The following is a 72089-nucleotide window of genomic DNA, read 5'->3' on the forward strand; positions in this document are numbered from 1 at the left end:
GATCCAACCAGTCCATCCTAAAGGAAATCAGTCCCGAATATTCATTGGAAGGACTGGATGCTGAAGCTGAAACTCTAATACTTTGGCCACCTGATGCAAAGAACTGACTCATTGGAAAAGACCCTGATTCTGGGAAAGATTGAAGGCAGGAGGAGAAGGGGTGACAGAGGATGAGATGCTTGGATGCCATCACCAACTCGGTGGTCATGAGTTTGAGTAAGCTCCAGGAGTTGGCGATGGACAAAGAGGCCTGGCATGCTGCACTCCATGGGGTTGCAAAGAGTCAGACCCGACTAAGTGACTGAACTGAACTGAACTTCCTCCTGAACTAGTATTAAGACAGAACAGTGAAGAGAACAGAAAGTCTTCAAGACAGCCAATTCACATGAGATGAAAAGAAAGCAGGAATGTGGCAAAAATAATTCCAGAAGAAAATGTGAATCAAACAGTCATGATTTAAAAGCCACCTATTCTTAGCAAGACTATAATGTACTTAAATGTCAGTTTTAGCAGGAACACAATCTGAAGTGAAAACTTATTTTACAAATAATAGTAAGGTGCTTTTAAAAATAAAGAAATGTTATTCTAATCCAGGTGGACATTAAATATCACCAGTATGGTTAAGCAGGTGACATCAATAGAAACCAAAGAGAGAAAGAGATAGACAGAGACAGGAAAATCAAGCAGAATACATCAGAGATTGTTCTTTTATATGGTGTTTTCTTGCCATTTCTTTAAAGAGTTAGAATGGAAAATTAAATGCTGTTTAAGATATAAATATAGTCTCTAATTTTGTATCCAAAATCCTTGGGGAGAAGTGTAATTTAAGATTCACAGTTTTGCACTTTAAAATATAGTACATACATATGCATATATAAATTAACAGTGCCAATAGAATTTGGTGGTTCACTTTCTAACCAAGCACATCAATATTTCCTCAGAAAAATGCATCAAACAAAAAACATACTTAGTTCATATTTTGGCACCAAACTTATAAAAATGTTTTGCTTTATAAATATTTTGGTTTTTAGCATTGCAGAGGGCTTCCCTGGTGGCTCAGTGGTAAAGAATCTGCCTGCAAAGCAGGAGACGCAGGTTTGATCCCTGAGTCAGGAAGATCCTCTGGAGGAGGGCATGGCAGCCCACTCCAGTATTCTTGCCTGGAGAATCCCATGGACAGAGGAGCCTAGAGGGTTACAGTCCATAGGGTCACACAGAGTCAGACATGACTGAAGCAACTTATCCTGCACATATTGTAGATAAGTGATTAGAGACTTGTATCTCTCATGTCAGTATACTGAATCAATTATTCCCAATTATTTCTTTATAAGGCATGTTTGCAAACCCACCTCCCAATTACTGAACCCTTCTACACGTGGTTCCGTACTGATAATTTATCCAAGTGATCTTACCCACATTTACAGTAAAGAAGCTGACATATAGATTAGACAAGACAGGTTCAATAAATCTCTGTGTTAAGTCATACTTCCATTTGGGTATGAGAAGCATCTCTTGCAAAACACTCTGGTCCCATGTCCTTGGGAGACCTGGTTTCTTTTATCCTGCATCAGTCACTATCGCTTTCATGCTCCTTAGCCTTCCCCATGCTTTGCTCCTAACTCAGATGCTGATTCTTGCAACCTACATTTCACGGTTTCCATGTGAACCAGCTTCCAGTTCAGTCAATGGGAGGAATTGGTTTGATATTTGAAAGGTGAGAAGTGGGGGAGAAGCCTGGTGTTTTTGCTTTTCTCTCTTTGTTTCAGGCTACATCTCCTGCAGTGGCTACACCTGACATGTGGCTTTAACTCCTGCAAATAGCAACAGCTTCCCACCAGATAGTGTCTGCTGTGGCCCCGGGTTTCATCAAGTGGCTCTGGGGGCCCACCTGCTCCCTTGGCACCTTCAGCCCTGGGAATGGTCCCATCTTTCTGTTTTGCTTATCTCTGGACTGTCTTTCTCCTGTTTGTCTTTCAACCCTGCAACTGCTTTGTAACTATTTCTCTGTTAGTTCACTCCATTGAATGATCTGGCCTGGGCTTTGTTTATCTGCCTAGACCCTCACCAGTATTGCAAGGCACACAAAGTCTTCCCCATGAAACTTCTAGTACTCTGCCACCAGAAGCTATGGTTCTAACATCTTTTTTCAGAACACTCCTTCCACATCCATTTCCAAGCATCTTTGCTGTACTCTGTGCCCCTGGAAGCTAAAGTCTAAAAATTACATCATTCAGGGTTGCTTGCCTTCTGGTTTCTGGCTGGTTTAAGCCCTTGAAACATATTGCCAGGAGATCAGAAAGTGAGAGGGAAAAAATAGGCAAATTACTTAATATTTTCCTTCTTGATGGATCAAGTCCCAGCAATGCCTAGAATCTGTCCCTGTAAGCGCTTGGTGTTTTCTGACCATTAAAAATGGAACACAATGTGGATCATATCCTGCTGCCCTACACTGTTATCTAGGATATAGATAGCTTAAAAATTTTATTTACTTTGTTTATTAAGACATAAAGGGACTTCCCTGGTGGCTCAGTAGGAAAGAATCTGCCCGCCAATGCAGGAGACAACAGGTAAATCCCTAATCCAGGAAGATCCTACATGCCTAGAAACAACAAGCCCATGTGCCACAACTGCTGAGGCTGTGTTCTAGAACCCAGAGCCACAACTTCTGAAGCCTGCGCGCCCTAGAGCCTGTGCTCCGCAACAAGAGAAGCCGCAACGATGAGAAGCCTGCTCGCTGCAACAAAGAGTAGTCCCTGCTCGCCGCCGTTAGAGAAAAGCCCGCAGAGCAACAAACACCCAGCACAGCCAGAAAGAAATAAATAAACATTTTAAACATCTATTTTAAGACATAAAAACAGTTCTGATAAAGTGCTCTCTGGTGTTTTTTTTTTTTTTTCCTATTGATTGCTTGAAAAACTGCTATGTAATTATTAAATAAATAAACCATCTGCATTCTGCTATGACACATGTACTATTTTTTTTTTCTGAAAGATTACTGGATTTTCTTCTGTGGTTATTTTTAGTTTAAGTGTCACACGTCTGGTCAACACACTCTAAATATGTAAAGGTGTTGCTAACATATTCACTCACTGTACACTCCTCTGAACAGAATTTTCCAACCACAGCGTGACCAGCACTTGCCAGGGCATTTAACACCTCGACCGCTCGATGTTATTGTATTGCTTCTTGAGTAGTCTAAGAGGGCTTTAGGGAAAGGAGAATGAAATTTCTGGGAAAAAGTAAGATTCTACTGCAGAAGATATTGAAATGAAAAGCTGTAAGGACCTATGAAATTGGCCAAGAAGCAGTGGATTTAGCTTAAAGGTAGAGAAGCAAATCAGAATGGAAATTTACAAACTTGGACATGGGGATAACTGTCGCTTTGTCACATTAGTACTGTTATTCACTGGACATGCATCATCACAGTTAGCAACATTAGCTTTGGAATTAAGACTAAATTTTCTTTTGGAAGAGGAAGCAGGGAGAAATGAAGTAACACAAATGCTAGTTTGACTATGTAAATGTTGCAGTCATGCTCTAAATGTGTACTTCCTGGAGATTTCTTCTCAATCGGGTATATTAAGGTAGCATATTTTGTAAAGAGAAACAATGGGCAACTAAATGCATATATAAAAACCTGTCATACTGTCTATGCAAAACAAAATATTTTACAATTTTGAACTTCTGAAAAAAATAAAATGGGGTGAGGTGAAAGAACATTTTCAGAAAACATATTCAGGCATTCATATTATAGAAACAGAAAGCTAAACCATGCTAAAATAATTCTTGAAATTATAAGTAAATTAAACAGCCATGGTGTGCAGAATGTATTGAAAAAAGTAATTTACTTTTGGCAATCAGTGGCAGAAACTGTATACTTAAGTGGCAGTTTCAGGAAGAATATAGTTTAAAGCTAAGGAATTATTTGCAAATATTACTAGGTGGGTTTTAAATTCATGGAATAGCCTATATGGGATACACAAGAGAGTAACTACAAGAAAATAAAAAGGAATCAAGACAGCACCAGTTCAGGAATTATTCTTAAATACATGTTGAATGGAACAAGAGAAAGTGAGAAAGGTAGGGTCAAACATTTCTTTTGTGTATTTTTGAGGAGGTGATACCAAAGCCCAGGAATACCAGGCACCTCGGTGTGGTTGGACTCCTGGAGATCCATTATATACTTCAAATATTAACCATTTTGAATGGTTTTTCATTCAATATAATGTGCACCAGCATCAGATTGCAAATGGTCTGGAAAGCTGAAAATTTGACAGGTTATTCTTGTGGAGACAAATTGGTATACTTAGAGATACTTGCTATTGTATCTACCAAATTAAAGCAAATGATTTTAAAGGGACTACAAATATTTGAATATTAAGATTTTTAATACATGCAGGAATCCACAGTGAGTAGGTATTTTGCTACAGTATTTGCTATACATAGACATGTGAGTTTTGTAATATTTCATCTACTTATTTTTTTCTAATTTTTATTTTTATTTGATTTTGGTTTTAGCATGAATACAAAGTTACTTAATTAGCATTACAAATTGGGCAGAAAATATTTAGATTTGCATTAATTATATAAAAAAAAGTTATGTAAGAGTAGGCCTGCCCTTCCCAGGTAACTCAGTAATAAAGAATCTTCCTGCCAATGCAGGAGATAACGGTTTGATCCCTGGGTCAGGAAGATCTCCTGATAAAGTATGGCAACCCACTCCACTATGCTTGCTTGGAGAATCCCAAGGAGCCGGGCAGGCTATGGTACATGGTGTTGCAAAAGAGCAAGCACAACTTAGAGGCTAAACAACAACAAGTAACAATAGGCATAGAAATGGGAGCCTAAAGGCATAGAATTGAATAGTTTTGTAAAGCATATTTTGATAGTCGAATTACATTTCTATTAAAACTAAAAGACCTGTGTGGTGGCTAAGAAGTGCTTGGCAAGATTTCTTGTGATCTGGATTCAAATTACCATTGACAGAGCAAAGGAGGTGGTTAGAGAAATACGGTCTTGAGTACAAAAATATCCAATTAGTGTGAACTATGTAATTAGACTAAGACTATACAACATTTCCTCAATATATGTAAACCAAAGAACTGTTTATCACAGAGTCACCAAAAGAGCAAGTTAACAATTTTGTATTAAACTTTGGACAACCGCTTTATCTTCATTCCAGTCTTTCTTAAAGAGCAATCAGTAAAACGTCCACCTCAATATCACCTACTATACTTGCTTCTACTCCAGATTCCTTAGTTTCAGCCCAGACATTGATTCACAGTTTCTCTAGTAGAACATGGGAATCTGAATTTTGGAAATTCTTAAGAATAATTAATACTGAAAAGCACTCTCTGCCTCCATAAACTTCTACCTGAGCTCATTTAATTTAAATTTAAATTTTCTAACATAAGCCCATTCAGGTTTACCAGAGAAGTACAAAGTCAGTTGCAAAAGAATCAACAAAATAGCTATGTCAACACCTTGCCTTTGCCACTATGTTTTCATTCTCTAGTTCTGTTTCTGTGGAATCCCTTATTGACTGAGGACCATTCACATACTCCTTCACATATTCAGTTTATTGCTTTAATTCTCTTACCTTCCTCCACCTTTCTGCTCTATTTCCAGAGTCTCACTGTCAAATTCTGCTCAGAAGATCTGGTTTTCTGTGACTGTTTCACTTGTAAAGATATCCAGAATGTTAAGATTTCATCCTGTACCAAACCAGGGCAAAGGCCACTGCAGTGAAAAAAATAAATTGAAATCCATAAAGATGGCAGAGATGAAGTCATCACAGGTAGAAATATGGCCCTGGAAACAGAGCTGCCAGAGGAGGTCCTAAGCAACCAGAGGCAAAACACTGACCAAAATCAATACCTTTTATAAGAATGACAGTGAGGTTCTGGACAAAATTTTCCATTACTGCCTTAAATAGATTCCCAAGCAACAGAGCCAGCAGGGAAGCCCAATTCTAGAAAGAGAAATACATTTTTAGAATCATTTTGGTAACATTGCATTTAAAAAGGCAAGTTATGATTACATTATGAATTAGAAATTAAAACATTTCTTTATATTTTCCCCTTAAATCACAGATTTCTGCAGGGATAATTTATTACAGTCTCTTAAAAACTGTGGAATTATACATACATCTTTAATAGGAATCTACTTCTATGTCATCAATTTATAGTTAGTTATACTAAAATATCTATTAAATTAGAACATAAGATACTTCATGGAAAAACCATGTCTTATTCATATTTATATCTTCTAAAACATAAATTCTTTTGCCTTTTCATACTGTTCATGGGGCTTTCAGGCAAGAATACTGGAGTGGGTTGCCATTTACTTCTCCCATGAACCACGTTTTGCCAAAACTCTTCACTATAACCCATCCATCTTGGATGGCCCTGAATGGTATGAATCAGAGCTTCATTGAGTGATGCAAGCCCCTTAACAACAATTAGTCTGTGATCCATGAAGGGGAAATGAAGATTTTATAGGGTAGTTGCTGTTTTTGTTGTTGTTTAGTCACTAAGTCTTGTCCACCTCTTTTGAGACCCCATAAACTGTAGCCTTCTAGCTCCTCTGTCCATATAATTTCCTAGGAAAGAATACTGGAATAGGTTGCCATTTCCTTCTCCAGGGGATCTTCCTGACCCAGGGATAAAACCCATGTCTTCTGCATCTCCTGCATTGGCAGGCGGATTCTTTACCACTGAGCAACCTAATGGCAGATAGTAAAGAGGACCTAAAGAGACACTCATGCGAAGGCATGAGGCCACCTCATGTGAAGAGGTGACTCATTGGAAAAGACTCTGATGCTGGAAGGGACTGGGGGCAGGAGGAGAAGGGGATGGCAGAGGATGAGATGGCTGGATGGCATCACTGACTCGATGGACGCAAGTCTGAGTGAACTCCGGGAGCTGGTGATGGACAGGGAGGGCTGGCATTCATGGGGTCGCAAAGAGTCAGACACGACTGAGCGACTGAACTGAACTGAGCTGAACTGAAAGAGCCACCTGATGAGAGTGAAAAAGCTAGCATAAAAGTCAACTAAAAAAAACTTAGATCAACTTAGAAAAACTAAGATCATGGAATCCAGTCCCATCATTTCATGGCAAATAGAGGGCAAAAAGTGAAAGCAGTAACAGATTTTATATTCTTGGGCTCCAAACTTGCTCCTTAGAAACAAAGCTATGACAAACCTAGACAGCATATTAAAAAGCAGAGACATCACTTTGCTGACAAAGGTCTATATAGTCAAAGCTATGGCTTTTCTAAGTAATCATGTACAGGTGTGAGAGTTGGACCACAAAGAAGGCCAAGTGCTAAAGAATAGACGCTTTTGAATTGTGGTGCTGGAGAAGACTCTTGAGAGTTCCTTGGACTGCACGAAGATCAAACCAATCGATCCTAAAGGAAGTCATTCCTTAATATTCATTGGAAGCTCTATTGAAGAAGCTGAAGCTCTAATACTTTGGCCACCTAATGCAAAGAACTGACTCATTAGAAAAGACCATGATGCTGGGAAAGATTGAAGGCAGGAAGAGAAGGGGACAACAGAGGATGAGATGGTTGGATGGCATCGCTGATTCAATTGACATGAAGTTGAGCAAACTCAGAAGATAGTGGAAGACAGAGAAGCCTGATATCTACAGTCCATAGAGTCAGAGTTGGACACAACTTAGCAACTAAACAACAGCATATACTGGAGCACCTTTCCCATGGAAGACTTTATATTTGTAGAGTTGATATAAATATTGAAGGTCTTTGTATTTTAGGTATCAAGATGTAAAACCATTGCTTGCTTTTTGCAGAATTGTGAGAGAAGTTTATTTAGACTATGCTACAAAAATAAATAGCATATAGATATCATGTGAAAGTGTGAAAGTGTTAGTTGCTCAATCGTATCTGACTCTATGTGACCCCATGGATCCACCAGGCTCCTCTGTCCATGGAATTCTCCAGGTTAAGAACTCTGGAGTGGTTTGCCATTCCCTTCCCCACGGGTTCTTCCTGACCAAGGGTGCATGCTTGCCTGCTAAGTCGCTTCAGTCTTCTCCAACTCTGTGTGGCCCTGTGGACTGTAGCTCCCCAGGCTCCTGTCCATAGGATTCTCCAGGCAATAATACTGGAGTGGGTTCCCATGCCCTCCTCCAGAGGATCTTCCTGACCCATGGATTAAGCCCATATCTGTTATGTCTCCTGCGTTGGCAAGTGGGTTCTTTACCACTAGTGTCACCTGGGAAGCCCTGACTCAGAGTGAAAGTGAAGTCGCTCAGTTGTGTCCAACTCTCTGCAACCCCATGGACTATAGCCTACCAGGTCCCTCCATCCATGGGATTTTCCAGGCAAGAATACTGGAGTGGGTTGCCATTTCCTTCTCCAGGAGATCTTCCCAACCCAGGGGTTGAACCCAGGTCTCCCACATTGTAGGTAGACACTTTACCATCTGAGCCACCAGGGAAGTCTATTGACCTGACTCAGGGTACTTTAAGCTAAGTAGCAGAATAAAATACTATGTTGTATGGGAGTGAATAATCCAAAAAGTGAAGAAGGGAAATTTTTTAAATTGGAGTATAATTTATTTATAATGTTGTTAGTTTCTGCTGTACAACATGAATCAGCTATATGTATAAGCACATCCCCTCCCTCTTGAGCCCCTGTCCCACCCCTCCCCATACCACTCCTCTTGGTCATCACAGCACTGACATAGAGCTCCCTCCTTCCCCCCACCTCCATGTCCACAAGGTTATTCTCTACTTTTTGCCTCTATTCCTGCCCTGTCAATAGATTCATCAGCACCATTTTTCTAGACTCCATGCACACACACTTAGTCACTCACTCCTGTCCAACTCTTTGAGACCCCATGGACTTTAACCCACTAGACTCCTCTGTCCATGAGTTTCTCAGTCAAGATTACTGGAGAGGGTTTCCATTTCCTTTTCCAAGGAATCGTCCCCACCCAGGGATTGATCTTGCATTGACTGTGTCCCCTGCATTGCAGGCAAATTCTTTCCATATTTTTGCATTAAAACGCAATGTTTGCTTTTCTCTTTTTGACTTACTTCACTCTGTATGACAGATTCTAGGTTCATCCACATCACTATAAATGACCCAATTTCTTTCCTTTTTTGATTGAGTAATATTCCATTGTATATATGTACTACATCTTCTTTATCCAAAAGACAGCATTTTTGATAAGATATCTAGTTACCACATTCTGCGAATTAAATAATAGTCTGAAGGGGAAGACTATTTGTGTCACTCCAAATGGCTATGGACATCAGGAAAAGGCACAGGATGCTCAGCTCCCCAGAAATAAGCCTCCACAGAAGAGGTGAGAACTCTCCTGAGAGGGAACTAAAAGCACAGGTAGAATCGTAAGAGAGGCACCCCTACAAACAGAGACAGCTGTCCTTTGACCAAACAAGAAAGGCCATTCAAAGGGGAAAGAGGCTTTTCAACAAATGGAGCTGAAACAACTGGACATCCAAAAGAAAAAACGTGCATCTAAACACAGACTTTAAACCTTTTCAAAGAATTGCCTCAAAATGAATTCGAGACCTAAACGTATAACAGATTTGGCAATAATTTTTAGGTACAACACCAAAAGCACAATACACACACACACACACACACACACACACACACACACACAGCAATAAGCTGGACTTTATTAAAAAACTAGACTGTGAAAGACGTAAGAGAATGAAAAAGATAAAGTACAGACTGGAAGAAAACTTTTTCAAAGCACATATTTAGTAAAGGAGCCGTGTTCAAAATATCCAGTTCAGTTCAGTTCAGTCGCTCAGTTGTGCCTGGCTCTTTGCGACCCCATGAATCGCAGCACGCCAGGCCTCCCTGTCCATCACCATCTCCCAGAGTTCACTCAGACTCGCGTCTATCAAGTCGGTGATGCCATCCAGCCATCTCATCCTCGGTCATCCCCGTTTCCTCCTGCCCCCAGTCTCTCCCAGCATTAGAGTCTTTTGATGAGTCAACTCTTCTCATGAGGTGGCCAAAGTACTGGAGTTTCAGTTGTAACTTCATTCCTTCCAAAGAACACCCAGGGCTGATCTCCTTCAGAATGGACTGGTTGGATCTCCTTGCAGTCTAAGGGACTCTCAAGAGCCTTCTCCAACACCACAGTTCAAAAGCATCAATTCTTCAGCACTCAGTTTTCTTCACAGTCCAACATTCACATCCATACATGACCACAGGAAAAACCATAGCCTTGACTAGACAGACCTTTGTTGGCAAAGTAATGTCTCTGCCTTTCAATATGCTATCTAGGTTGGTCATAACTTTTTTTTCAAGGAGTAAGCGTCTTTTAATTTCATGGCTGCAGTCACCATCTGCAGTGATTTTAGAGCCCCAAAAAATAAAGTCTGACACTGTTTCCACTGTTTCCCCATCTATTTCCCATGAAAATATACAAAGAACTCTTAAAACCCAAGATAAGAAAATACATAATCCAGTTTTTAAATGAACAAAATATCTGAACTGACCTCTCTAGTAAAGATATACAGATGGCTGCTGCTGCTGCTAAGTCGCTTCAGTCGTGTCCGACTCTGTGCGACCCCATAGACAGCAGCCCACCAGGCTCCCCCGTCTCTGGGATTCTCCAGGCAAGAACACTGGAGTGGGTTGCCATTTCCTTCTCCAGTGCATAAAAGTGAAAAGTGAAAGTGAAGTCACTCAGTTGTGTCCGACTCTTAGCCACCCCATGGACTGCAGCCTCCCAGGCTCCTCCGTCCATGGGATTTTCCATGCAAGAGTACTGGAGTGGGCTGCCATTGCCTTCTCCGATACAGATGGCAAATATACATATAAAAAGTGTTCAACATCAGATGTCTTTGTTGCTGTTTAGTCCCTCAGTCACGTCCAACACTTTTGACTCCATGGACTACAGCACGCCAGACTTCCCTGTCCTGCACTATCTCCTGGAGCTTGCTCAAATTCATGTCCATTGAGTCGGTGATGCCATCCAACCATCTCATCCTCTGTCATGCCCTTATCCTCCTGCCCTCAATCTTTTCCAGCATCAAGGTCTTTTCCAATGGGTCAGCTCTTCAAATCAGGTGGCCAAAGTACTGCAGATTCAGCTTTAGCCTCAATCCTTCCAGTGAATATTCAGGGTTGGAAATTCCAAATGACAGCAATAATGAGCAATCACTACACGCTTATTAGAATGACTAAAATCCAAATTACTGACAGCATCCAGTGCTGATGAGGGTGTGGAAATACAGGCACTCTGGTTCATAGATGGTAGGAATGCAAAAAGGTACTTTAGAGGACAGTTAAACAGCTTTTTACAATTGAAGCAACCTCTTAGCATATAATACAATGATTACACCTGTTGATTCACTCATCTAAGTGACTTGATAACTCATGTCCATAAAAAACCCACTAATAAACATTTATAGCAGCTTTATTCATAATTTCTGAAACTCAGAAGTCTAGATGAGATATATAGGCACTGTCTGCACTTTCTGTTCAATTTTTCTATCACTTAAAGCTACTCTAAAAAAAATAAAGTGTATGAATTTTTTTTAAAAAAAGCAGAAGAAATAGAGCAAGATCATAGGACAAGTAATTAATACAATGTTTATAGAACATTCTACAGTTAAATTATATTCAACTAATTTTAAAATATTTATTTGGCTGTATTGGGTCTTAGTTTCGGCACAAGAGAAATTCTGCTGCAGCCCACAGGCTCAGTAGTTGTGGCGCAGAGGCTTAGTCACCCTGTGGCATGTGGGATCTTAGTTCCCTGACCAGGAATCAAGGTGGATTCTTAATCACTGGACTACCAGGGAAGTCCCTCAAATACTTTTTAATTCTCACAGTCAGCCCATAAAATATTTTAATCTAATTTTAGACAATAATTAAATGTGAAGAAAATATTATTTCTATATAGATTGTTGGTAAATATCAACATAATAAATTAATGGCATAAGTGCACTCCTAATTTACGAAATAAAATTCAGCTTCCAAATCTTCCTGTCTTTCAGTCTTTTCTTACTGTCTTTTCATTTCATAAAGTTGAAAGATAATAATGAGATGAGTTAAAAATTAATTTTTAAACTGCACTAAGTCAAAATAGCAATTGATTCATTTAGGCACTGAACTCTTCCCTGCAATAAAAATATCGGTGATTATATTAATTAGGATATATAATGACTTCTGCTTATTTTCCTTTCCTTCTTCCCTCCCTTCCCTAACCTAACTCAATGAACATATTTTAGAGTTCTCAATGTGCCATATAAGGATGGGAATCAATACTGAAAATACAGAAAAATGTATCTCAGTCTCAGTTCAGTTCAGTTCAGTTCAGTTCAGTCACTCAGTCGTGTCTGACTCTTTGCATCCCCATGTACTGCAGCACGCCAGGCCTCCCTGTCCCTCACCAACTCCTGGAGCTTACTCAAACTCATGTCCATTGAGTTGGTGATACCATCCAACCTTCTCATCCTCTGTCGTCCCCTTCTCCTCCCGCCTTCAGTCTTTCTCAACATCAGGATCTTTTCAAATGAATCAGTTCTCGCATGAGGTGGCCAAAGTATTGGAGTTTCAGCTTCAGCATCAGTCCTTCCAATGAATATTCAGGACTGATTTCCTTTAGGATGAACTGGCTGGATCTCCTTGAAGTCCAAGGGACTCTCAAGAGCCTTCTCCAGCACCACAGTTCAAAAGCATCAATTCTTCAGCGCTCAGCTTTCTTCACAGTCCAACTCTCACATCCATAGATGACTACTGGAAAAACCATAGCTTTGACTAGATGGGCCTTTTTTGGCAAAGTAATGTTTCTGCTTTTTAACATGCTAAGTTGGTCATAACTTTTTTTCTAGGGAGCAAGCGTTTTTTAATTTCATGGTTGCAGTCACCATCTGCAGTGATTTTGAAGTCCAAGAAAATAAAGTCTGCCACTGTTTCCACCATTTCCCCATCTATTTGCCATGAAGTGATGGGACCAGATGCCATGATCTTAGTTTTCTGAATGTTGAGCTTTAAGCCAACTTTTTCACTCTCCTCTTTCACTTTCATCAAGAGGCTGTTTAGTTCTTCACTTTCTGCCATAAGGGGGGTGTCATCTGCATATATGAGATTATTGATATTTCTCCCAGCAATCTTGATTCCAGCTCGTGCTTCATCCAGTCCAGCAATTTCATGATCTCAATCTCAGGGGGCCTATAAATTTGAGATGGGGAGGGAGGAGGGAGGGGGTTTCAGGATGGGGAACACATGTATACCTGTGTCAAATTCATATTGATGTATGGCAAAACCAATACAATATTGTAAAGTAATTAAACTCCAATTAAAATAAATAAATTTATATTTTAAAAGAATCTTGAGACAAAATCAGAAGCAACTCCATTTTTGGAACATTAAATATTAAAAAAATCTATGAGGATAACATTATCTGTTCTATTAACTTTATTCATCCCACTGAATTTCTTCTTGAATATCATTAAGGCACTTATCTCTGGACTTCTTTTTTCTTTAGTCATCACTTCTGCCATGACTTAATCACACCTTATGGTGAATGATTTCATTGCCACTAACTGCTTATTTTTCCAGAGCATATACCTAATTAACTGTTCCATTCAACTGATTAAATTTCATCTTCTTTCTTTCTGCATTGAGTTGCATATATCTCATGTAGGGAGTCAAACTCTCTGGTGCTAATTTGCATCAGGATCTCTAATCCCACTTCAGTTCTTCAGTTCAGTTCAGTTGCTCAGTCATGTCTGATTCTTTGCCACCCCATGAATCGCAGCTTCTTTGTATTTTTAAATTATAGTTGATTTACAATGTAATATTAATTTCAGGTGTATAATATAGTGATTCAGTATTTTTGCAGATTATATTCCATTGAAAGTTATTACAAGATAATGGCTGCAATTCACTTTTATACAATATATCCTTACTGCTTATCTATTTTATACAGAGTAGCTTGTGTCTCTTAATCCCATACACTGAATTTGACCCTCCCCTTTCCCTCTACCCTTTGGTAACCACAGTTTGTTTTTTATATCTGTGAGTGTTTCTGTACTGCATATACTTTCAGTTGTATTGTTTTTTAGATTCTATATATAATTAATATAATACAGTACAGTGCTCTGATTTACTTTAGTGCATAATATTCTCTACATTTATCCATGTTGCTGCAAATGGCAGAATTTCATTATTTTATACAACTCAATATCCTCAAAAATCCAATCAATAAATAAGCAGAAGACCTGAATGGACACTTTTCCAAAGAAGACATACAGATGTCTAGCAGGTACATGAAAAGATGCTTAATATCAGTAATTATTAGAGAAATGCAAATTAAAACACCAAAGATATCACCTCACATCTGTCAGAATGGCCATCGAGAGCAAGTCTACAAGTAAATGTTGGAGAGGATGTGGAGAAAAGGGAACACTTGTACGTTGGTGCTGGGAAAATAAATTGATGCAACCACTGTGGAAAACAGTATGGAGATTCCTCAAAATAAAAATAGGACTATTATATGCTATTGATTTTTATATGCTAATTTTGTACTCTGCAGCTTTACTAAATTCATTAATTAGGCCTAATAGGTTTTTGGTTGAGTCTTAAGGATTTTCTTTTTGCAAAATTATGTCATTTTACTTCTGCTTTTTTGTAGCTGAGTATATATGTACCATTCCATTGTGTATATGTACCACTATTTCTTTATCCATTCACCTGCTGATGGACATCTTGGTTGCTTCGATGTCCTAGCTATTGTAAATAGTGCTGCAATTAAGATTGGGATACATGCGTCTCTTTCGATTCTGGTTTCCTCACTGTGTATGCCCAACAGTGGGATTGCTAGGTCATATGACAATTCTATTCCCAGTTTTTTAAGGAATCTCCGCAATTGTTCTCCACAATGGCTGTACTAGTTTGCATTCCCACCAACAGTGTTAAGAGGGTTCCCTTTTCTCCACACCCTCTCCAACACTTATTGTTTGTAGACTTTTTTATGGCAGCCATTCTGACTGGTGTGAGATGGTACTTCATTGTGGTTTTGATTTGCATTTCGCTGATAATGAGAGATGTTGAGCATTTTGTCATGTGTTTGTTAGCCATCAGTATGTCTTCTTTGGAGAAATGTCTGTTTAGTTTTTTGGCCCATTTTTTTATTGTGTCATTTATTTTTCTAGTATTGAGCTGCATGATCTGCTCAATGCCTTTTATATACTTTTCTGGCCTTATCACCCTAACTAGGACTTTCAGTACCATGTTGAATAGAAGTAGTAAGAGTGAGCATCGTTGTTTTGTTACTCGGGTTAGAAGAAAAATTTTCAGCCTTTCACCACTGAGTATGATGTAAGCTTGTCATATAAAGCCTTTATTATACTGAGGTAGGGCTTCCCTGGTGACTCAGATGGTAAATAATTCACCTGCAATGCAGGAGACCCATGTTTGACCCCTGGGTCTGGAAGATATACTGCAGAAGGGAATGGCTACATACCTGCTGCAGTATTCTAGCCTGCAAAATCCCATAAGCAGAGGAGCCTGATGGGCTACAGTCCATGGGGTCCCCAAAAGTCAGACACAACTACGACTAAGCACACATACACATGTTCTTTCTATACATTAATTGTTTAGAGTTTTATCATAAATTGATAAAGAATTTTGTCAAATCTTTTCTTGCGTTTTTGATATTATCATACTGTGGTCAGAATGTAGCCATTCCTTTTACCCTTCAAATATAGTCCTTCTTGGTCTCTGTAGTCCAAGGGAGAATTTCACCCTCACCCGCATATTCTGGGATTTTCACAGCATGTCTTATCTGTGGATAGTTGCTAGCTGTCTTCTTTGAGGGTGACTGGAATCAGAAAAGATCCATGTTTCCATTTTGGTGGTATCACTCCTCCAAGATTTTTCTTTTAAAGGTGTTGAAAATTAATGATGTTTCTATTAATATGTCACCTAGCAAAAGAAAATGCAAAGATTCTCTAGTATAACTCTTTCATATCAAGTTTAATAAGCTCTCATAAATAAATTAGTGAAAAAAATGAAACTCTCAGAGTCAAAAGCAAAGAAGCTAAAAACTATGCACACAAGGGACCTTAGAAGGAAGCAGCAGGAATAAAAATGACAGTAGAAAATATTTACAGAATTATCACTATAATAATCAGGGACATGTAAATTAATTGTATTTACTGTGTTCAAAGAAATATAAGACAAAATGGGCAATGTGTTTAGAGACCAAAAAACTTAAAATGATCAAGGAGATTTGAAAAAACACTAAATAAAATTACTAATAAAACAGAATATTGGATAAGTTTACCTCTAATTGACACAGATGAGGAGAAAAATTAGTGAACTGGAAAATGTTTCTGAAGCCACTGTTTAAAATACAGCACATATGACAAAAAGATAGAAATTATGAAAAATAAATTAAACATGTAGCAAAGCAGCATTTTAGAAAGAGTGAAGAAAGAGGCAGATGTGCCTTCTGTAAAATTAATAGCAAAGATTTTTTCAACCCAGTAATAATGAAAGACCAACCCATAGATTTATGAGGTCTAATTAACTTTAATCAAACAAAAGAGAGAAAAATATTTCACAAAAATCACATTATAATAAAAACTGAAGATCAAGAACAACGATACATTTCCAAAAGCAGCACTAGGAAGTCTTTGAATGTGTTGTTTATTCCCCTTCTGAATATGCATGTCATTTATCCTTGCTACATTTTGAGCAAGGATATATATATTAAATATATATTAATATATATTAAAAATTATATTAAAATTATGATTACTGTTGAATTGAAACTTTTAATTGTGATTATAAATACTATATTTTGCATCAGAGTGTATTTGGTCAGGTATCAAGACCTTTTATTTGATCCGTGTTTGCATTATTTATTTTTATTTTCAACGATCGTGCATCCTTATCTACTAGGTATGACTTCTTTAAATAACACACAACGCTTAAATTTTTTTTTAATTTACACAATAATTTTTATCTTTTAATCAGGACATTTAGAGCATCCACATTTACTTTTGAGGCATTTTATCTTTTTAATCAATATCATAATTTTGCACTTTCTGTTTGTCCTGTCTATTGTTTTATTTTCCCCCTATCTTTTCTTGTGCATTTATTTTTCTCAGTTTATGTTCCCCTCTATAATTTTTGAAATTATTATTTATTTTTTCTTTTTAACCTTTACTCAAATTTAAAGTACGTGAACTTAAATCATTAATGTCTATAAATGATCATTATCTTTACTCACTTCCAAAACAAGACAAGACCCAAGAACATTCATAGCCTCCCTGTCAAATTACATTCTTGTGCTATGAAGTTCATTTTTATTGATCAAAGGTGAGGACAGGGGCTTTTGTGGTCACTGTGGTGTGTATATCTCAGAGCACACATTGGGCTGAGAATGAAATTTCACATGTACATACTTTAATTTTTTCGATAATAAAAAATATGTTCATTAAAAGTAGCAACACAAAAATGAAAAACTACATATGTAAAATTAAGACTTACCAAGTTAGTCACTTAAATATTATTATATTTCAATCTTAAATTACCAGGTTAGACACATATTATTAAACTGTGAGCACATGGATAACAACAGATATTTTTTCTACCAAATATAATATAGTTTGCAGCAATTTGAACCTTTTTTCTATTTATCACAGAACATTCATATCAATATTTGTAGAACTGTCTCATTTATACCTAAAGACTGTGAAAGTTTTATGGTAGGAATACATTATAATTTATCTCATTATTTAACTTATTGATAGTTACATTGTTCTTTTTACTTCTTTAAACAAAACATCCATTGGTCACTTGAAAAACAAAGAAAAGCTATGAATATTTCAACAGAAGTTGTGTTGCTGGAACAGAGTTTTATGTCATTTTCATTCCCTGTAAGGTACATTTTACAATGGTTATGAATATTTATAACCACAAAAAAAGATATTTTTAAAAATGAGTATTTGTTACATGTTATTTGAATACAATATATCACTTATTTACATAATACTGTTTTCATATTCTTTGTTCACTTATTTTTGAAAAATAACAAGGCAGAGAAAAGATCATTAGTTAATATAATTTTGAAGTTTGTCTTTGGAAATAAAGAAGAGCTTCATTATACATGGAAAAATAACAAAGTTAATCTATTGGGGCTGAATTACATTGCCGTTTATTTTCTTAAGTGTAAAAAGTACTTTACATATTAAATTTAGAGTAAACATCCTGTCTGATGTTGCATATGAAGAGATCTGTTTCCTTGATCCTGTTTCATTCTGACCCTCTACTAGTCACCTGATCCATGCAATCTGAATTCAACTATGGAACCAAAGACACCAGCACTGTCCAGCCCCCGTCCTGGTCATCAACGTTTGCCAGAGGAATTGCATGAACTAAATACAGGTAATGCTGCTATTGCTAATTAATTCCTTTATTTACTGAGAAAATAATATTATAAATAACTAAGTCCATAGCTAGCTACTTTTAGAAGAAGAGTTAAAAACCTTTTGTTCTTGCAAATGAATTTTAGATTTTCTAATGGAAGGAAATTTAAAATACAATCACTGTTTGATGAGTAAATATTTGTAATGGAGTTAGATTTAATATTATTTGGAAAAATATGATTGACTTGGTGGCTGTGAATTCTGCTTTTCTTGTACTGAAAGAGTACATATTGCTAAGAAAATTTATCTACCTAGCAAGAATTAGATGATTTTGTTTCTCACACTCCTTTCATTTACATTAAATTCAACTGTAAGAAGGAGTATATGTAGACATTTAAATTATAGGCACTTAAACTAATTCTTAAATTTCTATTCTTTCTGCAACTGATATTACTTCAGATGCTATTGTCCATTATATTCTTATACTTACTATTCTAAATACTACTATGAGTATTTTTATAATAATAAAATTTATTGCATGTTATTTGCTTCAAGCACCATGCTATTGACCTTATAGACATTAGCTTAATCTCCACAATATATATATGGACAAATACTGCTGTTATTCTTATTTTATATAAGAAACTAAGGATAAAAAAACCTTGCCACAATTCACAAAGCAACTGCCTAACTGAGAAAATTTTTAAAACTTTGTTATAAGTCTAAAAATAGGGACAATTTATGTTTCTAACATGCATTTAATTGTTTGTCATTATAAATATATGTATATATACATGTGTATATACAAAATTACAATAATTTATTGCATGCATTTTTCTAACATACTTTCTAGAGTTTTGTGATGAAAGTGTAACATACTCAGAACTCAAAGTTCGTGATTCTTCAAATATTCAGAAGAGAAAACTAACTAGGATTTGGAAAACAAAAGGTAAAAAATGTAAAACTCTAGACTCCCTTTTTTTGCCTTCATATTTTAATGAGAAGTCATGAAAATCAATATGGACTAATCTTTCAAATGGAAATCGTCCCTCATACACTTTTAAGCAGGTCATAAGGACCCAAAGTCAAGTGTTAGAGCAAATGGAAATGAACAATGAACTACTGATCATTTTGCTCTGAATAATCAACCATGGCTTAAAATGATGTACCAAAGCCATAGAATAAAGACTGTTTTTAGATATTTTGTGGGTTGATATTTTAGCTTTGCAAAAGGTAAGTGCTCCTTTTATGCTACAATATTTCTAAAAAAGAAATGGAGTGTGGGAGGTGTATCATAGTAAGCAGATTTTATCAAAACTATCACAGAGTATCTGTCAAGATCAACAGCTAATGCAGAAGTTTTATTCTTAGTTCTGCTACAAAGATGGGGAAAAAAATTGTTTAATTAAAAGAAAGTGATGAATTAAATCCCTTATAGGATTTCTGAAGTTCTCTTTTTGATCGTAAAATGTCTTTACTAGAGCAACTTGTTAGTTCAACATTTCTACAGTAAAAAATTCATATTTCCCTAGCTATATCCAAATCTTCAAAATAATTTTTAAAGTTTTCCTTGCAGAGTGGGAATACCAATAATGCAGCACTCCTCTGGGTTTAGATTTCATTCAAATTCTAATAGGATGAACATTCCTGGCCAAAATTCCTTCTAATCCCAACTCCTCAATCCTGGTGAAGACTGAGGAGATCATCATGATGAACTACTTTTTTCTCTTTGGGCAGAGTCTCCATGGTGCATTGCTACAGTGATATTTGCCTTGCTTTATTTAATTGTTCTTGCACTAGCTGCATTTATGATAGCTAAGGGTGAGTATTTTTCAGTTTTTTCATTAACTTGTTAAAAGTTACTAGAATAGAGTTCTGAAGCATTTGAAATTAATTCTAAGGATTTACTAAAGTTATTTTTCTCATTCGTTATTTTAGTTGCATAAAAGTAATTTTACCAATTCAGTTTTTGAATTATCAACAATAGCTTTGTCCCAGGTGAGCTTATCAAAGATGTTAGTAGATAGCTGTGCATTTTGTAAAAAATGAAAAATAATAGCAATGTTCTTTATGTTGTTGTATTTTTACTGACATTAGACTTAGCAAATGTGAGACGTAAGAAAACTTGGAGATATTTATAGAATTTATAATTTGGGCAGTTAAAAACTGATTGTAAGGACATCAAGTCAGGAATTTGAAAGAAAGAATCTAATAGAAGAAATAAAATGATAATGGGCAGAGATTCATCAAAAAATGAAAACAAATATTATCAGGATATTGGACCAAGTCTATATATTGCTTGAACTCAGTGTCTTAATATCAGAAAATATATTAGCTTTAAAAAAATAGACTCATAAACAGTACTATCTGCAAACCAGAAATATGAAAATTCCTTCAAATATAGAAAGGTGATTTATGCTTACAAAGCAGAGAATACAACAGCACAAAACATATGAATGATAAATTTATTCAAAAGTTATAAGTAGATCTAAATCAGTAGAATATAGTATAATATATAATTATCAGAAATAAACATAAAAACTTTGTGTACAATTTTAAACAAAGATATATATGATAATAAATGACAATGTAGAGAAATCAAATAAAATAGCTCTATTCTATAGATAAATAAATATCTATTTGGATGCACAAAGATGGTAATTTTTAAGAATGAACTTGAAAAGATGTTAATAACAAAACATGACTCCTATATAATCTGTTTAGTAGCTAGCAAAAGATCAAAGAGTCCCATTCAAATTCATAAGGCAAGCATGTGCTGTGCTATGCTTAGTCACCCAGTCATACTCTTTGCTCTTTGCGACCCCGCGGACTGCAAGCACACCAGGCTTTCCTGTCCTTCACTATCTTCCACAGTCTGCTCAAATTCATGTCCATTGAGTTGGTGATGCCATCAAACCATTTCGTCCTCTGTCATCCCCTTCTCCTGCCTTCAATCTTTCCCAGTATCAATGTCTTTTCCAATGAGTCAGCTCTTTGCATCAGGCAGCCAAAGCATTGGAGTTTCAGCTTCAGCATCTGTCCTTGCATTGAATATTCAGGGTTGATCTCCTTTTGGATGGACTGGTTGGATCTCCTTGCTGTCCAAGGGACTCTCAAGAGTCTTCTCCAGCACCACAGTTCAAAAGCATCAATTCTTTGGCACTTGGCCTTTTTTATGGCCCCACTCTCACATCCATACATGACTACTGGAAAAACCATGGCTTTGACTAGACAGACCTTTGTAGGCAAATCAATGCCTCTGCTTTTTAATATGCTTTCAAGGAGCAAGCGTCTCTTAATTTTATGGCTGTAGTCATCTTCCACAGTGATCTTGGAGCTCAAGAAAGTAAAGTCTGTCACTGTTTCCATTTTTTACCCGTCTATATGCCATGAAGTGATGAGACCAGATGCCATGATCTTAGTTTTTTTAATGTTGTTTTAAGCCAGATTTTTCACTTTCCTCTTTCACCTTCATCAAGTCTCCCTTCGCTTTCTGCCATAAGGATGGTATTATCTGCATATCTGAGGCTGCTGGTATTTCTGTCAGCAATCTTGATTCCAGCCTGTAATTCTTGCAGCCCTGCATTTCACAAGATGTACTCTGCATAGAAGTTAAATAAGCAGGATGACAATATACAACCTTGACATACTCCTTTCCCAATTTTGAACCAGTCTATTGTTCCATGTTCAGTTCTATCTCTTGCTTCTTGACATGCACACAGGTTTATAATTGCTGTTATTCTTTTGGATGTGAGGGGCAAAGAAATCAATCATGTGGGAAAACCTTTTTAGATACAAATATTTGAAATTAAATACTGAAATTATCAGAGAAGGAAATGACAACCTACTCCAGTATACTTGCCTGGAAAATTCCATGGACAGAGGAGACTGGTGGGCCACAGTACAAGGGGTTGCAAAGTTGGACATGTCTGAACAGATAAAAACACACACACTAAAAGTATATATAGATGATGTGCTTTCTTATATAGATATACCAAGAAAATCTACTGAAAAAAAATTCATAATAAAGACACTTCGATAACAATGCTTGAAACAAAGTTAACAGAGTTTCATTATACACCATCTAGAGCTAACATCCAATATTCAGGTCCACATATTAAGCCTCTCACTTGGCATTTCTTCTTTGATATCTTGAAAAACACTTAACCTACAATATTTTTAAATAGACTTTCTTCCCAGCCATGATCCTTACTGGCATCAGGGGGAAATAACCAAATACTTTAATATTGCTGTCTCTCTTGGCACCTGTCTAGTGAGACAAGACTAGGAATCATCTGCGTTGTTTAACTGCTACTGATTATTCCAACTTAGTGAATAAGTACATTTCTCTACAGTTGCATTATTACCCATCTAATCTAAGCAATTCTTTCTCTCTCTTTCTCTCTCACCCTTAGTCTAGGCTATAAACCTCCTAAAGGTCTACCTACAATTCACCCTTGACCTCCTCCATTAAATTTCCAGAGTAACTTCTTCAAAATATAAATTTTATAAACTCACCAGACTTAGCCTATTAATACTCTAAATTCAATATAAATTTTAAAATCTTTAACGTGGTGTATGAAGTCCTTCCTTACTTGGTCCATGATTTCTATCCCAGCTAGTATCACGTACGTTCTCACTCTATGGGTTCCAGTCACCGGTATCTTTTAGTTCCCTGAATGACTCATAGTTAGTATTACCATGTAGCGTTATAAAAACAGGGATCATTTTAATAATGAAAGTAGATGATGCTAATAATTACTCTAGGACAACAACATACATCAGAACTTCTCTGTGTAGACTGATGTTAACTATGACTTTATCTGCAATCCTTCTTGCTGCAAAGCATAAGCATAGACTGCTTTGTTTTTTACCTGAAACAGCCTTTCTTCTATGTAGCTATTTCTTCTAAGTAGCTAATCCTTTAGTAGAGTAATCAATTAACACTATCCATGTATAATTAAGCCAGATTTCTCTGTTACAATATCTTAATAGTGATTCATTTGTAGTACCTTTCACAGTCTCACCTGTGTAATTATTTGTGTGATTATTTACTTAAGATCTGTCTCTCCCACTAGCTTGTTAGCTTCTTTAGAAAGAACCCATGTATATATTTGCTCTACATTTTAACCTTTGCTTTTGAAACCTGTGTTATCACATTAGAGGTACTTGGTGAATTTTTTATTAAATAAATTAATACACCTAATAAATGCATATGGCTTATGTAAAAGAGATTGTAATACTTTTAATATTAAAAGACATAAAGAAATACATCTCATAAACTCAGTATATATTAAGTGTACCTTGGTGGGAAGACTAATACTGTATAATTGTATAATACTGTATAATTGACTAATACTGTAGATAATTGTATAATTATCTATACAATTCTAAATTTATTGAAGATTTACATGATCTCAATTCATGTGTATCTTCACGACAAGTATGTTAATTATAAATTATGTTGTTGTTGTTCAGTCACTAAGTCATGTCCAACTCTTTGTGACCTGCAGCACACAAGGCTTCCCTGTCCTTCACTATCTCCCGGAATTTGCTCAAATTCATGTCCATTGAGTTGGTGATGCTATCTATCCATCTCATCCTCTGCAGCCCTCTTCTCCTTTTGCCTTCAATCTTTCCCAGCATCGAGTTATTTTCCAATGAGTCAGCTCTTCACATCAGATGGCCAAAGTATTGGAGCGTCAGCTTTAGTATCCAGTCCTTCCAATGAATATTCAGGGTTGATTTCCTTTAGGATTGACTGGTTTAAGTCCCATAGAAGTAAAAAAATGATTAGAAAAATGTATATTGAAATATATTAATAAGAGCGATGGCAATCTAGTCTTTCCAGGTACCAAAACAGTCTATAAAGCTAAAGATAATTTAACATTATAGTATTGCTATAAAATAAATATATTCAAAATAAGAAGAAAGAAACAGCTTAATCACAAAATCGTATGAATATGTGTACCTATGATATAGATATATTTAGCATTTTCGTTTGCTTGTTTTTTAATCTACATCCTCGCTTAAGTGATATTCAATCCTTACTATACATTTGCCTTTTCTGTTGGGATTTTCTCTTCTCTGTAGACTCTTTTTTTTTTTTTTCTTTTCCATTTAGAGAAAACCCTTTAACATTCTTTTAGGGTAAGTTTAGTGCTGCTGAATTCTTTTAGTTTTTGTTTGTCTAAGATGTCTCTATTTCTCCTGCTTCACTCAACGATAATCTTGCTGAATATGGTATCCTAGGTTGCAGGGTTTTCCCATTCAGAACTCTGACTATATCACCCCATTCCCTTCCAGCCTCTAACTATGCAGAGAAATCAGCTCATAACCTCATGGCTGTCCCCTTGTGACTGACTCTTTGTTTCTTCCTGCCTTTAGAATCCTCTATCTTTAAATTTCACCATTTTAATTGTGACATGTCTTAGTATAGATCTGCTTGGTTTCATCTTATTTGAAACCTTCTGTGCTTTGTGCACCTGGATATCTGTTTCCTTCTTTAAGTTTAGGAAATGTTCAGCCATATTTTCTCCAAATACATTTTTAAAAATTTTTATTAGAGCATAATTGCTTTATATTGTGATGTCAGTTTCCGCTCTACAGTAAAGTAAATCAGTTATATGTACACATACATCCACTCATTTTTAGATTTCCTTCCCATTTAGGTCACCACAGAACATTGTGCTACATAGTAGGTTCTCATTAGTTATCTGTTTTATACATTGTAGTGTATATATGTCAATCCTAACTCCCACCTTCATTTTACTCCCCGAGCCCCTTCGACCTTGGTAACCATAAGTTTGCTGTCTGCATCTGTGACTCTGTTTCTGCTTTGCCAAAAGTTCATCTGTACCATTTTTCCAGATATCACATGTATTCATTAATATACAGTATTTGTTTTTTCTTTCCAACTGATTTCACTCTGTATGATAGTCCATCTATGTTTCTGCAAATGGAACTATTTTGTTCCTTTTTATGGCAGAGTATTATTCCATTGCATATATGTGTGACATCTTCTTTATTCATCCCTCTGTAGATGGGCATTTATGTTGCTTCTATGTCTTGGCTATTGAAATAGTGCCTCAATGAACATAGGGGTGCATGAGTGAAAGTTGCTCAGTTGTATCCAACTCTTTACCACACCATGGGTTGTAGCCCACCAGTCTCTATGCCCATGGAATTTTCCAGTGAGTGAGTGGAATAATGAGTGAGTGAGTAATGGAGTGAGTGGCCATTCCCTTCTCCAGGGGAATCTTCCTGATGCAGGGATTGAATCCAGGTCTCTGGCATTGCAGGCAGATTCTTTACTGTCTGAGCCACCAGGGAAACCCCATAGGAGTGCATACATCCTTTCAAATTATGGTTCTCTCCAGATATATGCCCAGGAGTGGGATTGCTGGGTCATATGGAAGCTGTGTTTTTAGTTTTTTTAAGGAAACTCCATACTGTTCTCCACAGTGGCAGTACCAATTTATATTCCTACCAACATTTGGGAGGGTTCCCTTCTCTTTAAACACATTTTTGATCCACTTCTCTCTCTGCTCCTTCTGGAACCCCTATTATGTATAGTTGGCATGCTTTATATTATCCCATAGACCTTGCATGTTGTTTTTATTTATTGTTTGTTTGTCTTTCTGTCTGCTATTTTGATTGGAATTCTAACTTTCAGAACACTTAGGCATTCTTCTGAGTCATTTAGTCTGCTATTCATTGCTTCTAGAGTGCTTTTTAATCTCAGAAATTGAATTGTCCATCTTTGATTGAGTCTTCTTTATACTTTCTGGTTTCTTGTTAAAATGACCTCAGATCAATTCTCTTCCCTAACTCAGTTAGAATTTTTACTAGTAATGTTTTAAATTCATTATCTGGTTGGCTGATTACCTCTGTTTCATTATTCAATTTTCAAGGGTTTTCTCCTGCTCTTTCAATTGAGAGTAGTTCCTTTGCCTTTTCATTTTATTTAACTTTCTCTGTCTCTACTAGTTTAGGCGAAACTGTTACCTATTGTGTTCTTGAGGCACTGAGTTCTGTGGGAGCATCCTCATGTAGACCGAGTGCCCTCCCATTTGGTGGGAGAAGTGGATTCGATGAGGATGCCAGTCACATCTTTCCTCAAGGTGTGCTGGCCGCCATCACCTTGGTAGGAGGTGTGGTGGTAATGGGGTAGCTGGAGGCTGATTAGGGTGTGAGATGGGACTTCCTCTCTGCTCAGTGACCATAGTCGCCATGTTGGGGCAGAGTCTGCTTCCAAGCGGCTAGAGCAAAAGTCTTGAGGGTTGAGCTCCAGCTGGGTCTGTTTCCTTTGTGTGTTCTTCCTTTCACCCACTGGGGACTTTGCCCCAAAGGCAGGGAGTGCTGAAGTGAACGAGGCTGGTGTACTTAAAGATGTCTGATGTGCTGCCTGTGTAGGCAATCCGTGGCTTCACTCAGACACAGCCCAAAGTCATGCCTTTTCCCTTGCTGTGGTCATCCCAGATCTAGTGCTAGTTTATGGCATGGAATAGCAGGGGTTGGAGTGTTTGCTTGACTGGGACTGTGGAGCGTGGTGTGGTGGTTGTGGAAAATCAAGCACCTGCGTTGCTATCAGAAGTCTGGGCTGCTTTAGGGGTGCTGTTTGAGTACGCACCAACAGCGACCACCACTGCCCCACCTGGACCACACCCTGGACCCTGTGTTGCCTCTGTGTCCTTAGATTAAGCCTTTTCCTAGGTCCCAGCTACCCTAGATCCAGTGTCAAGCTGTAGCATGCAGTGAGTGAGGAATCTAGGAGCACAGTGGGGCAGCAGCTGCTACATCAGACCTCTTTCTGCTTTGTTTGAAAGCACTTGGCAGGCAAGCCAGCATCTACCTTACGAGTGGAGTTTAAGCTGCTTCAGCCACTCTTAACCCCAAACCTTCTCCAACAAGCCTAGGGGGCTTGCATCCTCCATGTAGAACCCCTGGGCTGGGACACCTGGACTGTGGCACAACCTTCTCATGTCCCAGGGTGAGTGTTCACCTGTACAATCTCCCTTTTGCTCTTAGTCTCCTCCCAAGGATACCGGTTCTGTTTTTTTTGTTTTTCCAGTCTTACCCAATTCATTCTTGTAGTCTTGGTTGTATAGGAGTACTTCTGCCAGTTTCCAGTTCATTTTCCATGACAATTATTCCACAGGTAGTTGCATTTTTGATGTGTGTGTATGGGGTGGTGAATTCCATGTCTTCTTACTCTGCCTTTTTGATCCTCTTCTAGTACATTTATTCTTATGAGTCCAGCAATGCATCTGAGACTCAAACTGCAGTACTATGGTAGAGAGAATTTAAAGTCTCCCTCATATGAGCCTGCACTTGGCTGACTGAAACTTTATGTCCAGCAAGTTACATGATCTTGTAGTTGGACTAGGATGAGATCTCTAAAAAGCAGGCATGCAGAAAGATTTCCTTTACAACTTGTGTGAAGTCTCCAAATTATCTTAGAAGCAACCATAGGCCACTCAGACTGAATAAAATAAATTCAAGCTAGGAGCATTCCAGTCACTCTATTTTTTTTCAGATCAAGTTTAGCCAACTAGAGGGCCAGATTCTCCAAAAGAAAACAAAATACATCACGCGAAATGACGTGGGGTAGAGGTTTCAGATTTGAAAATAGAAATATGGATGTTAAGAAAAATGGCACAATTTTAGAAACTGTTTATTTTAATGAGCTTGAAATTTAAAATGTAAATAATTGATAGCTTGAAGTTCTTTGAAAGGGTAGCATTAGTAAAGCTGTGTAATGGGGGGTGTTAACTTTAGAGGCATCTTGAGAAAAATAGTGGATAGTGATAGAGAGTTTGTAGAATATTATAAAAGTTCCACATAAAAATAATGAAAACCTGAATGGGGAAAAGGTTATGGTGCTTGAAAAAGTAAATAGAATGTGAAGCACTGTAGTAATAGAATAAACGGTACTTTGTGACTGACTGGATGTGTGCTATGTCAAAGGCATTTGCTTCAGAGGCGACTTTGGTCATTGTGTCCTAATTGGGTTTACTAATTGCTTAGGATAGCGTCAATCAAATGTGGAAATCTGCAATGATTAAAGCATCGGTCATTACTTCATAAACGTCTGTCATAAGAAAAATGTTTTATATTTAATGTCAGTTATTTGCAAGTGATAATTCCAATTCACTCTACAGCTAATCATTTAAAAAATAAATGGATAAATTATATTTAAACTTTTCTGAACTTCTATTCTATTTGCATTGTCAAAGGTTTAAAAGTGATAAATCTTAAAATGTATTTTCATTTGTAAATTTTACAAATTCCAGTTAATTGTCTAGAAGAAATTCTGAATACACAGCAAAACAATAAGTCAATTGTGGCTGGACATTGCAACACAATATAGCAAAATAGAGGTAAGTACTGAATTACAATGAGAATCGTGTTATCAATGTAAGTTATTTAAATTTAGATGCATATATACAATTAATAAATACAAAATCGAAGTTAGTAACTATGGCTTACTTTTCAGAAAAATTCTTAAATATCATGGGCTTCTTTTGAAGTTAGGGAGGATAATTAAAAACAATAATACAAAAATTATGATACACAGAGTTAGCATGGGTGACAAAGTTACCCTCATGGATGCATTTTTTCTTGTCAAGGTAATTGGTCCTTCTCTGAAGAAAACTGATATCTTATTTCTGCTGAAAATAAGATCTTGGCAGCAAGGAAATTGTCCTGAAGCCCTGAGCTCCAGTCTTATCAAGACATAAAGAAGAACTGGAAATGTATGGCACAATAACTCTTCTTACATTTTCTTATACAGAAGATAATTACAGAGACAATTTTAACATTTTGTGTTCATTCAAGCATGCTAAACTCAACATATTGTAATAACTGGAGATCTCTTAATCAAACCCAAACATCAAAATATGGGCTTAAATGGTTATGTGATTTTTAAATTTTAAATATATTTGTACATAAAAGTAAATGCTAATATATTAAAATCTCAGACCCTGGTAAATAAACGAGAGGAAACCACATAGCACATATGCACTAAGGAGCATTTAGTCACAATCAGCACTTAAAAAATACCTAACATTTATTGATTGCTTCTAATGTTCCCAATACTACTTCAATGCATCACATATTAGATCATGTACTGCCCCAATAATTCCTACAAAACTGTATTATCTTTATGGCTGTCATATTAATAAAGAAATTGAGACCCAGAAAGAATGAGGAATTTTCCAAAGTTGTATAGCTAGTAAAAAATAGAAACATTATTTAAGCCAAGATATGTTTACTCTAGAGATTACACATGGAAACTTTATGCTATGCTGACCTCAGGACAATAAGTCATGTCAGATCAAGATGTAAAAATATTGCTTCTTCAGAAATAATGAGGGCTGCAGATTTACATTTTCCCCTGGCTGTTTCTTTCAGAGAGAAACAAATGAGAAAAATAACTTTCAAGAATGAAATATTATACTAGCTCTTTATAAACAGTATGTCATGAATATTTTATACTAATCATTCTCTGGAATATGGAAGAATGAGACTAATAAAAGTGATATTTTTCAGCTTAGTAGACTCCAGCAAGCTTAAAGAATATAGGTCTCCTTTAATTTTAGTTCTCATCTACTATGTGACTGTATATTATTTCTTTTTTTATTGCATTCAAGTTCTGTTATTGCCTTTAATAAAGACTTCCGTCTATAGCATGATGATAAGTTGATGGCATATATGCTGACAATTTCCATATGATGCCCTTGGGAGACACACCTCATAATTTCAGCATTCCTCCCTGCTAAGGCTGGCCTCTGCTCTAAATAATTCCTGACAATCTTTCCCAGTTGCATTGCTCCCATCTCAACCACACAAAATGCTCTAAATTGAATTTATATACACAGATCACTGGGCTTCCCAAGGCTCAATGATAAAGAATCTACTTGCCCATGTAGGAGACGCAGGAGACATGGATTTGGCCCCTGGGTTGGAAAGATGCCCTGGAGGAGAAAAGACAACCCACTCCAGTATGCTTGCCTGAAAACTCCTATGGACAGAGTCTGATGGGCTACAGTCTATAGAGTTGCAAAGAGTCAGACACCATTGAGTGACTGAGCATGCATACATATCAATAGTGAACTCTTTCCTCTTTCAGGAAAAACAATTTTTAAAATGTATAAACAAAGTAACATATTTGTTAAGGCAGTGTCTCCTAATGATCCCTTACCTCAAAATGTGATTTTGTAAATACAGGTTACCCATAACTTACAGTGGAATAGCTAATGTCTGTGAATATTCCAAAACTGATAGAAGACATCAAACTACACAATGCCAAAGCATTCTGAATTCCTGTCGGGTGAACAAAATAAAAACAATGTTACGTATATCATGCTTAATTGCTGAAAACCAAAGATAAATGGAAGCTGAAAGGCAGGCAGTAAAATACAGATTTTATATATTTGTATATTTATTTTTTAATGCTTTTTTTTTTTTTGTCTTTATTGAGTTTGTCATAACATTGCTTCTGTTTTCTGTTTTGGTATTTTTTGCCCACGAGGCATATGGGATCTTAGCTCCCTGACCAGGGATTAAACCCACATCCTCTGCATTGCAAAGTCGAGTCTTAACCACTGGACAAACAGGGAAGTCCAGAATTTACTTTTAAAGAAGGAATTAGTAGCTAATGTCTAAAAAGAAAAAAGAAAGCATAGAAGAATTGAAAGACAATTGTTATACAAAACTCTATCCCCAGAGAAAAGATAATTAAATGAGCATATGAAGATATACTTATATTCCATAGGTGAAATAAAGATAATTTAAGATAGGTAGAGAAAAATTGTCATTACCTTAGGTCTATGCTAAGGATATACTATAAGGCCCATTAGAAAAGAATCCCAAATGGAACCTCTAAGATTCAGGATAAAGGGCAATGAAATAGGTAAATGCAGGTATAAATCTAAATGAATAGTTCTTACATAAAACCATAATATTAGTGTCTATAGTTTAAAATTGCATAAGCTTGAACTACACTGCAAATGTTGCATTTAAATTAAAAGGAGGATATGGAGTTAAAAGGACCTAAGACTATGGCCCAGAGAGTAAAGAATCTGCCTGCAAGGTAGGGCATGGAGGTTAAATCTCTGGGTCAAGAAGATCCCCTGGAAATATTGCTTTGGAAATCCTATGGACAGAGGAGACTGGGGACTACAGTCCACGTGATCACAAAAGAGTTGGACGTGACAGCAAAAACAACAAGAAGGCTATTAAAATGTCTAAGAAGAGGTAAAGGAATTATTTATCTTGGGCATTACTAGGTCAAGAATGCATGTTGAAATTTTTAGTTATTTAGAATAACTGCTAAAACAATAAAATATTATGTAGTTATGAAGCTAATGAAGGAACTGATTAGTGGAATGATAATAATTTAGTGGATAATTCTTTTTCTTTAATTTCTTTATCTGTTTATTCATGTTTGGCTGTGTTAGCTCTTCCTTGCTGAGTGCTGGCTCTAGAGCTGAGGCCCATTAGCTGTGGCACACAGGCCTAGTTGTCCTGCATGTGGAATCTTCCCAGGCCAGGGACTAAATCAGTGTCCCCCTCATTGGGAGGCAGATTCTTAACCACTGGACCGCCAAGAAAGTCCAAACAGCTAATTCTTAATTAACAGATAATACTCCACGAAATCACTGAGGTAGAAGATTTCATATCAGCATCATTCTTAGACAAAGACAATCAATCTGAGAGTTGCAGGAGTTAAAGCAAGAATTTCAGCTTTATCCTTTCTGGGTATTCAGGGGCCCATAAGGTATTGAGGGTGGCTATTGGAGTATGAGAATGAATAATTCTAATCTCAAAACTGGAAGTAAGCTCAAATGCCTCCAAGTCAGAGTTTTCTTGTATTCTCTTTTTCCTATCAACTACTTTCACTTGCAGACTAATTTTATTTACTTCTGTCAATTGGTCATTTATTTAAAAACTACTTCAGCTCCCTTGACTTCTTCGTAGTTCTTAACAGATTCATTTATCTCAGATGAATATATATAGTTTAGTAGCCCATAATGTAATTTTCTCAGCCTCTTTTTCTAGAAAAAGAACCATGTGGTTTTGTGTGACAAAGCCACACTAAGGAACTTCATCTTTGTGTAATCTAACTCCTCATTTATTTCAGTTTCAAGTAATGACCTGAAATAAATTTTCAAGGTCCTTTTTGCTCTATTTCTCCCCCTTAACATGTGTTTCTGTAAGAACTATTTTATTATCTTCATGAGGAACTGATGGTAACTGATTCTTCAAATCATTTTAATAGCTGAGGCTCCAAATATACTTATTATCTTAATTTCTACTTTCAGTGAATTTTCTGCTCTAGGATTTTGCAGTCCCCAGACATAATTCCCATGATTGTCTTATTACTGACTACTCTATTTAGGTTGACTGCCTCATCATTGTTCTCTCAAGAAAAAAATGTGTATAACTCACCCTAAGTTTGTTGAAAAGAATATGCTTCACTTCCAAAAGGCCATTATCTTGGGAAAGGGTAGTTTATGTTGCATGTTGATAATAGTAATAAACATGGCAGACGCTGCAGGTAAAAGCTGAAGGACTTCTGTTCAGTGACACTCCCATAACCATGTCTAAACCATTGCAGATTTTTTTTTGTATTATCTCTTCAATGAATGAATCCATGCATGAATGTACAAATGGAACCTGGAGAAGAATAGCATTCTAAAATTGAATAACTTTTAAGATCTTGGGGAGTGGGAAGAAGAGAGGAGTAAGATAGGGAGAGGGGATTAAGTGATACAAATTACTATGTATAAAATAAATAGACTACAAGGATATATAGTACAGCCCAGGGAGTATAGCTGATGTTTTATAATAATTATAAATTAAATCTAACCTTTAAAAATTGTGAATCACTATGCTATATACCTGAAACATATAATATTGTAAATCAACTATACATCAATGAAGAAATAAATGGAAAAAATGTATTTTTATAAAAGAGGAAGAAAAGAATCAACTATGAACAGGTTCAACACCAATGTGAGAGCTGTTGTTGTTACGGTTAAAACACTAAGTTGTGTCCGACTCTACAGACTCATGAAATGCAGCACGCCAGGCTTCTCTGTCCTTCACCATCTCCCAGAATTTGTTCACATTCACGTCCATTGAGTTGGTGATGCCATCCAATCATTTCATTCTCTGTCGCCCTGTTCTCCTCTTGCCTTCAATCTTTCCCAGTATCTTTTCTAATGAGTTGGCTCTTCGCATCTTGTGGCCAGTGTTGGAGCTTCTGCTTCAGCATCACTCCTTCCAATGAATAGTCAGGATTGAGTTCCCATAGGATCGACTACTATGTAGGAAAGGAAAACTGAATTGAATAGATTTATTTAAAAGTGATTATAATCTTTCCAACTTATCTGGGATAATCTAATGAGAAAAAGTACAGAGTATCTAGAAAAGTGGCAGCACAAAGCTAAATGATATGACAACAGAGTGGCAAGCTACTTAGCATTCAAATCTAATTTTTTTAATCTTTTTACTTGGTATTGGAGTATAACCAATTAACAATGTTGTGATAGTTTCAGGTAAACAGCCAAGGGGCTCAGTCATACACATACATGTATCCATTCTCCCCCAAACTCCCTCCCATCCAGCCTTCCACATAACATTGAGCAGAGTTCCCTGTGCTATAGAGTAGGTCCTTGTTGGCTATCCGCTGGAGCTTGAGATGGACAAATCTAATTTTAATTGATCCAAATTGGGGGGACATTCTCTTCCTTTCCTTCTTCAACCTGGTGAACAAGAGATGTCAAACGTCAGTTGTTTCGAGTGTCTGATTCTGTGAAGTGTTATATTTATAAACTTGAATAATATTCACAACCCCTAGAAGATTCATTCTCATCATCTGAAAAAATGTAAAACTAAAATAAATAGAAATATGTCCTGAGAACAGTTCAATGTATAAACATATAAAAGTATTAACATATACCTAGCAACTAATAATAATAATTAGAAAAAAAAACACGTATGTTGGGGCTCACAGGACAGAGGGTGATATTTAGAGTAAGCTTGGAAATTAAATTTTAACTAAAGAACCTGCACCCTGATATGGCACAGTGCCGAAATTTTCAGAAATGGTAAAAACGTGGTCATTATCAATCAACCTGTCTTCTTTGTTCACACCTTTATGCATCAGTTGAATACGCTCTATCAGTTTGATAGTTTATACGTGTGTGGCTGAAACATCACACTGAACAGTGCAGAATATTTCCAACCTCAGACTTGTTGCTGCTCGAAACAACAGTTAACACTTACACTAGTCTTGATGTGACCATACAGTTCCAGGGGAGAGTTGGAAGGGCATGGAAAACATAAAAACCAGCATGGCTGATTAAAAGAACAAGCAGCAGCTGCAAAATATATTAGGAGTCAAAGCAGTGTACCTGGCCAAGGGATAGAAGATGAAGTTTAAGGAGGAGAGAAAGAGACCAAAAGTGAGGGGCATAACCCTGGATGTGCGTGATCACTGTCACTTTAACATCATTGTTTGTGTTGTCATCATTCAGGCAGGCCAGTGTGATCACAGGAAATCACACTAGATTCAGAATCATGACAGCCTTTACCCTCTAAAAGAGGAGGGTGCAAGAATAAATACCCAAACAAAGGAAAAAGTAAATAAGTAAAGATGAGGATCATAAAGCATTGGCTGGCCTGTGGATACTCTAGCCACATTTTACATGAGATCTATTTTAACCTAAAAATTCATTTTAATATAAAAAATGCATAGAGGTAGCATATACTGTAGATGGAAATACTGGAAAATAAAGACACATCAGGAACACCTAAATTGCCATGGGGAAGGGTCTCAATAATACCAAACAAAAGTTATTCTGGTTGCTATTAAATACGATTTTTAAAAAATATTTACCTTAGTAAAAATCTTTATTGTCTATCTCAAGTTCCTCAGCACCACTGAAAAGTAATTGAGCTCAATGGAAAGTTTTCAGAACAGCCAACTCACACTGGAAGAAAAGAAAGCTATCATATGACAAAAATTATTCCTGAGATAAAAGGTGAATCACACACCCATGGTTTTGCAGATTAAGAGAATCAACCTATTCTTAGAAATCAGTTGCAAGACTGTGTAGTTAAATGTCAGTTTTAGCAAGAACGCAATCTAAAATTTAAAGCTTATTTTACAAATAGAAGTCAAATTTCTAAATTAAAAATATGTTATTCTAATCCAGAGTGACATGAGACACAGCCAACATGAATCACACATAACATCCAACAGAGTCAGAAAATAAAGACAAATCAAACAACAAGTAGTGATTGTTCTTTTATAGACAGTGCTTTCTCATCATTTCTTTATAGAAATTATAATGTGTAAGGTCCATGATATCATATGTAAAGCCTGCGAAGAGAAATGAATTTTAAGATTAATACTTTTTATTAATAAGCATTACATATGAATACATATATGAATTAGTTCCCAGTGAGGTCATTTGAAAATCAAGCATAATAATATTTGTTCAGCAAAATGTAGAATGGGAAATCTATAATTAGCTTAGTTCAGGCCCTGGAGCCAAACAGGTAAAAATGTTTTACTTTACAAAGATATGGATTTTGGCATTGTGGATAAAGGATAAGACACATGTATCTCTGATGTCAGTATATCAAATAAAGTATTCTCAATTCTTTCTTTGCCAAACATGTTTTCAATACACCGCCCCCCCACCATTCCTGAACCTTTCTATACATGGTTCCATATTGATAATTTATCTTAGTGGTATTACCCACGTGTCACAATAAAGAAGCTGACATACAGATTAGACAAGATAGGTTTAATGAATCTCTTCACAAAATAACTGTGTTAACAAGTCATACTTCTGATTGGGTACAAGAAATATCTCTCCCAAAACACTGTGGTCCTTTGTCCTTGGGAGACCTGCTTTCTTCCACCCTGTGTCAGTCACTACCATTTTTGGCACCTTCCACTTTCCCCTCTGCTCCTAACTCAGGTGCTGATTCCCACAAAATATATGTCAGTTTTCACGCCAACCAGCTTCTGGTCCGATTCAGCCAATGGGAGCAAGTGGCTTGACATTTGAAAGGTGGGAAGTGGTGAGAAGCCTGGTATTCTTGAATCTCTCTCTCTGCTTCAGGCTACATCTCCCACCATGGCTACATCTCCCACTATGCTTACACCAAATGGGTTTAACTCCTGCCAAACAGCAACTGCCTCTGCTTCCCAGCCTCCACCAGACACCATCCCACCAACTGGAACTATGGTCCTGGTTCCCACTAAGTGGCTTTGGAGGTCCACCTGCTCCCTCATCTCCTCCAGCCCTAGGAATGGTCCCCACTTTCTGTTTTGCTCATCTCTGGGCTGTCTTCTTTCTCCCTGTTTGTCTTTTCAGATCTATAACTGTTTTGGAAATATTTTCCTATATTAAATTCCCTACATTTAATGATCTGGCCTGGGCTTAGTGTACCTGACTGGACCCTCACCAGCGCTGTTCCCTTCTTCAAATAAGATCCAAACTAATCGACACATCCTTGCTTGCCTGACTAGTCCTGTAGTTTCATTTCCTATCCCTCTTCTCTTCATTTACTCAGCTCTGCTCACAACGCCTTCTTGCTGTTGCTCAAACAAACCATGCCATCTTGCATCTGAAAGCCTTTGCACTGTTTTCATGGCTCCTCCCAAAAATGTTTTGGAGTCTTGTTCCTTCATTTCGTTTATATTTTGTGCAGGTTTTATTCCTGGAAAATCCTCATGGAGCCCTGTACTTATAGTTGTCCTCACCTGGGCAGTGAACTTGCACTGATTTATTTTCCAATCATGATCATCCCCTCAAATCAGATATCCTGTGTCCCACACTTTCTGTTTGAGCTCTTTATTTTAAATATATGTATTTATGTATTTATTTGGCTGTATCAGGTTTTATTTGCAGCACAAGTCATCTTTGTTGTATCATGCAGGGTCTTTGATCGTGGTGCACCAGCTCTCTAGTTGTGACACACATGCTCGAGAGTGTGCAGACTCAGGAACGCCATGCATGTAGGACCTTTGCTCCCTGACCAGAAATTGAACCCAGCTGCCTGCAAGACCCTCAGGGAAGTCTGGTTGAGCTCTATATTTGACGAGACAGTATTCTTATATAGTTGGAGAAGGGAATGGCAACCCACTCCAGTATTCTTGCCTGGAAAATCCCAGGGACAGAGGAGCCTGACAAGCTACAGTCCATGGGGTCACAAAGAGTCCAACACGACTGAGAGACTGAGCACATTCTTATATAGTATCTATATTTGTTTGCTATTACTACAGCAATGAATCACTACAATCTTAGTAAGTAAGTGAAAACAACAGAAATTTATTCTCTTATAGTTTTGGAGGCTAGAAATCTAAATGAGGGCCAATGTTAAGATTTCATCAGGACTGGTTTCACCTGCAAGCTTCAAGCCTCATCCTTGTCTCACCCAGCTTTCATCGCTGCCAGCATTTCTTGAATTGTGGCCACATCACTCCAGTCTCTGTTTCTGCAGCATCACTTTCCACCCCCCTCACTGATCGCCTGTCAAGGCACACTCTACTTCCATCCTGAAAGGACACTTGTGATTACATTTAGGACACACCTGGATAATCGAGAATAATCTTCCTATCTCAGGACTCTTAACTTGCAAGCTTAGATGTGTGAGAACATGGACATTAGCATTATCAGTTGGGCATACATTATCACAAGTAACAGAATTAGCTTCAAAATCATGACTGCTCTTTTATTTGGAAGAGGAAGGAAGGGGGGAAAAGAGACAGAAAAAAAAATGTGAAATAATATGAGGCTGGAAAAGTCTTTAATGAAAGTTAGAATTACATGAGGATGGAGAAATCATTAATACAAGTCATAATATGATGATATAAATGTTACAATCATATTCTAAATGATATATTTATTCCCGAGAGATTTCTTTTCAACTGAATGCATTGGGTAGCATATTTTTTAGAAGAAACTACTGGGAAAGAAAATGCATTATCAGGAAAAGCTCCCAAATACCTGGCATACTTTCCACTTCTATAAAAATAAAATTTTTTGAAAACTTGAATTATTCCCCCTTAGGGAAATAAATTGTAATTGGACAAGAAAGTTATAAGAACAGATATATAGATATTCATGTTAAGTAAAGCAGAAAACTAGACTATGCAACCACGATAAAAATAATTCCTAAAATAATAAGTGAATGAGATAGGCATGAGTTACAGAACATGTGGAAGGAAACAATCCATTCCTAGCAACCAGCTATAAAACCTCTGTATTTAAATGGAAGTTTTAGGAAGATTATAGAAAGCTAAGAATTTAAAGCAATAAGATTTTAAAATCCATGTTTGTCATGAGACAAAACCTTAAGAGATGAATAAGAAAATCAACAGACAATAAAAAGGGTTAAAGATAGCACCAGTTCAGGGATTGTGTTAAGTATAAGATATAGTCACACTACTTCTTTTCTCTCTCTCTCTTAGTAGATTTATTTAGAGAGAAACACATTCCACAGACAGAGAGTAGCCATCTCAGAAGGCAAGAGGCCCCCAAATATGTGGTGATTAGTTTTTATGGACTGGGTAATTTCAGGGCTTCCCTGATGGCTCAGCGGATAAAGAATCTGCCTGCAAAGCAAGAGACCTGGGTTTGATCCCTAGGTCAGGAAGACCCCCCCTGAAGGAGGAAATAGCAACCCATTCCAGTTTTTTTGCCTGAAAAAATCCCATGGACAGGGGAACCTGGTGGGCTACCATCCAAATGGTCATAAAGAGTCAGGCACAGCTGAATGACCAAGCACACAGAATGAATAGGCAAATTTTTCCAACATTTTGGGGAAGGGGCAGGGATTTCCAGGAACTGGTCCCCTGCCCACTTTGTTTCCTTTTATGGTTAGCTTCAGAATTGTCATGGTGCCTGTGGGTATGCCCTTTAGCTTATGCTAATGAATTATAATGAGCATATAAGAGGCTCAAGGTCTACTGAAAGTTAAATCTTCCACCATCTTGGACCAAGTTGGTTCTAACTACATTTGTTTTCCAGTAATAGAACTAGATATAGATGCTAAATCCCTGCCATATATATGTTTTATTTTTGGTTGAAAATACACACCCACACCCACATGCATGTATCTTTCTGGGGACAGCCTCATTCAGTGATCAAATTGCCTTACTAAGAAGAAGGAAAGTAGAGTCTTTCTTTCATTTCTTTCATAAGTTTTTGAGGAAGCCATAGTAAAATTCAAAAGCAACTAGATGCCCAAGAATGATATGGGTCATGGTGATCCATTAAACACCTTAACTATTAGCCACTTTGAGTGGCTTTATATGAAAACAATCACAACTGTCAGAATATTAATAATCTCAAAAACTGAGGGCCTGGTACAGAGTACAGTCGTGTTGCTGGAATTGGTTGAGTAGAGTGAAATAGAAACACTACTGCTTAGAAAAGTGCTGATAGCAGTGCGGCATCATGGGTAACTCCAAGAAGGGGTCAAGCATCTGACGTAACTAATCTACCAGGAGTAGGTAGGGAGGTATGCCCAGTGCTGTGTGGTCTCCTCTGCTAGGAAACAATGGAGTCAACTTTGAGAGTCAAAAGTCTGGTACGTAGTAGAAGCCTATGCAATCAGAAGCAGGGTCCTATACCTGGTGCTAATCTGTGATAACACTGCACCAAAACCCGACTGAAATCCATGAAGATGGTGAAAATGAAGTCATCATTTCTGGAAATAGGACTGTCAAAGTAAGGCTGCCAAAGGAACTCTATGATGCCAAATATAAAACCTTGCCCACCTTAGGAAAAAAAAAATCAGTGGAAATTAACATCAATTTTTGTGTGAAATCTGAATATCACATATAATAACATAGATGAATCACACAAACATTACACTGGAGGAAAAAATGTTTTATACAAAACATAACAAAACAGAATTTGAAATAATTCCTGAAAAAGAATATACAAAATATACTAGAGAAATATCAGAATAGTGGTTGACTTTAAAGATAAATAAATTAAAGTATTTATTTATAGAGTGGATAGGGATCTATTGGAATGAACTTGAGGGAATCTTCTGGGAAAGAGTAATAATCGTCATCTTTTTAGGAAATAATTTAATTTATTTGTTTATTTTTGGCTGCACTGAGTCTTTGTTGCTATGAGCAGACTTTCTCTAGTTGTAGCGAGCAGGGGCTACTTCCTAGTTGTGGTGCAAGGCTTCTCATTGCGGTGGCCTCTCTTGTTGTGGAGCACAGGCTCTAGGGCAAGCGGGCTCAGTAGTTGTGGTACATGGGCTTAGTTGCCCTATGGCATGTGGAATCTTCCCAGACCAGCAATCGAACCTGTGTCCCTTACATTGGTAGGATTCTTAACCCCTGGACCACACATGAAGACCAATACTCTGCATCTTGATCACAATTTGCAGCAGACTGTATGATAAACTTATTGAATAGTAACACTAGAATCTGTGCATTTCTTGTATGCAAATTATAATTCAAAAGAACAAGAGAATTGTAAACAAATATTGAACGCTAGTGAGTGATATACATGCTATAGTACTCAGGAGGGAAGTGTGCTGATATCTGGAAATTATTTTGAAATGTATAAAAAATAAGATGTATCAAGATGGATAAAAACATAGGAGACAGATATGTAATGGAGAAAATATACTCAAATGTTAATGGTACAATCTGGGTGATGAATATATCTATGCTTGCTATAAAATTCTATCACCAGTTCTGTTATTAAATTTTCACAATGTAACAATGATATGAATGGCAATGCTTAACTTTATTCTGTGGTTCAACAGCTTTTCAGGTTCTTCTTCAAAGGATAATGTTAATATATACTGCAGGGATATTTGGGGGAAATGCCTATATTTTATGTATGATATTTGCCTGTTGATACTAATAATTCAGTTATATTATTCACTGACTTCTAAACAAGATGAGTTGTAACATGGCATGTCAATGCTTCAGATATTGCCCTTCAACAGTAGGTAATAAAACCATGTATTGTAGCACATGGGCTGCACTGTTGTAAGTAATTATATAACTTTAAGGGAATCAAGTTGAAAACACAGGCAGAACACTCTCTGACATAAATCACAGAAAGATATTTTTGATCCACCTCCTAGAATAATAAAAATAAAAACAAAAATAAGCAAATGGGACCTAATTAACTTAAAAGCTTTTACAAAGCAAAGGAAGCCATAAAGAAGATGAAAGACAACCCACAGAGTGGGAAAAAATATTTGCAATGAAGTGACCCACAAGGGATTTATCTCCAAAACATACAAACAGCTCATGCAGCTCAATATCAAAAGAACAAACAACCCAATCAAAAAAATGGGTGAAAGATTTAAACAGATCTGCCAAAAAAACACATGAAAAGATGCTCAACATGATGAATTATCACTGTTATTCAATTCAATTGTGTCCAACTCTTTTCAAACCCATGGACTGTAGTGTGCCAGGCTTCTCTGTCCTTCACTATCTCCTGGAGGTTGCTCAAACTTATGTCCATTGAGTGGATGATACCATCCAACCATCTCATCCTCTGTAGCCCCCACTCCTCCTGCCCTCAACCTTTCTCAGCACTAATTATTAGAGAAATGCAAATCAAAACACCAATGAGCTATTACTTCACACCAATCAGAATAACCATCACTAAAAATTTTACAAACAATAGTGCTGGAGAGGGTGTGGAGAAAAGGAAACCCTTCTATACTGTTGCTGGGAAGGTAAAATGGTACTATGGATAGCAGTCTGGAGGTTCCTTAAAAAACTAAACATAGAACTACTATCTGCTCCTACAATCTCACTCCTTGCCATATATCAGAGAAAACCATAACTCAAAAAGGAAACTTTAAAAAAAATCCTCATGAAACCATACCAGAGTAAAAAGCTAATAAACTCTGAAAAGTTGCTCTGATCTGCTTTTTTGCTTAGAAAGACCACCTAGGAAAGAAATTTTTTGCTTAAAATGACCATCTAGGAAGGGAAATTTTTTTGCTTAGAATGACCATCTAGGAAGGGAAATATTTAAAGAATAAAAGCATACTAAAGTAAGTATGGAGGAGTGGAAGAAACTGACAAAAGGAGTTTTGACTTATTGAGGTATGCGGAAGTCACTGTGGCTTATGCATAAGTTAACCTGAATCTTATACTACAGTGAAGGTGTTAGTTGTTCAGACATGTCCGACTCTTTGTGACCCCATGAACTGCAGCCTTCCAGGCTCCTCTGTCCATGGAATTATCCAAGCATGAATACTAGAATGGGTTGCCATTCCCTTGTCCGGGAGATCTTCCAGACCCAGGGATTGAAACCAGGTCTCCCACATTGCAGGCAGATTCTTTGCCATCTGACCCACCAGGGAAACTAACACCCTATTTGTGGCCTATCAAACATACACTGTACATCTGCTTTAATTATTAAAGAAAAGGACATATTGATCATAACTAAAGAATGTCCATGTTAAAAATAAAGATTAAACACTCCCTTCTGGGGATGACAATGCTGATCCTCCTTTGATGATAAGACTCTCTTCCTAGGTGCCAGAGCCACACTGACCCTCTGCATACATGCTGATTTTTTTTCTTTTTTTGTGAATCCCTGAAGGAATGTTGGGCTTCCCTGGTGGCTCAGAGGGTATAGCGTCTGCCTGTAATGCCGGAGACCCGGGTTTGATCCCTGGGTCGAGAAGATCCTCTGGAGAAGGAAATGGCAACCCACTCTGGTACTCTTGCCTGGAAAAGCCCAAGGACGGAGAAGCCTGGTAGGCTACAGTCCATGGGGTTGCAAGGAGTCGGACACGACTGAGCGACTTCACTTTCACTTTGAAGGAATCCCTGACTTGCTTGTCCTTTGTTCTAACAAGATATGAAACAATGCTGAAAATCCTGCTTCTCCAGAGAAGTTATTGGAGAATCTGCCTTCCAGACTATAGTCCTCAATTTGCCTCAAATAAAGCTCCTTTCTGCTCTTATTAGAGATTGTTTATTGGTTATTTTCATCAATGGAAATGCTTGGATTAAGAACAAATACAGCACAGTTGGACCTCTGCACCCATGGGTTTTGCATCTTTCAATTCAACTAATCATAAATTGAAAATATTTTTAAAAAGCTAGAAATTTCTGAAAAGCAAATCTTCAATTTGCCACACCCAGGCGATTACCTACATAGTACTTACATTGTATTGACAATAACTTACATAGCATTTACATTATATTAGGTATAAATAACCTAGAGAAGACTTATATGTACATCTGTTATATAATAATACACCAAGGTTATTTTTTGTACATAAGCCATACATTTATATGGAGAAGGCAATGGCAACCCACTCTGGTACTCTTGCTTGGAAAATCCCATGGACAGAGGAGCCTTGTAGGCTGCAGTCCATGGGGTTGCTAAGAGTCAGGCACAACTGAGCAACTTCACTTTCACTTTTCACTTTCATGCATTGGAGAAGGAAATGGCAACCCACTCCAGTATTCTTGCCTGGAGAATCCCAGGGACAGAGGAGCCTAGTGGGCTGCCGTCTATGGGGTCGCACAGGGTCGGACACGACTGAAGTGGCTTAGCAGCTATACAAATATTGTAAAATATATGCAAATATTTTATATAAGGACCTGGACACATCTACACAGTCTGGCACCCACCAAGGGTCCTGGAAGCAATCTCCTGTAAATATCAGGGGACAATTGTATCTAATTCTGTCATTATAATGTTGCTTCTGCTCTAGTGAAATAAGAACTTTGGTAAAGCATAGCTTTTGCTCTTTGCATATAATTTTAGACCAAATCTTATTAAATAAACATAAAAGGAGCTTATTGTGTCTGTATGTGTAAAAGGTATAGAAGGTTTTAAGACTAAGAGAAGATAAACCACAGCTTGTCATCACTATTGTTTTAATAATTCTAAAGGCTTTGATACAATTAAAAGGAAATAAATACTAATCATTTATTTTTGATTTTTTAAAAATACTATGCAACAGAACAACTTAAAGGAATGAACATTTCACGATTGAGACTTTAAAGCAAAGTCCTTTTAAACCACACCTGTGGGTCTAATTAGCTATCTCAGAGTCACCATATTACAAAATAAATTGGACTTTGGGGCAGTAATCAAGCTGAAAACTAATTTCGAAAAAATTATGGAACAATTCTATTTCTTGGGCAGTTATACTAATCTCTACATCCGGTTCTGTGTTCTATCACTTAACAATATATTTTGACAATTTTATAGACAAAAAAAGCAATACATATATCAGTGACAATAGTGTAAGTTTACATAAAACAACTGTTTAATGTCCAACACAATCTAACCTTGTCTCATTAACTTTATCTCATGGCATAATTCAGAAAATACTTAAGGCAATGTCTCCTAAAGTGCATTGGCATATATATTCTAAGTATTATCATGGTGTTATTTCATGAAAGTCATCTAAATCAAAGTATATCCACTCAACAAAATTATAGTACATTTATAAAATAGTATTGCAGTATATTTTGAGAATATCCCATTTTTACTAGAGGTGTCTATTTACATATTTTCTCTATAGACCAAGAAAGTGATCATTGACGATTCTATCAAGGTGTAGAATTAGATAAGAGCAATGCTCACCTTTTCTGTGAATTTACAGAATAACTAAGGTGATTCTATTTTTTTATTTCTTATTGGAGTATAATTGCTTTAGAACTACAGGTCACCATAGAGCACTGAGTAGAGTTCCCTGTGCTAGATAGTAGGTTCTCACTATTTATCTGTTTTGTATATGGCAGTGTATAGAGGTCAATCCCAATCTCCCGATCCATCCCACTCCCCCTTTCCACCCATCTTGGGGTCCACAGATTTGTTCTCTACATCTGTGTCTCTAGGTTTGATTACAGGTTTTGCAAGTAGGTTCATCTGGATCATTTTTCTAGATTCCACATATATGTATCAAAAAATAAGGTGATTCTTACAAATGTAAGTCTGTTTAATTCCACAGCTTTCACTTAGATAAACTTCTCCTGATTTGTAAGACAGACAGTTTTGTCTTAATATAGGTGTAGGAAGAGAAAACCTAAAACAGAAGAAATGGCATATAGTCTTCGTGAAATTCTATAACAAGTAAATATGAGAGAGGAGAAATATAAAACTTTCTTTTCATATATAAACACTTAAAATGTACATATAATATAATTGAATCAAATTGAATTTCTATCAGTAGCACAGATAACTAAGATTTTTACAAATTTAAAAGTTATTGATAGATTACAGAACCTTAAATATTTCATAAAAACTTAAGTAAGGATGTAAGCCTCTGAGAGGATGGAGAGAAGGCTGATTATCATTGCTTATAGAAGTAGACACAACTTAAAAACAAAAGACTGAAAGGCCTATGAATAACAGGTATCATCACATTTTTCTGGTGAAGAAAATAAACATTTTTAGTGTCCACAGTGTTTAGGCAGATGGTGGGTAGAATATAAAAATGCAGGGAGATTTTAAAGCTATATTAATGACCTGGAAGTTGGGTCTTATCAAGCACTATGGTTAATGAGGAAGTAAGATTATAATCCATGGTTTGTGTTATGAGCTGAATTGTGTCCCATTAAAATGTATACATTGGGATCCTACCCTCCAACACCCTAGAATATGAGTGTAGATAAGGTCTTTCAAGAATTAATTCTGTTAAAAGAGGTCATTAGGGTGGGCCCTAATCCAATATTGCTGCTGTCCTTACAAGAGGAAATTTGCACATAAACAGGAATGGGGGAAGACCACCTGTAGACCCACGGAGTAGACAGTCAAGGAGAGAGGCCTCAGAAGAAACCAAACTACCAGCACCTTGGCCTTGGACTTCTATCCTCTGCATTCAAGAAAATAAATTTCTGCTGTTTAAGCTACTCCATCTGCAGTGCTTTGTTATGAGAGCCCTAGCAAACTGAGATGATGTGTAAGAAAAATTCTCAGGAGAGGACTTATTAAGGAACTGAATTATGTTATCTGCTTCTGGAGGCTATAATTCTGAACATGGGATTGGATTTAAGTTACTGTCTCTTTTCCCACTTCCCTAAATGTACTTGAAATTGTGTCTTGGGCACCATTTATTTCTACTATTTTGGGCAAATGCAGCAATTAAACCAAGGGCAAAGAAGATTGCATTATGTCAGACAGATACTTACATATCAGAAGGCAGAAGTGAATCATTTTCCCACAGCCAGTGCCTGCCAGTTTCATTATAGTAGACTCCAATCCAAAAGAAAGATTTTAAGGAGAAGAAATGCTAGTGATAAACAAATACATGCAAATACAAGGTTCTCGTTATTATCTTTTCATCAACTGCATGAGAGTCCTTTTAGAAAAATTCAACACTGTGTTTATCTTTATTCAATTCATCCCATCCACAAACTCATTATCACATGCTATATTCCAAAACCATTTTGAGATTCAGCTAATGATACAGCAAGAAACAACACAAATTCCCAATTCTCATGGGAGACATGGAAAATAAATAAATATGAGTAAAAAGATAGTGTGGGTTTGGTGAATAAGGGAGTAAGGTTTTTAAAGGAATGGCAGCAAGGTCTATAAGCAAGAACTTTATAGATGTCTTAAAGATTACTTTTACCCCTAACTCCTGTCTAACTCCTGTCTCTTCTGGTGCAGAATGGAGAGAACATCCTCTATCAGAAGAATTCTTACAGTGGATGCTTTAACTCGATGCTGATGTCCATTGGCAGAGTGAGGGAAAGCTCTTCCATCTCCTCGTATCCTGTTCTAGATTGTGAGGCACTGCTCACACAATGCCATTAACTTTTGGACCACAAAGGCTATACTATCTGGTTGTTGGGCTATATACCAGGTTCTTTTTTCTCTGATTGGGATAGTTCTTGTAATAACTGTCTCCTTCAAAATTCATTCAATATGCATATTTTCTAACTGTCTTTTTTTGAGGGGTGTAGAATTCACCTGGGCTAGAAAGCTCCCCTGGAGAAGGGCATGGCAACCCATTCCAGTATTCTTGCCTGGAGAATCCCACGGACAGAGAAGCCTGCTGGGTTACAGTCCAAGGGGTCACAAAGAGTAGGACACGACTGAGCGACTGCCATGTTCGCATAATATAAAATATACGATTTGAACTATATTTAACTGTACAGTTCATGATGGCACTAAGTACATTCACATTGTTATGAAACTCTCAACCTTCATCTGTCTCCAGACTTTTTCACCTTCCTAAACCAAAGTGATCAATGCAAAGAAATAGAGGAAAACAACAGAATGGGAAAGACCAGAGATCTCTTCAAGAAAATTAGAGATACCAAGGGAACATTTCATGCAAGATGGGCTCAATAAAGGACAGAAATGGTATGGACCCAACAGAAGCAGAAGATATTAAGAAGAGGTGGCAAGAATACACAGAAGAACTGTACAAAAAAGATCTTCACAACCAAGATAATCACGATGGTGTGAACATTTACCTAGAGCCAGACATCCTGGAATGTGAAGTCAAGTGGGCCTTAGAAAATATCACTACGAACAAAGCTAGTAGAGGTGATGGAATTCCAATTGAGCTGTTTCAAATTCTGAAAAATGATGCTGTGAAAGTGCTGCATGCAATATGCCAGCAAATTTGGAAAACTCAGCAGAGGCCAAGGAACTGGAAAAGGTCAGTTTTCATTCCAATCCCAAAGATTGGCAATGCCAAAGAATGCTCAAACTACCACACAATTGCACTCATCTCACACGCTAGTAAAGTAATGCTCAAAATTCTCCAAGCCAGGCTTCAGCAATACATGAAATGTGAACTTCCAGATGTTCAAGCTGGTTTTACAAAAGGCAGAGGAACCAGAGATCAAATTGCCAACATGTGCTGGATCATTGAAAAAGCAAGAGAGCTCCAGAAAAACATCTATTTCTGCTTTATTGACTATGCCAAAGCCTTTGACTGTATGGATCACAATAAACTGTGGAAAATTCTGAAAGAGATGGGAATACCAGACCACCTGACCTGACTCTTGAGAAACCTGTATGCAGGTCAGGAAGCAACAGTTAGAACTGGACATGGAACAACAGACTGGTTCCAAATAGGGAAAGGAGTACATCAAGGATATATATTGTCACCCTGCTTATTTAACTTCTATGTAGAGCACATCATGAGAAACGCTGGGCTGCAAGAAGCAGAAGCTGGAATCAAGATTGCTGGAAGGAATCTCAATAACCTCAGATATGCAGATGACACCACCCTTATGGCAAAAAGTGAAGAGGAACTAAAAAGACTCTTGATGAAAGTGAAAGAGGAGAGTGAAAAAGTCGGCTTAAAGCTCAACATTCAGAAAATGAAGATCATGGCATCTGGTCCCATCACTTCATGGGAAATAGATGGGGAAACAGTGGAAACAGTGTCAGACTTTATTTTTGAGGGCTCCAAAATCACTTCAGATGGTAATTGCAGCCATGAAGTTAAAAGACGCTTACTCCTTGGAAGGAAAGTTGTGACCAACCTAGACAGCATATTCAAAAGCAGAGACATTACTTTGTCAACAAAGATCCGTCTAGTCAAGGCTATGGTTTTTCCTGTGGTCATGTATGGATATGAGAGTTGGACTGTGAAGAAGGCTGAGCTCCGGAGAATTGATGCTTTTGAACTGTGGAGTTGGAGAAGATTTTTGAGAGTCCCTTGGACTGCAAGGAGATGCAATCAGTCCATTCTAAAGGAGATCAGTCCTAGGTGTTCTTTGGAAAGACTGATGCTAAAGCTGAAACTCCAATACTTCGGCCACCTCAAGCGAAGAGTTGACTCATTGGAAAAGACTCTGACGCTGTGTGGATTGGGGGCAGGAGGAGAAGGGGACGACAGAGGATGAGATGGCTAGATAGCATCACCGACTTGATGGACGTGAGTTTGAGTGAACTCCAGGAGATGGTGATGGACAGGGAGGCCTGGCGTGCTGCAATTCATGGGGTCGCAAAGAGTCGGACACGACTCAGTGACTTAACTGAACTGAACCGAAACCAAAACTCTGTCGCCACTACACACTAACTCCCCATCACCCCTCCCCGGCGATGTACTCCCCTGCCACTAGCCTCTAACAATGTACTTTCTGACTGTGAGTTTGACTATTCTAGGCACCTTGTATAAGAGGACTCTAACAGCATCTGTCTGTACATGAAGGTCTTTCTACTTATTATTTCAAAACATCTCTCCCCTTTACAGAAGAGCCTGATCCAGTGGCACATTTTGTATATGAAAATGTAAACAAAAGATAAACTAGTTATACCCTTCAGCCATTTGTCTAGTGCTGAAACTCCAGTACTTTGGCCACCTGATGCAAAGAGTTGACTCATTGGAAAAAACTCTGATGCTGGGAGGGATTTGGGGCAGGAGGAGAAGGGGACAACAGAGGGTGAGATGTCTGGATGGCATCACTGACTCGATGGACGTGAGTCTGAGTGAACTCTGGAAGATGGTGATGGACAGGGAGGCCTGGCGTGCTGCGATTCATGGGGTCGCAAAGAGTCAGACATGACTGAGTGATTGAACTGAACTGAACTGAGGTCATGTAAATGTAAATAGCTCTCAGCTTAATCCACTCAATCGACTTCACATGTTTCACATACCATTATGATGCTCTGTTTTACAACTTACCATCTCCTCCTTGTTTATCTTGATGAGACTGGAATTTAGAGATGAACAGGCACTTTGACTCTCTCTCCAAGTTAACTGTTCCTTGGAAAAGTAGTAACATCTGCATCTGAACCAAACCCAATTCTCTGGACAAGAATGACACTGAGGTCCAAGACACAGGTTCTCTATGACTGCATTGGGGGAAAAAAATCACAAAGCCTGACTTTATTATGTTAAATACACCTTGTAAACAGAAGTACACCTTTGTCATGAGAGTAACATTTCATAAACACAAAAATTACTCATAATAAAATTATGAATTAGAATGAAAACTTTTCTTTTTCTCTCACTTCTGAGACATGTTGGACCCTTCATATTTTATATGACACGAGTGACCTAGAATTTATTCATGTTCTTATCTCCATACTTTGATATTACAGCATTTCAGGGTTAGAATGTCTTCACATTATATCTCCATTAGATTAATGTGTTGTGTTACTATTTTGCCCCTGTAATATAAACTCTACTTCCCCAAAATTTGTTCTCATTACAGGTATTTCTATTCCCCTACAAACATATGAAGTCTTACAACAATTTTATAAAACAGCCCAGAAAACCCCCAGAAAACCTTACCCCTGTCTTCCTATATTTCAGTTAATTATACATAAGCATCAGTTTCACAAGACTGTAAGTGATTTGATGGCTGAATTATGTCTTATATTTTCTATTACACATTCTAGAGTAACTTGCCCAGAGAAATCTCCGTGTGTGTGGATAGTGATAGTGTCAGTCGCTTAGTCATGTCCGACTGTTTGTGACCCCATGAGCTGTATAGCCCGCCAGACTCCTCTGTCCGTGGAATTCTTCAAGTCAAGAATGCTGGAGTTGGTAGCCATTCATTTCTCTGGGGGATCTTCCCGACCCAGGGATAGAACCTGGGTCTCTGACCAGCACAATAATACTTTTAAATAAGTTTAAGAAATCAGTGTGTAAAACCTACCTTTCTGCTGGATTTTGAGAGGTGGTTTTTTGGAAGAAGCTGCAAAAACAGTCAAATATCATGAGTAGATCTTATTTAAATCGAAACATCAAAAATGAGACACTCAAAGACTATATTTCAGAAAAATAAATCAGCAATCTTCAAGAAAATAAAAAAGGAAGAATTTGGGTAAGCTAAAATTATTCTCAGTCTGTTTTGGCTTATCATATTCTATGAAATTAAACAGTGCCCCTGAGGGGAAAACAATTTGGATGTTTCTGTATTTACTTACAGTTTGCAGCAACAACAGCTACCACAATGGCCATTAGGAGAAGGCACAAGACACCCAGCATGCTAGAAATGAGCCTCCATGGAAGAGGCAAGACATCTCCTGAGAGGATTGAAAACACAAGCAGAATCAAAATTAGATGAAGCAAGATGACTGGATGAATAAACACAATGCTTCAAGAGTAGCTTACAGTTAAGAACACATCAAATACATGTCAATTCTTGATTCTCACAACAGGCCTGCAAAATATTTTCAAACAGTTTTAGATAATACTGAAATAGAAGTTTTAAAAAATCTCATTTTTTCCATAGGCTTTTTGTCTAAGATAACACAATCAATTCACAGCCAAACAGAGTCCCTAATTCACTAATGCTGCCTCCAAAGCTTACCATCATTCTTCTCCCTGCCCCCCCCAACTCCCACCCCCACCCACCCGCCACAAAAAAGAAAAGAAAGATAAGTTGAGCAAGAAAACTGCAGAATGCCAATCGATTCATTTAGGCACTGAGCAGGTTTCCAACATGAAAAGTTAAAAGAGGCTACAATTTAGATTAGGACGTCAACAAATGGCATTTGTTTATTCTTCTCTCGCATATTAAGGTTCGTAGTGTTTCATGCAAGTATAGAACCAGTGATGGTGTTATGGAAAGAATAAGAAGCTAGGGGCTTCTCTGATGGTTCAGTGGTTAAGACTTTGCCTCCTAATACAGGGGCTGTGGGTTTGAGCCCTGGTTGGGGAGTTAAGATCCCACATACCTCACGTCCAAAAAGCCAAAACATAAAACAGAAATAATAGTGTAAGAAATTCAAGAAATACTTTAAAAATGGTCCACATCAGAAAAAAAAAAAAATCTTTAAGAAAAACAGCTGCCAGTATCCTTGATGGACCTATACTTCACCAGTTGGAAGATCAGAAGCAATAAAATGCAGGCTTATTTTTGTCATTCAACTTGGGGACATTTAATATGTAAAAAAAATAATTTTTGAGTATCACCTTTATCTTTCATATCAGCTTCCTTCCTCCCACTGAATTTCTTCCCCAATATTATTGTCACGCATTTCTTACAATCTCTTCATTCATTATCACCACCATGCCTCAATCACCCAACTTAGACCTAGTGATGGGTCACCTGAGTGATTGCACTGATGCCAACTGCTCATTTTCCATTTTATACACCTTGTGTATGGTTACAGATATCTGATGAAGGAAGTCAGACAGCTTGCTACTGATTCACATCAGGATCCCAAACTTCACCTGGATTCTCAGTGGCACTTGACAATGATTTACCCAATCTATTTTGTGCTCCAAATTTAAAAGAAATACATTTATGTTCTGCTTATGTAAATATTTACATCAAAGATTTTGGCACAAAGTATAGCACACTCTAGCCCAGAGATCAATCAGTTGAAAATATTTATTTCTCACACTATACAACTTCTGGCTTCCAATCAAGGTATCTAACTCAGTCCTCTCAAACAGCCACAGCTAGTCATTGTCCTTCATTTACCATTGTTGTCTCAAGGGAATTACTTTCCAATGTTTCTCTATTCAAATCATATTCTTCCTCTAAAGTCTAAATAAATTCACACTTTAGCAGTGAGATTTCTAAACTATCCAAGGTATCTTTTAAATTATTTACAGTATTTAACATTTAGCCTTTAGCATTATCTGCACTAAATTAACATTTACATTTTTGCTTGTACATTTTCATTTTCTGACTAAATTTAGAAACTATTGTATTTTTGTATCCCCCAGTGCATAGCATCTCAGGATACAACTTTAGGCATTCTCTATATGTTTACTGAATACTCTGTTTTAATGTAGCTTACCTTCATCATTGACATCTTCTGCTATATTTTTGTGCTGTCTTTTACAAGGTTTCTGGTGTTTCAGATTCTTCTTGGTTAATGGCAATTCATTTGGATCCAATTTATCCTTAATATTTTTTGGTGTGTGCCTCTGCTGAAAATCCTGGTTTAGAGTAGTAATACTATAAATTATGGGTTCTTCATCCATCTTTATATAGGGAAAAAACTGTAAGGGATAAAGTGCTCAAATATCAGTATATCCTTCTATAATTTGGGAAGGCATATTATAATATAGAAAAATGAAAACACAATAATATAAAATCTGAGTTGTGGGGAATTCCCCAACAGTCCAGTGGTTAGTACTCTTTACTTGTACTGCTGAGGTCATAAGTTCAATCCCTGGTCAGGGAACTAAGATCCTGCAAGCCACGTGACATGGCCAAAATAAAATGAAATAAAATCTGAGTTGATAAATAGATACATTTATTACACTTCCTGGAAGTATGTTCTCAACAGTTTGAAGCCCTGAGTACAGGGAAAAAATGTCACCAAGAACACAAAAGTAAAGGAAATAGAACCCTACAAAAGTTAAGCTCTCTTTATTCTTAACCAGTTCTTATATAGAAAGTAATCATTGCTTTTAGTACAGAATTCATAATTTAAAAGTTCTAGGTCTGCAATGAAGTCACCCAAAAATCCAAAGCCTATTTCTAACAAAGTTGCAGTTTGCCTCATGAAATTGAATAGTAAAAGACAGAGCTGGTGTTCTGCTATTATTAGAAATTGAAATATGTTTATTAGCTGTGATTCTCGGAGGCATTGCACAATTTACGATTAGAACACAAAGTTAACCATTTCACTTTTCCTAAGTGACTCTATGATTAACAACAGGACTTACGAACAATATCTTTTGTATTATTTTATAACTGAAATAAGACACCCCATAAGTGGACTTATTAGCTTGTTTCTGTTTTATATAAATTCTCTTTATTGTTAAAAAATAAGCAAAATAGGTTAAGTATCCAAATACCTAAACTTCAAAAGTGTGAAGAATTTTGTTGTAAACACGGACTATCAGATTCATCGCTGGCAGAACACTAAACAGAATGAAGTCCCTTATTTGTCAGGGTTCTAAATCCCTTCAGTTTAAACTTCTCTGAGAAACTTTATTCAAAAAAGATTACTGGACATACATCAAAGACTTGAACATAGTCAAATAAAGCAAAATGCAATATGTTGAAGCAGAAAAAATATTATACTTGATGTTTAAATTTATTTAAAATGTTTAAAACTAGAAACTGCACAAAGAAGAACTGTCTAGTGGTCACATCTTTCAGGAATGAGAGGGGGAGGGATTACAAAAGAGCCAGAAACAGTAAAACATACCTGAAATGAGGAGGGAATTCCTTGTGCTACGAATTAATTTGTGTAAGTCTGAGGAAGCAGGACCTGGTAAGTTGGCACAGAATCAGAAACTGGGCCTCAGTAGAAAAATTACTTGTTATGCAAGGTTTCAGAATTAACCAACAGGAAGCCTTATTCTTTTTTTTTTTTTTTTTTTTTCTGCATTTGTCCTTAGCAGCCACAATATTGCTGATATAATCTTATCTCTTGTAACTTAGGCCAAAGTTACAAGAAAATATTACATGCATTTTATTCTCAGCCATACTAAATAATAATGTTTCTGAACTGAAAAGAAAACTTTGCTCCTCTATATTATTTACTACACTGCATTATAATTGATGTTTGTGTATCAGTCATTCCACTGGACTAAAGTCCTGAGAGAGACCATATATTTTGATCATTTTACCTGTAGGTAATTTTATGTTTATGAGAACATAGTAGACATAAAATTCATCTAGAGTGGATAAAGAAATTCCTTGCAATTTCTTCATTCAGGCTACTTAGACGACTTTGCACTGACATCTTTCCCGTCAGAGATTTCTCTTCACACATTCGCACACAGAGAGAAATTTAAAAAGGTAGGAACAATGTGCAAGTTAGGGGGGAAATTACCTTTAAATAAATCTCAAGGAAATCACAGTATTGGCTCTCTCAATGACAATATGATAATAAAATGAAGTTTATTATATCAGAAAGTATCACAAAATTCTAAAATAAACAAAGGGAGAGTGAGCTATTTTCTAAGTCAATATATGCTCTGGGATTCTTGCCTGAAGAATCCCATGGACAGAGGAGCCTGGCAGGCTACAGTCCATGGGCTCACATAGAGTCAGACCACGACCTAGGGACTAAACCACCACCACCTCCGTGCCCCTTAATGGACAGAACACGGGGAAAGAAAAACACTAGGGAATAAGGCACGTCATGGAAGCATGCCAAAATTCCTCAAACTACTCTGCTTATGACAAAATCGATAATATACCCCCAAATTTATGTTTTGGTTCAGTGAAGATGGGTAGATTGTGTGCAGTCAAGTGCTATATACAGCCATTAATGATTAAATAATCAATGTGCATGTACTACATGCATGGCTGTTTACAAAGCTAAATTTAACCAGAGAGCTACAAAATGACTAGGGTAAATTACGTAAAAATATACTTTCTGTATGCTTACCTCTCTGAAGTGAGACAAGCCTTTTTCAGGCTATTAGTTCTTTTTTTTAAATTTTATTTACTTATTTATTTTTGGCTGCAGTGGATCTTTGTTGCTGCACACAGGCTTTCTCTAGCTGTGGTGGGCGGGGGCTACTCTTGTTGTGGCGCTCAGGCCTCTTATTGCAGTGGCTTCTCGTTGCTGAGCACAGGCCCTCGTGTAATCGGGCTTCACTAGCTGTGGCTTCTGGGCTCTAGAGCGCAGGCTCAGTAGTTGTGGCCCATGGGCTTAGTTGCTTCCATACATGTGGGATCGTCCCAGACCAGGGATCGAATCCATGTCCCCTGAATTGTCAGACAGATTCTTAACCAATGGACCATCAGGGAAGCCCTGTTACCAGTCTTTTCCCCATGCTCGGCCATTGGCCCAGGATTCAGTATCTAATCTCCGGATACTGAAGAAATATCTTTAGTTCTTTGGGGTCTTTCTTATTAAATGATTAATAAATCAGTTGAGTAACTAGCCACAACAAAAACCAGCATAAGGCAACAGGAAAAACTTTGGTGAACGTCAGGCTTCCCAGTCAAGACTTGCAGAATTCCTGAGCTTCTAGAACAATTTAGTAATAATTAATGATGCTAAAGCTGAAACTCCAGTACTTTGGCCACCTCATGCAAAGAGTTGACTCATTGGAAAAGACTCTGATGCTGGGAGGGATTGGGGGCAGGAGGAGAAGGGGACGGCAGAGGATGAGATGGCTGGATGGCATCACTGACTCGATGGATGTGAGTCTGAGTGAACTCTGGGAGTTGATGATGGACAGGGAGGCCTGGCGTGTTGCAATTCATGGGGTCGCAAAGAGTCAGACACGACTGAGTGACTGAACTGGACTGAAGTGACTGCCCAAGAAAAGTGGGGCATAGGGGTGCAATGGAAAGGAAATCCAAGAAGGAGCGCATATGTATGTGCATATAGCCGAAGAATCGATCCTTTTGAACTGTGGTGTTGGAGAAGACACTTGAAAGTCCCTTGGACTGCAAGGAGATCCAACCAGTCAATCCTAAAGGAAATCAGTCTTGAATATTCATTGGAAGGACTGGATGCTGAAGCTGAAACTCCAATACTTTGGCCACCTGATGTGAAGAACTGACTCATTGGAAAAGACCCTGATGCTGGGAAAGATTGAAGGCAGGAGGAGAAGGGGACCACAGAGGATGAGCTGGTTGGATGGCATCACTGACTCGATGGACATGAGTTTGAGAAAGCTCTGGGAGTTGGTGATGGACAGGGAAGCCTGGAGTGCTGCAGTCCATGGGCTTGCAAATAGTCACACATGACTGAGCAAGTGAACTGAAATGAACTGATAGCTGATTCACTTTATTGTACAGCAGAAACTAACATAACATTGTGAAGCAATTATCCTCTAACAAAAAAAATTAAAATAATTGCAATTTTTTAAAAAAAGCTTTGAAAAACTGACTGAGTAGATGGATGAACTGGAAAAATCACAGGTCAGAGACCGCAAACACCACCTTCAACTCACATTGTTATCCTTCTTCAGATCAGAGTCACACGGTCCTAATGAAAGGAAGGTCACCAGCAACCATAGGTTAAAGTTGAAACATCATGCTAATTTAGACCCTAAATGGGCTGGCTTTGTCTCATTTCACCAAATTTCAATTCATCACTTTGTTAAACTAATATCGTATGTTCAATTATTTAGGTTACATGGTTCTGTTTCTGTGATATTTGTTCCACACATATAAATTTTTAGGTTAGTAATGCACTTTTTTCTTATATATGTTAATAGGTGTATATATCACATTACTTCCTTACTGATATGGAAATAGGATCATGTGCTTATTTCAAGTTCTGAACTTCTGAAAAGTTCAAGAGTTTGAACTTTTACTACTTGCTTCTCTTTTTTTATATATAGAAACTTTAAAGCAAAGAGGGTTCCCTCTAAAGAGATATTGTTATTCATTTAACAGTTATTGAGTGCCTAATGGTATACTACCTGATAAAGAGTAGACACACAGTGGGCTTCCCTGGTGGCTCAATCTGCCTGCAATGAGGGAGACCTAGGTTCCATCCTTGGGTTGGGAAGATCCCCTGGAGGAGGGCATGGCAACCCACTCCAGTACTCTTGCCTGGATAATTCTATGGACAGGGGAGCCTGGCAGGTTACAGTCCATGGGATCATCAAGAGTCAGACATGACTTAGAGACTTACACATACATACACACACACATTAAATATTTAAGTGACAAAATTATGGAATAATTAAAAAACAAACACATGAAAAGATGCTCAACATCACTCACTATTAGAGAAATGCAAATCAAAACCACAATGAGGTACCACTTCACACCAGTCAGAATGGCTGCGATCCAAAAATCTGCAAGCAATAAATGCTGGAGAGGGTGTGGAGAAAAGGGAACCCTCCTACACTGTTGGTGGGAATGCAAACTAGTACAGCCACTATGGAGAACAGTGTGGAGATTCCTTAAAAAATTGCAAATAGAACTGCCTTATGACCCAGCAATCCCATTGCTGGGCATACACACTGAGGAAACCAGAATTGAAAGAGACACATGTACCCCAATGTTCATCGCAGCACTGTTTATAATAGCCAGGACATGGAAACAACCTAGATGTCCATCAGCAGATGAATGGATAAGAAAGCTGTGGTACATATACACAATGGAGTATTACTCAGCCGTTAAAAAGAATTCATTTGAATCATTTCTGATGAGATGGATGAAACTGGAGCCGATTATACAGAGTGAAGTAAGCCAGAAAGAAAAACACCAATACAGTATACTAACACATATATATGGAATTTAGGAAGATGGCAATGACGACCCTGTATGCAAGACAGGAAAAAAGACACAGATGTGTATACCGGACTTTTGGACTCAGAGGGAGAGGGAGAGGGTGGGATGATTTGGGAGAATGGGAATTCTAACATGTATACTGTCATGTAAGAATTGAATCGCCAGTCCATGTCTGACGTAGGGTGCAGCATGCTTGGGGCTGGTGCATGGGGATGACCCAGAGAGATGTTGTGGGGAGGGAGGAGGGAGGGGGGTTCATGTTTGGGAATGCATGTAAGAATTAAAGATTTTAAAATTTAAAAAATAAAAAAAAATTTAAAAATAAAAAAAATAAATAAATAAATTAATTAATTAATTAATTTGGAACTGGCCTAAATATGGGATCAAAGGAATACTAAGCAACTTTAAAAATTGAGGCATATCTGTATTATCTATTTTGGAAGATATCCATGATATATTGCTAAGTAAAAAAAAAAAAAGCAATTTAGAAGATACAGTACAATAACATTTTAAAACCTGTAATGAGGAACTTACATGTCTGTTGATACTATAAATAAGAAAAAATAAAAAAATTCAAAAGTTAAAAAAAAAAAAACAGACATGGTCTCTGTTGGTCTCATGATCTCCACAGTCTCTGGTCTCATGGAGATTATACTCTTCCTAATAAGAGAAATTTTAAAATCTAAGTAAAAAGGCAAATTAAAAAAATGCAAGTTCCAGACTTCCCTGGTGGTGCAGCAGGTAAAAATCTGCCTGCAAGTGCAGGGGACATGGGTTCAATCCCTGGTCCAGGAAGATCCCACACGCCACAGCACAACCAAATGGGTGCATCACAACTACTCAGCCCAGGCTCCCAGAGTCCATGCTCTGGAGCAAGAGAAGCCCAAGAACCACAACAACGAGTAGGTGCGGATCGCTGCAATTAGGGGAAGACCACACAAAGCTATGAAGCCAAAAATAAAATAACAAGTACAAGTTCCAATTTGTGTTACAAATGAAACAAAAAAGGGTTTGAGATTCAGAGCAATAGTGAAGGGGCCTATAATCTCTAATTTAAGTGAAAACTAAGTATAAGAATGAGCTGGACATACAGAGTGAAGGAAAGAGCAATTCAACAGAACCTGCGAGCATGCACACAGCTCTCAAAGAGGAAACTGCTTAGTGTAGTTCCCAAAAGAGATAAAGGACCCGTGCGGTTCAAGATTAATTAGTGAGAGGGCAATTGACAAGCAGTGGTTAAGCCTGCAGAGATAAGCCGAGGACTACTGTATATGTGTGTATATATATATATATAAAATCTTTTTAGATCTGAACATTATAAACAAACTCAGGAGTGTATTTTCCTAGTTGCAGAGGTTCTTTTTATTTTTCTGTTTGCCTTTTTTCTTTTTTAAGGAAGTACCAAAATGTAGCTCTAGTCTTTTATTCTTGAAAGCTTGCATGCATGCATGCTAAGTCACCTCAGTCGTGTCCAAGTCTTTGCGACCCCATGGACTGTAGCCCACCAGGCTCCTCTGTCCATGTGATTCTCCAGGCAAGAATATTGGAGTGGGTTGCCCCGCGCTCCTCCAAGGGAGCTTCCTGACACAGGGATCAAACCCGAGTCTCTCATGCTTCTAGCGTTGGCAGGAGGGTTCTTTACCACTAGTGCCACCTGGCAAGCCCCCAGTGAAAGGTCAGTCTCCTAAACATTAGGAGTAGAGCACATTTGGAAGAAGATGCTTTAAAGTGTTCATTTCCTGCCTCATCTTCCTCTATCACCTACCACAGGAGGAAGTTCTTCATTAATTGGTAACACTGAGGCAATGAGATGGAAGTCAGTTTTGAGAGACATTTAAAGGAATTTATCACTGATACCTACCTTTTGGATTGTAATGATAGTCTGTTAACAAAACTTCACCTTTTCCAGAGGCAAATACTCTCAGAGGTGGAAAAACAGAGACAAAGCATTCAGCATTTTGCTTCCCTGCACCCCCCCCGCCTCCCGCCACCCCCCCCCCCAAATCTTTACTTGGGCTTCGCTCTTTTTTTCAACTTTTTAGGTAACTCAGACAAAACAAATGGGGGGATCAGGTCTCTAGCTGTACTACAAATGTTGCATTCTTTACAAAATGAAGATCTGTGGCCAACCTTCACCAAGTCTGTTGGCATTACTTTTTCCAAGACCATCTGCTCACTTCATATCTGTGTCACATGTGGTAATTGTCACAGTATTCAAACTTGCACATTATTATTCTGTTTATCATAGTGACCTCTGATTAGTGATCTTTGGTGCTACTATTGCAAAGATTACAGCTCACTGCAGGCTCAGGTGATGGTTAGCATTTTTTACTAACATAATATTTTTAATTAAAGTATACACATTTAAACAAAATGTCATTCTACTCAATAGGCTACAGTATAATACAAACATAGCTTTTATATGCCCTCAGAAACCAAAAGAAACTTGTGACTCACTTTATTGCTGTCGTCTAGAACCAAACCCACAATAAGCCACAGTAAAATTACAGGTATGCCTGTAATTGCATTCCTAAATTTCCATCACTGTTAACTCTTTGAACAGAGACATTTCCATGTATCTGAAATAAGAGTGTTGGTGTTTTTCTTAGATTCTGGAAGGGACACTAGAAGATCAGAATAACAATATAAAATGTGTAAGCAACCTCCCTACTTTGGAAGATATAAAAGATAATCAATGATCAGGATCATCTCATATTTCTGTCTAGTCCTAAGATTCAGTACTCTTCATTTGTAGAAGTGTGATACATTCTTATTATAATAACAAATGGGAAAAAGATCATTGGAGCGGGGCAACTGGAGCTAATGAAATTGTCTGGCCCGCCGCCTTGTGGCCATTAAGTGAAATAACATAATTTTTTTTTCCAAAACCTAGTTGTGACTGCGTAGGAAAGTCAGGGCTTGGGGGGTGTCTTGCTCATCAGTCTTTCAATCAGATTAAAACAGCAACAGGGTCACTGTGGAAAGACAGGTAGCTTGTTTTCTTTTCTTTTAATATAAATTTATTTATTTTAATTGGAGGTTACTCTACAATATTGTATTTGTTTTGCCATACATCAACATGAATCCGCCACAGGTATACACGTGTTCCCCATCCTGAAACCCCCACCCACTCCCCTCCCCGAGAAGCCTTGTAACACCTACTCATATGTAGCAGAAATCTAGTTCATGGTATTGTCTTAGATTCTGCAGCCCTGCAAGGATTAATGGAGAAGGAAATACAGATCTGGCAAGAATTATTCTAGGACTAGGAAAATGATACTTGAACTGTGGTGTTGGAGAAGACTCTTGAGAGTCGCTTGGACTGCAAGGAGATCAAACCAGTCAATCTTTAAGGAAATCAGTCTTGAATATTCATCGGAAGGACTGATGCTGAAGCTTAAGCTCCAATACTTTGGCCACCTGATGAAAAGAACTGATTCATTGGAAAGGACCCTGATGCTGGGAAATATTGAAGGCAGGAGGAGAAGGGGATAACAGAGGATTAGATGGTTGGATGGCATCCCAGACTCAATGGATACAAGTTTGAGCAACCTCTGGGAGTTGGTGATGGACAGGGAAGCCTGGCGTGCTGCACTCCATGGGGTTGTAAAAAGTCGGACACAACTGAGCGACTAAACTGAGCTGAAGGAAAATGAAGTAAATTCAGAAGAAAAGCCATTTTCAGAACTGGTACCAATGAGTTTGTTAGAAAAAAAGCATCCAGTTGAGTTGTTCAGAACCCTGGCTGCAGAGATTCCTTGAGAGGTTTGTAAAAACGTAAAGATGCCAGGATCCTGCTATGTCCTGATGTTAAAGTGGGGTCCTGGTTTTTAAAAATGTACCACTGATGCCAGGCAGCTGGACCTGGAAATACGTACCTTAAACCCATTCAGTGGGATGGTTGGTAGTTGTTCTTTTTTTCTTTTTTTTTTTTTTTTCATTTTATTTACATCTATTTTTGGCTGCATCGGGTCCTCATCCCTGTCCCCGGGTTTCTCCAGCTGCGGTGCACTGGCTTCTCATTGTGGTGGCTTCTCTTATTACAGAACATGCACTCTGGGGCGTGAAGGCTTCAGTAGCTGCGGCTCCTGGGCTCTAGAGCACAGGCTCAGCAGTCGGGGCACAAGGGCTTAGCTGCTCTGAGGCATGTGAAATCTTCCCCGACCCAGGATCAAACCCATGACCCCTGCATTGGCAAGTGGACTCTTAACCACTAGATCACCAGGGAAGTCTCAGATGGTTGGAAATTTTAATTGAATGTGGTTATAAAACACAGGTAATTCTGTTCAAGAACAAACAAAACTCCCTACATTACAGCGAGTCATGTGCAGATGATAACACAGCAATATTATCCGAATCTTTAGAATGATTATATGAAAAGAAACCCCAAATCTTTCTAGAATGGGCCCAATAAAGTTCATATATCCCAAATGGTAGTCTGGTTTCCATTCCTTTTTAAGCCCAGATGCATTTTAGTGTGGCCATTCCTATGTTGTGAGTTTCTGTCACTGTTTGGCAAGTGTTAACACTCTACCTAGTAAGTCTCAAGACTCCATCTGTTTAGGTAAAGTCTTGCTTAAAATTCAGTTTCTTTTATTTACCCCTCAGAAGTTCACATGACTAACTTTGAAGGGGTGAGTAGAAATCTCCTACAGTTAGCCACCAATCAAGGCAAGTCAGATGCTAGTGATTTCCTTTATGTTCTTTTTCTATAGTAATACATTTAAATCCGATTTTAATTTTTTAAATCATTGTAATAAGTGCTTTACAATGTTGTGTTTCTGCATTACATGAATCAAACATAAGTATACGTATATCCACTCACTCTTGAGCCTCCCTCTCCCCACCCCACCTCCATCCCACCCCTCTAGGTCATCACAGAGCATCAGGCTGAGCGTCCTATGCTACACAGAAATTTCCCACTAGCTATCTATTTTACACATGGTAGTGTATATGATCAATTATACTATATGTTCTTATCAGTAATAAAGTTTTGAACCAGGATAATGACCACCTAGGATAGACTAAATTTTCCCAATTCCATTTGCAAGTAGGAGTGGCTGCGTTACTCAACTCCAGCCAGTAGAGGTCAGTGGTGCTGTCTTTAGTACCTTCAGGGAGCTTTCCTTCAGAGAGCTGGCCAGTATGCTGTCCTGCTGTCCTCTTCTGGGTCTCTTCCTCCATCTGATAACAAGGAGTAGATCTTGTGTCTGACTTTCAGGATGAGGATTACACCCTACTGATGTAGAACAGAGGGCAGAAGTAGCCTGGGCCTCAAGAGGCAGTTTGTTGTGATCCACACAGTCAAAGGCTTTAGCATAGTCAATGAAACAGAAGTCACTGCTTTTTCGGAATTCCTTTGCTTTTTCTATGATCCAACAGCCGTTGGCAATTTGATTTCTGGTTCCCCTGCCTTTTCTAAATCCATCTGTAGCATCTGGAAGTTCTCGGTTCACATACTGTTGAAGCCTACCTTGAAGGATTTTGAGCATTACCTTGTCAGCATGTGAAATGAGCCCAATTGTGAGGTAGTCTGAACATTCTTTGGAATTGCCTTTCTTTGGGATTGGAATGAAAACTGACTTTTTCCAGTCCTGTGGCCACTGCTGAGTTTTCCAAATTTGCTGTCATATTGAATGCAGCACTTTAAAAGCATCATCTTTTAGGATTTAAACAGCTTAGCCAGAATTCCATCACCCCCACTAGCTTTGTGAGAAGTAATGCTTCTAAGGCCCACTTGATTTCACAATCCAGGATGTCTGGCTCAAGGTGAGTGACCACACCATCATGGTTATTCTGGTCATTAAGACCTTTTTTGTGTACTTCTTCTGTGTGCATTCTGTGTATTTTTTAATGATGCGAAGAGCCGACTCACTGGCAAAAAACCCTGATGTAGGAAAGACTGAGAGCAAGAGAGGGGAGCGACAGAGAGTGAGATGGTTGGAGCACACCACGGACTCAATGGACATCAGTATCAGCAAACTCCGGGAGATAGTGAAGGCCAGGGAAGCCCAGCATGCTGCGGTCCACGGAGTCACAAAGTGTCCAACACAACTTGGTGACTGAACAACAGGAGGCAAAGTCACTATGCCAAACCTGGACATTTTTACACAAGAATGCAGTCGATGTCTTGTGCATGTATTTTAAATATACAAATACTTGTGTATTTACATTTTAATATACAAATATTTGTGCATTTTAAATGTTTTAAATATTTTAAAAATACTTATCTATTTCAAATATTTTCATATTCATGCAGGTTCTAGCCTGATAAGCCTCTGAAATGTTCTAGCTACTATGTCCCACATCTAGGTTTTACCTGCACCCGAAGAAAAGGAAATCGGGCAAGATCATCTTCAAAGATGATGATCAGCTACTTCCATCAAGAAAATCAATCCTCAAGGAGTTTACTAACCAAAGGAAGGAGAGCCTTCTCAGCTGTATTTCCCATCAAGTCTGAAAACTGTTTTTAGAGACCCAGCTCAACATATGCTACACTTTCCCTGACTCATGCCATATCCTGCATTTTCCAAATAAGTGCAGGATTTATTATAATAAATGTCCTGCAATATTCAGTCAGTTCAGTCACTCAGTCATGCCCGACTCTTTGTGACCCCATGGACTATAGCACTCCAGGCTTCCCTGTCCATCACCAACTCCCAGAGCTTACTCAAACTCATGTCCATCGAGTCAGTGATGCCATCCAACTATCTCATCCTCTGTTGTCCCCTTCTCCTCCTGCCTTCGATATATCCCAGCATTAGGGTCTTTTCCAATGAGTCAGTTCTTTGCATCAAGTGGCCACACAAGTACTGGAGTTTCAGCTTTTGCATCAGTCCTTCTAATGAATATCAGAATAATGAATAATGAGTATTATTCTGGCTAGTTAGCCTAAGTCACTGCCATTTTAGTCTTAAATAAAACTTATTCCTAATATACAACAATGTCATTTAATTTGCAAAGGATTTCATAGTCACAACCTCTGATATATCTAACAGGAAGGAAATTCACCACTTAATTTATATAAAAAATAAATTGGCCCACCCATGTCACAGAGCTAGTTTAGTGGCAAACCTGGGATTTGAGCCCTACGCCCAGCCTCCAAATCTTTCTAGTAAGATTCAAGGTGTTCCCAACGGTTCTTGAATGGCCCATTTGAAACTTGTGCTTTTATGGATAATTTGGTTCTTCATGACCTAACCCCTGAACTGAAACCTTCAAGCCTTTCAGAAGCTATCATTCTTTCACTATTTTTTGAGCATCAGCTCTAAGCCAGGCACTGTTCTGACCAGAGTGTATGAACCATTGAACAAAATAAAACTTCTGCCTTTGTGGAGTTTAAAATCTAGTAAGAGTTGACCATGACCTTGAGAAAATGTTGGGATCTGTGTTCAGCAAACAGGACTAAAGTAGATCAACGTGGGAATTAGAGCTGCAAGTGGGTGAAGGTTGCTGAAATATTTAAAACGGTGCTCTGTGTAGCCTAAAGTGATAGCTGAGCCAAGACTTGAAGGAGGTAGGGAAGGGAATTAGAGCACCTAAAACACAGTTTTTCTTTTTCTTTGAATGGCAAGCAATGCAAAACCAAGCTTTGATTGAGTGATGTAAGGCAACATAGGCCCCAAGAGATGAGTACAAACAGTTGTGTTTCATACCTCCAACCCAAGAGCTCAGGATCACTTTTTAAGTTTCAGGCGCTAAACACATCTAAATGGAAGTCTTGAGGATATTAAATACACTGCTGTGTTGAAAACAGAACTATCAGAACTGATGGTCCGCACTGCAAAATATACACGAAGAGTGACGAGGGTTGTCTCTTAGTCACTGTTGAAATATGTGCAGGCCTGCACGGTGGCACATGGAAATGTCATTTGACTCCTTCTGGAGTGATCGCTTCCTGTTACTGCAAAATGAAAACAATCTGTTTGCCTGTATTTACAAATATTAAAGTGTCCTTAACCACAAGAATAAAAGTAAAAAGAAAATACATGGTAAATAGACTGAGATCACAGGCTGAGAACATCTTACAGCTTTGGGAACAAGGACTGTTTTTTGTTTGGGGGATGGGGAAGGTTAAAAGAAAAACAAGAAAAACAAGCTCTGTAGCCCTGATTACCCACGGGAGAGCATGCCACAGGCTGGAGTTGACCAGATTGCAGGCCTAGCTCTGTAATATCCAGGTAAACAAAGGGGCGAGTGAGGAGCTGGACAGGAGGCAGGGCCAGGAAGGAAACAGTTACTTGGGGCTGCAGTAGAGTGACCAGCCGGACTCAGCCACTCAAGGACAAAGTAGACCAGTTTCTCAAAATAATTGGTGGTTTCATGCAGTAAAAACAAAATGAGGATGAATGCTTGGAGCTTATTCAAATAAGAGTAAAAACATATCCAAAAGAAAACACAGCTAGAAATAGTTGAATACAAGTTTTGTATTGAGTTAAAAACTGGACACAATCAGTTTATCAACTAGTTTATTTTTCTGGAAATGACTGGTGTGTTATTACAGCTGACTTGAGGCTGTATTCATGGGCAAGAGCACCCCCAACTCACACACAAGACCTCAAATCACACCATAACTATTATATTGGGTGGTTACCGACAGAGTCACCATAAAGAATTATGTGGTTAATATATGGAACATTTTCACAGCAGCTTGGAATAACTGACAATATTATGTTCAAAGGGTGAATGCAACAAGGCAGAGACCTGGGCCCTACCCAGCTCTGGAGAATGCCATACACACCACCAAGGCAGAGCGCCCCCCGGAGTCTGAGCATGGCAGTGCACTTGTCTGCCTAGTCACCACTATTCACGTTTTAACCATTTGTTGTTTCGTATTTTTAACCTGATTTCACAATATAGTCCTACAAACTTTCTTCAGTGCACCAGGATTTCTAGGGAAAAAAAATAATTTTGTGTTGGGAAAAAAGTGGAATAAAGCAGAACCACCTGATTTCTTTTAGAAAGGAAATTCCACTCATCTGTTTTTCGCTGTCTCTTAACTTGTACCCCAACTGCCCACCTACATATGGGTTCCTGACTGAAGGTTCTAACCTAAGGTTGGAAGGGGCACCAAGCTTGTGCCAAGCCCAAAAGCCATTGAGGTGCCTTTTGCTGCTTTGGAAGACGGTGGCCTCTTACAGACCAGGACGTGATAGCAAGAACAGGCTGGCTTGGGACTTACAGGGAAGCCAGGTTAACAGAGCAGAGCCTCTGCAGCTTCGGTGTGCAGCAGAGTCACAAGGAGCCAGTTAATGCAGCTGCCTACGCTGAGATTCTGAGTCAGCTAAACCCGGGACAAGACGTAGACATCTGCAGTTTAACAAGCACCCCCCACCTCCACTCCGCTATCTTCTCATGTAGGCAGTCTTCCACCTTCAGCTCTGAGGAGCACGTAAAGCAGTGACAAGGCATTTATCTGTGGAGGAAAAAACCACGCACATTCTGCCAACAGACAACCTGGGCACCCCGCCCCCAGCTCCCTTCGCCTTTGGCCTTTCGACAGTGACTCCTGGGTGGTGAGGGGCGGAGTACACGTCTGACCACATCTGGGCGACCCTCAAAAGGCCACTTTCTCCCAGTTTCCCACTTGGAGTCCACATGCCATCTACTCTAATACCTACTAAATAAAGGCAACATTTCTAACTCATTTTAAGGTATGCAATTCTTTTATTTCCTTGGCCTGACAGCAGAAACTTCATTATACAAGAGCCTGCATCTTGACAGAGCTGACCCTCAGACTTCCCCCACGGGAAGGACCCTTTTCATTCACGGAGATGAACTGAAGTGTCTTGAGATGAATTGAAATATCCCATCTGGGTGCAAATTCCTGCTTCCCACCCAGATCATAAGCCTAACATGAAAATAATCAGAGTCAAATGGAATCCCCAAGAAGTATGAAAAGTCACCCTTCTCAAATTTTTCTAACTAGCAGCTGTGGGAAATTAAGACCCAAGGAGGGGGTGCCATTGGACCTCACCATGCATCTCTGTGCATTGAGAAAGTGGAGGATGGTGGGCCGGGAGCAAGAGTTCTGGATAAGCGGGAGGTGCAGACAAGCCATCTTACCCATACCTGCCCCTTCTATACGTAACTCCGTTAACTCATGGAGTGAAGTCTGGGAAATGTTAGGACGAGTGGTTTTAGCCTATTACTGAAATGCGTGATGCTCATTCAAGTCCAAGGTAGGTGTGGGGAAAACGGGCACCAAAGAGCAAAGCAGGTTAGACAGAGATGCTCAGTACTCATTCAGTTCCAGTTCTATGCTATGGAGACTATCTTCGCAATCCTGACATCCCTCACACCTGGCCTCTACTCTCCAGCAGAAGGGGAGCTCCATCTAAGTGTCTGGGTCTGAGGTCTACAGCCACCACAGGGTGGTGGGCTGGGTACTGTGATGCTTGAGAGATGACCACTGGGATGTGGGAGGGATGTAGGAGATAGGAGAGGTCAGGGGCCACAACACTTCAATTACAGTGGGTCTCTTGGTCCCCAGGAATGGTCCACTACCAGCCAGTAGCCCTGCAACATTCTCAACCCCTTTCCCCACCTGTCTTGTGCAAATGTCAAAAACAGAATCTCTCCCCAAAGCAAAGGAGAGCAGGAAGTTACTGTGGTCCACGGTCTCTGGCCCCAACTTGCCCACCCCCCGATCCTTCCATGGAAATCAGATTTCGCAGCAGTGTTTGTTGTGAGACTGGAGTATCCCCATTTTTTTTTTTTTTTCCCTATCAAAGCCAACTCAACAGCTCTGTCCTGACGTGCTTTCTCCCAGGGCTGAGAAAGCAGCAAAAAATGTCAATCGAGCATGTGAAAATATGGTGATGGTGTGTGTGGTGTCGTGTTTCCAGGTGTTCCACCTCTGTCTCCTTCACGGGGGGGAGCCCTCCCTCTGAATCTCTCTCCCCAAGCCCCACACTTGCCCCTCCCCCTGCCCCGAGTCCGGTCGCTCCCATTGGCCGGTTTCCGCCACTCACTTCCCGTAGACACTCTCGTCACTGTAGGCCACATACAGAAAGTAGTCTTCCTCATGGTTGTCCTAGGCAAAGAGGGGAGAGAATGGTTTAGAAACATAATCAAGTTCATCATCCCTAGGGCCGGGAGTCTCACACAACCTTGCAGGGTAGGCGGAGGAGGTACCCTTCATCCCCATTCAAAAGATAGCGTGACTCCCCTGCTGGTCCAGTGCTGAAGACTCTGCGCTTTCAATGCAGGGGGTACCAGTTTGATCCCTGGTCAGCGAACTTGGCTCCTGCATGCCACTGGGCAGGGCCAAAAAAACAGGGATCAAAGAAGCAGCAGAAGTGGCTGGGATTCACCTTTGAACTCTAAGTTCACAAAAACCTTCATGGAGAACATCATACACATCAGAGATATGAAGCTCATTCTGGCGAGAAGAGCAATGACACAACATGATATATTGTTGTTATCTGCTGCTCAGTCACTAAGTTGAGTCCAACTCTTCTGTGACCCCATGGACTATAGCCCACTAGGCTCCCTTGTCCATGGGATTTCCCAACAAGAAAGTAGGTGGGTTGCCATTTCTTCCTCCTTTCAACCTACTGGAGTGGGTTGTCATTTCTTCCTCCAGGAGATCTTCCTGACCCAAGGATTCAACACGTGTCTCCTGCACTGGCAGGCAGGTTCTTTACCGCTGAGCCACCAGGGAAGCCCATTAACCATATAAATTTGAAAGTGAAAGTCACTCAGCACGTCAGACTCTTTATGACCCCATGGACTATACAGTCCATGGAATTCTCTAGGCCAGAATAATGGAGTGGGTAGCCTATCCCTTCTCCAGCAGATCTTTCCAACCCGGGAATCGAAGGGATAATTATATTTATTGGGATATAAAATAATATATATTGGGATATATATATATATATATATATATGAATATAAACCAGAGAATATATGCTGTGGAATAAAAACTAGAAATTATTAGAAAAGTTCACTAATAGGATACAGCTATAAGGCAGTATTGTATGAAACCCTTTGAAGAATAATGATGCAGTTACAGTCTAAGGTGATAAATCATGATCAAGTCCTCTACTATACTTTATCATCACATTTTTACAGTCTACCAAAAATTAAACCAAATAAAATCATTCAAGTTACTATCCCTCCAACTGAGCTGATTTGTGAAGACAAATTAATCCACTGAAAGACTGCCTGGTCTTTAAATTTCATTTGATTTGGTATATCTGTGGTCAGAAAGCACTTCCTGCTGTTTCAATAAGGACACTCCAATCTTAAAACACTACGGCAGGGCAAGACTGAGAAAATAATTCAAAGGGACTGAATCCAGTGGGCCGCTCAATTGCTGAGGGACAAGAGACATGTGATCTCCCAGAGCCTGACACGGCCATGTGAGAGCATCCTGATAAATGATACCTCTACCACCTGCCCCACTTCCCGAGTGTGTGGATGATAACACCTGGGACAGAGGCTAGAGAAGGCCAGACGGTACGGCCTTGTTGCCAGGACAATTACCTCATACAGCTGGCCCATGGTCGCACTAGTGGGAGGTATGGTGTTGTTGACAAAGAAGAATAAGGCGTCCTCAGGTCTCAGGTGGATTCTCTTCCGGATTAAGAAGTAGAACTGGCCAACTGGATGGAGGCGGTAGGGGGCAGCGGGGTGGTTAGGAAATGAAGACAAAGCGGAAGAAGACGAGAGGTTAGCAGGAGGGTAGTAAGATCCAGAAGACAATTCTACTGCACCTGTTTCCCAAAGCACCAGACTGCCATTATCATCTGAGCAGAGCCAAACACTGTCCTGCAGCTTCAGAAACAAAAAGTGACATGGCAAGAAGCCTGTGTGTTCCTTGATATGCTATGGAGTTTAATTCCTCAATCCGTCTCCACTTTACTCAATTTCAGACCTAATGCTAACATTCCCACGGTCTAAATCTGATTTGAAACACACTTCTCGGAATTATTTGGGGTCCAGTGGTTAGGACGCTGGTGCTTTCAATGCCAGGGCCCAGGTTCTATCCCTGGTAGGGGGAACTAAGATCCCAAAGCCGCATAATATGGGGAAAAACAAAAAACCAGACACTTTCATGTCCATTTCTGCCTAAGACAAACTTGTGATGGAAGAGATCTGCTGGACTCCAGTAATCTTAGTACAATCGCTCATCCCAATGTCGGGGCAGTGAGTGGCGTTCAGTGCTTTAGTTTTCACTGAGCACACTGAAAGGTTTCTGCTGCTGCTGCTAAGTCGCTCAGTCGTGTCCGACTCTTGGCAACCCCATGGACTGCAGCCTAACAGGCTCCTCCGCCCATGGTTTCTAGAAGGCTGATATTCAAACCCAACCACTCTGGAGCAAACACATCTACCAATATCTTTCCAAGTGTCTCCTGGATGCAGTGGTTAAGTAAATAAAGTCACTCAGTCGTGTCCGACTCTTTGTGATCCCGTGGACTGCAGCCCACCAGGCTCCTCAGTCCATGGGATTCTCCAGGCAAGAATACTGGAGTGGGTTGCCATTTCCTTCTGCAGGGGATCTTCCTGACCCAGGGATCGAACCCGGGTCTCCCACATTGGAGGGAGACGCTTTAACCTCTGAGCCACCAGGGAAGTTATTC

The 72089-nt window shown here is 38.4% G+C and overlaps 2 protein-coding genes across 3 annotated transcripts in view; both read right to left on the reverse strand.

The window, feature by feature from the left end:
- On the reverse strand, nt 34034-54591 carry LOC108636059 (natural killer cells antigen CD94-like). Of its 2 annotated transcripts, XM_018048488.1 has the most exons (8): nt 54497-54591; nt 53132-53336; nt 51305-51403; nt 51034-51072; nt 50055-50224; nt 46591-46691; nt 35311-35404; nt 34034-34174 (listed from the first exon to the last, which is right to left on the reverse strand). In XM_018048488.1, exons 2-7 carry the CDS (start codon nt 53316-53318, stop codon nt 35386-35388), a joined length of 615 nt encoding a protein of 204 aa, XP_017903977.1. In that variant the 5' UTR covers nt 53319-53336; nt 54497-54591; the 3' UTR covers nt 34034-34174; nt 35311-35385. The 2 variants fall into 2 exon arrangements, with proteins under 2 accessions (XP_017903977.1, XP_017903976.1); XM_018048487.1 differs by lacking the exons at nt 34034-34174; nt 35311-35404 and adding an exon at nt 43987-45485.
- GABARAPL1 (GABA type A receptor associated protein like 1) overlaps nt 66914-72089 on the reverse strand; it is a 10690-nt gene continuing 5514 nt past the window's right edge. The window contains exons 3-5 of the mRNA XM_005680846.3: nt 70993-71111; nt 69477-69538; nt 66914-67918 (exon numbers count right to left, since the gene is read on the reverse strand). Coding sequence (XP_005680903.1) covers nt 67915-67918; nt 69477-69538; nt 70993-71111 — 185 coding nt within the window. The 3' untranslated portion in view covers nt 66914-67914. The remainder of the gene's footprint in view (nt 67919-69476; nt 69539-70992; nt 71112-72089) is intronic.

Source organism: Capra hircus, chromosome 5, assembly GCF_001704415.2.
Source record: "Capra hircus breed San Clemente chromosome 5, ASM170441v1, whole genome shotgun sequence".
Lineage (NCBI taxonomy): Eukaryota > Metazoa > Chordata > Mammalia > Artiodactyla > Bovidae > Capra > Capra hircus.

What these genes read in the sequence shown, in the direction of transcription:
- LOC108636059 (XM_018048487.1), bottom strand. Translation starts at nt 53,318, where the DNA reads ATGGATGAAGAACCCATAATTTATAGTATTACTACTCTAAACCAGGAT. An exon ending in TCTCAAAATCCAGCAGAAAG is followed by an intron (nt 50,225 to 51,033) that starts GTAGGTTTTACA and finishes CCCCCAATGCAG; the next exon opens with TCATAGAGAACCTGTGTCTT. An exon ending in TCACTTCTGCCTTCTGATAT is followed by an intron (nt 45,486 to 46,590) that starts GTAAGTATCTGT and finishes CTTCTGTTTTAG; the next exon opens with GTTTTCTCTTCCTACACCTA.